Source organism: Acomys russatus, chromosome 5, assembly GCF_903995435.1.
Source record: "Acomys russatus chromosome 5, mAcoRus1.1, whole genome shotgun sequence".
NCBI classification, from domain to species: Eukaryota; Metazoa; Chordata; class Mammalia; order Rodentia; family Muridae; genus Acomys; species Acomys russatus.
This window is the reverse complement of record NC_067141.1, coordinates 25,642,604-25,712,271: the sequence shown is the minus strand read 5'-3', so window position 1 is coordinate 25,712,271 and position 69,668 is coordinate 25,642,604. Positions and strand designations below refer to the sequence as shown.

Here is a 69,668-nt window from a genome sequence, read left to right as displayed (position 1 = left end):
CAGTACTCAGGAGATTGATGCCAGGGATTGTATATGAATTGGAGACCAACCTCAGTTATATCATAAACTTGTCTCCAAAAAAAAAAAAAAAACAAAACAAAACAAAACAACAACAACAACAACAACAACAAAAACAGAGTTGGAGAAAATGACTCAACAGCTAAGAGCAGGATACTCTCTTGACCAGGACCAAAGCTTGGTTCCCAGCAACCACATCGCAGAGCTCACAAACACCTGTAACTCCCCTTCCTAAGATCTGGCACCCTCTTCTGGCCTTCATGGGCACCTGCATTCGTGTGTACATACCCTCCCCAGAGCGAGGATACATCACACACACACACACACACACACACACACACACACACACACACTTCTTTTTTAATCTAAGAAAAACCCAACCATGCCTGGGGAGGTAGCTCTGTGTACATTAGAGTGCTTGTCCAGCATGCATGACGTCCTAGATTCCATCCTCTGCACCACATAAGGCAGGTATGGTGATGCACACTTGCCCATGTATCAAGTTTGAGGACAATGAAAAGAATACGTTGATTAACCATAGGCCTGCTTGCATGCTACACAAGCGCTGTACCACCGAGCTACCACAGCCCTCATATGTTATATATATATATATTTTTTTTTTTCAGTAGTAGGGCTCGAAGCCAAGGTCTTACACACAGTAGGCCAAACCACATCTCAACCCTAATTATCCCACCTAATACAGATAACAGGGATTTAATTCTCAAAGCCGCCACTGTCTTGCCAAGAGCATGGCTATGTTCCACCTCCCCAGTCTCCTTTCCTGCTGGCAATACCCAACAGGCTTTCATCCAAAGCACTTAAGATTTTGGAAAATTTAGCCAGGCATAGTGGCGCATGCCTTTAATCCCAGCACTCGGGAGGCAGAGGCAGGCAGATTGCTGTGAGTTCGAGGACAGCCTGGAGTAGTCCAGGACAGCCAAGGCCAACACAGAGAGACTCTGTCTCAGAAAACCAAAAAAAAAAAAAAAAAAAGATTTTGGGGAACTTGGCTATGGGACATAGTTTTGAGGGAACCCTATTCCACAATAAAGGATGTTGTAATCCCAGAACTTTCCCTTCCTCTTACTCCAAGCCTCAAATTCCCCTGAACTTGAACTTTGAGCCGCTGTACACGTTTTGAGTCAATAGCGGAGGTAGTATTTGTTCAGCCAGCGTCAGCAGGTTCCATGAGGACAGTGGAGACGTCACAATGAAAACAAACCCAAGGCTCTGGATGGGCACAGGGAGAGGAAGCCGGAATCCACGAGGCTTCTCCTGTGACCCGGTGCTCCCAGCAGAGAGTACAAACGTCCTGTGAAGGTGCCTGGCATGCTCCCCTTCAGGGCAACGACTCCACTGTTTTCCTCTGCCCTCCCTCCCCTAGTACCCAGCGAAGGGATGCTTGGCGGTGGTTGTTGTCCCAGAAGGGAAAAAAGTGAAGCCACAAGAGCCAGGGCTAGCACTGTCTGTGCGGGCCCCTCCTTGTTCCTTATGAGCCTCAGTTTCGTCACTTTAGGAAATGAGGAGATGGCTCAGCAAGAAAAGGTACACACACACACACACACACACACACACACACACACACACACACACACACGAAGCGCACCAAGCACAGACGATTGTGAACTATGATGTGGATGCTGGAATAATTGAATTTGGCTCCTTGGCGGAAGCAGCAGGTGAGTGCTCCAACCCCAGCACCCCACTTTTTTTTTTTTTTTTTGAGACAGTCTCTGGTAGTCCAGGCTCAGCTGATACTCATTATGCAGCCAAGAATGACCTTGAACCCCCGACCCTTCCACCACCACCTGGGATTGCAGACACGCAGCAGCAGGCCTAGCTTGGGTGCGGCTGGACACAAAGGCCAGGATGCTTGGGCACCCTACTCTAGCAACCGAGCTACTCCTGCAGAGGAGCCAAGGGCCAATGGAATGAGACAGTCCCCCCAAAATGAGACTTCCCCCCAGATAAGTTTGGGCTGTGTCCAGTTGAGGCTCAAGCTAAGTAGGTGACAGGGCTTTCTGTGTCAAGATGCCTGTGGGGTTAGAGGAAGCAGGTGGCAGGCAGGAAGCCCTGTCGTTAGAGTTTTTGTTTTAAAATATCTTTATATAAATATATATATATGTTTTTCAAGACAGGGTTTCTTTGTGAAGGCCTGGCTGTTCTGGAACTCATTCTGTAGACCAGCCTAGCCTTGAACTCAGAGATTCACCGGCCTATGTCTCATGAACTCTGGGATTAAAGGTGTGCACCACCACTGCCCAGTTTATCTATTTATTATTTTTATTTTTTCTGTTTTTTTGAGACAGAATTTCTCTGTGTAGCCTTGGCTGTCCTGCACTTGCTTTGTAGACCAGGCTGGCCTCGAACTCACAGAGATCCGCCTGCCTCTGCCTCCCAAAGTGCTGGCATTAAAGGCGTGTGCCACCACGCCCAGCTTATCTATTTACTCTTAAAGATTTTTAAACCTTTTACTTGGTCAGATTTGGGTATTAGGTCCCCTGGTGCTGGATTTACAGGTGGTTGTGAGCTGCCCTGTGGAGATGCTGGGGACTGAACTCTGGTCCTCTACTGAGACACACAGCTTTCCTGCACTGGGGCTTTCCTTTAAAACTCTAACAAAAATTTCCTTGTGCTTTCCTTTGGTGTGAAAAAAAAAAAAAAAAAAAAAAAAAAAAAAAAGAAAAGAAAAGAAAGGTTGAAGAGATGGCTCAGCAGTTAAGAGCAAGGGACCAGAGTCCAAGTGATGCAATGTCTCAGACCACCAAGGGCCTAAGAATGGGTGACTTAGGAATTGGGACAGGTTACAGGACATCACAGGGCCCACTGTGGGCAGGAATGAGCTGGCTTCTGTGTGTCAAGGGTAACTGCTGGCATTCTTTTTCAAACGAATATTTATTTATTTGTCTATTTTGGTTTTTTTTAAGACAGGGTTTCTCTGTGTAGCTTTGGCTGTCCTGGACTCACTTTGTAGACCAGGCCAGCCTCGAACTCACAGAGATCCTCTTGCCTCTGCCTCCCTAGTGCTGGGATTGTAGGCTCGTGCCACTGTGCCCAGCTTGCTTATTTATTTGTGGAGACAGGATCTCTCTAGGTAGCCCTGGCTGCTGCTCTATAAGCTGTGGATCTGGTGTTTCTATGGGTGCTTTATCCTGTTCCACTTGCAAATGCTATTCCCCTCAGCCTTGAAATGCATTTGAATATGTTCTAAAAAAAAAAAAAAAAAAAAAAAAAAGACCTAGTACAGGGGAGCAAGGAATCCCAGCGTGTACGCTTGTCCTTTGTCCCCACCCTGAGGGCCCAGGGATGTGAAGCTGGGTAGAGAGTGCTCGCCTTGCAAAGCACAAGGCCCTGGGTTTGATCCTTGGCACTGTACAAACAAGGCTGTGCCTGCTTACCAGCCCAGGGCTCAGGAGTTGGAGGCGGGTGGGTCAGAAGGTTAAGGTCATTCTTGCCACAGACAGAGTGAGTTGAACCGTGCGATGCTAACACTTGGGAGGCTGGGGCAAGAAGCTTGCTGCAAGCTTAAGGCTAGCTCGAGGAATCATCTCTAGGCCACAGAACAAAGGCATACTAAATACAAAAGATCAAAACTAGCTTTTGTTGTGTTTTTGGCTCATAGGGGAATAAAACTAGAAACCAGGGGCTGAAGAGATGGTTAAGAGCACTTAGGGCTCTTCCAGAGGACCAGGGTTCCCAGCACCTGCGCCGGGTGCTCACACCACCACTAATCTCAGCTTCAGGGGATTCACACTCACCTGGTGCAGAATCACACAGACACAAACACATACACACAAAATAAAAATTGAAAGAATCTTAAGAAAATACCACTTAGACTCTTTCTTAAATTGCTCGTTTGTTTTTGTTTATGATGTGGGATCTCACTATGTAGCCCAATCTTTAATTATTTTTTAATAAAAACATTTTTGGAAGAGTTCTTTGAAAATGAATGTTATGGGACAGGTATGGTGGCACCTTGGGAGGTAGAGGCAAGCTGATCTTTGAGAGTTCAAGTTTGGGGTCATCCTGGTCTACACGGGGAGTTCCAGACCAGACAGGACTACAAGAGAAACCCTGCCTCAAAAACAAAACCAAACAAAAGAAGAATGGCAGATAGTGAGTCTTTGAAGCCCAGGCTGGCCTCAAAATTGCTGCGTAACCAAGGCTGATCTTGAACTCCTGCTCCTCTGGTCTCCCAGTGACTAAGTGCTTTGATGACAGGTGTGACCCTGAGGAACACAGACTAAACACTCTCAAAGAAATCCTTGCAAATTGGGTGTTGTGCTGCACTCCTTTAATCCATTTCTTATAAATTAAAGGCCATTTGGTTTACACAGAGTGCTCCAGGCCAGCCAGGTCTACATAGAGAGACATTGCCTCTGCGGTGGTTTGAATAGGAGTGGTCCCCAGAGACTCAGGCTTGGCTGTAGGGAGTGGCACTAATAGGAGGTGTGGCGCTGTTGCGGTAGGTGTGGCCTTGGAGGAGGTGTGTCTCTGCGGGGGGCGGGCTTTGAGATCGCCTATGCTCAAGCCATGCCCTCTGCGGCACACAGTCTCCTGCTGCCTTCCTTCAGACCCAGAGGTAGAGCTCTCAGCTCCTTCTCCAGCACCATGTCTGCCTGCCTGCTGCCATGCTTCCCGCCGTGATAGTGGGCTAAACCTCCGAAACTGTGAGCCAGCCCCAGTTAAATATTTTCCTTTATGAGAGTTGTCGTGGTCATGGTGTCTCTTTACAGCAATAAAACCCTAATTAAGACAGTCTCCAGAACCAAAACAAAACCAAAAAATAAAAAAAAGAACATAACAGTGTAGGCTTAGATTTTTCAAAAATGTACTTTATTTAGGGTTCTTAAATGAGTCTACCTCCCTTCCAACCCACCGACCAGAGGTAGGAGAGAATGGAGGTTAATAGGGGATGTGGACATTTTTAGATGTAGTTTCCTTAGGATGATTCCACTCTGAGTTGGCAGGATACCAGCAGTCCGGTCAAATAGCAAACACCAAGCAGCAACATGAGTCAGTAGCAGCAGCAGCAGCAGCAGCAGCATGATCCAGCAGAAACAGCAAAACTCTGCTGAGTCAGCACAAGTCAGCTGGAGCCACAAGACTCAGCCAGACTGCCAGGAGGAGATCTTTGGAATGTTTCTCTTTTCTAAGGGAAGCGTAGTGAGACACAGACCAGCGAAGCGCTATAAGCCACTGCAAGGCATACCAGTGCCAAAGAGCTCTCACTGACTGTGGCCTTCTGTTAATGTTCTCTTTTCAGAGTCCACCCAGGATGTTTTCAGCTGGCCAAAATCACACCCCACTCACCCAGACAGCTTCCGGCAAAGCATCGCCTAACACAATTGAGTTTTTAAAGAAACCAGAAACTTCCACTTCACACTGGGATTTTTCACACTTCGTGATCACCCAATTACAAGTCAGTTTTGCCTCAGGCATTCAAAGATGGTTCAACATAAGCAAATCGATAGGGGGAAACACAACAGGTAAGTAAGGACAGAAACCATGTTACACCAACTGATTCAGTAAAGGCATCTGGCAAATTCAACATCTGCAGTGTTAAAATGTTCTTAAAATTAATAAAAATATCATTTGAAAATTTCAACATCCCTTCATGATAAAAGCCCTCAAAAAGGCCCAGAGATATGGCCCAGTGGGTAAAGCATTTGCCATACAAGTGTGAGGACCTGAGTTCAAATCCCTCACATCCCAAGAGTCTACAGAAATCCAGGCATGGGAGCACGTGTCTAATTCCAGTGCTCCTACAGAGAGCGGGGGATCACCAGGAGCTAACAGGACAACTGGCTTGATGCACACAGTGGTAATAACAAAGAACCCCCCCCCCCGAACAAGATAGTGGGTGAGAACCAGCTCCCGCGGTTGTCCTCTGAGCTCCCTATGGTGCCATGTCACACACACATGCAGCACCACCATGCACACATGCAAAAGAAATAAATGGTTTCTCTGTGGAGTCCTGGCCATCCTGGAACTCGCTCTGTAGACTAACCTGGCCTCAGAGATCCACCTGCCTCTGCCTCCTGAGTGCTGGGGTCAAAGGCGTGTGCCACCATGCCAATTAAAAAACAAAAAAACAAAAAACTCAAAGCCTTGAAGAAAGTTTGAGGAAACTCGGACTAGGCTGGTGAGATGACAAGGTGGTAAAGGTGCTTGCCACCAAGACTGATGACTGAGTTTGATTTCTTGGATCCAAATGATAAAAGGGGGCTGGAGAGATGGCTCAGAGGTTAAGAGTACTGCCTGCTCTTCCAGAGGTCCTGAGTTCAATTCCCAGCAACCACATGGTGGCTCACAACCATCTATAATGAGATCTGGCGCCCTCTTCTGGCCTGCAGGTGTACATGCGGGCAGAGCACTGTATACATAATATATAAATCTTAAAAAAAACAAAAAACAAAAACAAAAACAAAAAAAACTCAAGAGAACCAAATGATAAAAGGTAAGAACCAAGTCCTGCAAATTGTCCTCTACCCGACGCTCAGGCCCCCTACTCCCCCAATAAATACTAAATGTAATGAAAGTCAGTGCTTTAATTTGCTTTCTGTTGCTGTGAAAATCACCATGACCAAAAGCTCTAGGGGAGGAAAGGGCTTTGTTCAGCTTACAGGTCTCCCTCCATCAGGCAGGACTAAAGCAGACCTTGGAGGAACGCTACTTGCTGCCCTGCCCTGCTCCCATCCACGGATCGCTCAGCTGCCTCTCTCATTCTACCCAAGACTACCACAGGCTCATTGGTTAAGAGCACTGGCTGCTCTTGTGAAGGACCCAAATTTGGTCCCTAGACCTGGACTTGCTTTGTAGACCAGGCTGGCCTTGAACTCACATAGATCTGCCTGTGAAGGAGATAGAAACATGTTTTTTTTTAGCTTACAAGTGGGGCATGAGAAAAAGACTTGTGAGAGAGCAGGTGATGTTTATCCCCTTAGAAGTCGAACCACCATGTGGGGGAGATTGGTTATTAACCAGCTGAAAAACATCCTTGAACAAATTCTGAGAGGAGATAAATGTAAGCCAAAAACAAAAGGCAGGGCTTTTGGAGATTGGGGATAGTTTTGCTTTTCATTGCTCCACTTCGAGAGGCTCCTAGAGAGAACAGCTCGAGGGAAGGCTTTGGGGATCCGGGCTCTGGCTGAGGTTCCAGGTTCTGGTTGCTCCAGGTTCCAGCAGAAGAAATCCTGCTGATTACACCAGGAGAATCGTTCCTTGGAACTGATACCCTTATATTTTCATTATTGTATTCTTTTTTTAAAAAAGATTTATTTATTTATTATACAGTGCTCTGGCTGCATGTACACCTGCATGCCAGAAGAGGGCATCAGATCACATTATAGATGGTTGTGAGCCACCATGTGGTTGCTGGGAATTGAACTCAGGACCTCTGGAAGAGCAGTCAGTACCCTTAACCTCTGAGCCATCTCTCCAGCCCTCATAATTGTATTCTTTAATCTTCTTTTCCTATTGTTTAGGTTAGTCAGGTTATAAGTGAGGCACTCTTGGTTAATAAGTTCATAGTAAAATATATTTGTTAAGAAAATTGAGCCTACATGCCTGTATCGGCATCGCAAGTGCTAGGTTCAAAGGAGTGCACCAGCATGCCTGGCAACCTTTTCTTTCTTTCTTTCTTTCTTTCTTTTTTTTTCTTTTGATTTTTCAAGACAGGGTTTCTTTGTATAGCCTTGACTGCCCTGGAATTACTTTGTAGACCAGGATGGCCTTGAACTCACAGCAATCCACCTGCCTCTGCCTCCTGAGTGCTGAGATTAAAGGCATGTGCCACCACCGCCAGGCTGGCTTTTGTAATTTCAGTCCCAGAGGCTCTGACACCTTCTTCTGGCTTCTTTGAGCACCAAGCACACATGTGGTGCACATGCACACATGTAGGCACTCATACAAACACGTTCTTTTAAAAGTAATAAGCTATGATTTCCACCAAAAGGGCTTGGGATTTAGTGGTGGAGATGGAGGATAAACACTAACTTGGTGGCACAGTCCTAAGTAGTAGCTTTAACTCCCATGGAGAAAGTCAAGGCAGGTTAATGGGCTGGAGGAAGAGGACATGAGTGGGTGGGTAAGAAAGACCTCTCAGGTTGGAGAGATGGCTCAAGAGGTTAAGAGCACCTTCTGTTCTTCCAAAGGTCCTGAGTTCAATTCCCAGCAACCACATGGTGGCTTACAACCATCTATCATGAGATCTGGTGCCCTCTTTTGGTGAGCAGGCATACATGTGGGCAGAATACTGTATAAATAATAAATGAATAAATCTTAAAAGAAAGAAAAAGAAAAAGAAAGAGAAAGACCTCTTAGCTGGGCATGGTGGCACATGCCTGTAATCCCAGCACTCAGGGAGGCAGAGGCAGGTGGATCTTTGGGAGTTTGAGGCCAGCAATAAAACAAAACAAAGCAAAAAGACCCACCCACCCACCTACAACACACACACACACACACACACACACACACACACGGGGGGGGGGGCAGGCATACGGTAAGTTGAATGGCTGACAGATAGGTGTATAGGAGGATGGATGGATGGATGGATGGATAACCCTGTTTGGTGTAATTTGGACTTCACTTCTCACACCTTTCCCAGCATGGTCAGCCAGCAACTGCTGCCAGGTGGATCCTGAGGGGGGGAAAGCCAGAAGTAGGAACAGCTAAGAGTGATGGAGTGCTCAGGTGGAGGGCTTCACTGAGCAGCTCATTTGTTTGAGGGGAACCTTTGGGAAGTGGGTAGACGCTTTTGGGGTGAGTGTACATCATTGGCTGGGGCTAAGATGGTGGGAATATCTTATCTAGATGAAGACGAATTTCCAGTGCTTGCTATACCTGATCATACACGGAGAAGAGAGGTTTACCCTGGTTGTGACGACATGGTCTCCTCTGGTGTGGGCAAAGATGGCGAGCATCTATGTGCAGGGGCAGGGGAGGGAGTGGTCCCCATTCCTACTGCTTTCCAGACAAGATTTCCATGGTTGGACACAACTCGACCCCATGCCTGCTCCAGACCAGCTCCTCCCAGCCCCACAGCTGGAAAGATAGACGGCTGGGTAAATTGGTGGGTGAGTGAGAGGATGAGTGGGCGGGTAATTAAGTGGTTGGTGGGTAGACTGGTGGATGAACTGGCAGAGGGTAGGCTTCAGGCTCAACAGCCTCCAACCACCCCTTTCTGCCAGGATCCCATCCTAACCCCAAGTCTCCTGAGAACCTCTATCTCCTGCTTCTGGGTGTCTTCCATGGCCATCTCTTGTGTTTCAGCATCTCTGATACATCCTTGAGCCCTGGGCAGGCCCAGCTACATGATTTTTCAGGGTAAAACTAGAAGGCTGGGGACATTTGTTCAAATGTTTCAGAATTTCATGCTGGGGAAATGACTCTGCTGGTGAAGGTGCATGCTGTGCAAACATGAAGATCAGAGTTCAGATCCCCAGCACTCATGTAAAAAGTCAGCTACAGTAGAGCACACCTGCAGTCCCAGTGCACAGAAAGCTGAGGCAGGAGGATCCCTAGTTGTTCTCTCGCCTTCCAGTCTAGCCAAATTAGTGAACTGGGTTCACTGAGAGACCATGTCTCAAAGAAATAAGGTGGAAAGCGATCGAGGAGGATAGCTGATGTCAACCTCTGGCCTTCATGAAAACACACACACACACAGACACACACACACTCCCCCAATCACACTCACTCCCATGTACACACTCTCACACACTCATACATATACATATTCACTCCTACATACACACTCACTCACACACTCACTCACACACAAGCACAAGAATTTCAAGGGTTGGTGAGATGATTCAGCAGAGAAAGGTGCTTAACCCCAAGTCTGAGAACCTGAGTTCTATCCCCAGGATGTACATAGTGGAAAGAAAGAGCCGACAGTCCATAGTTGTCCTTTGACCTCCACTACACAACACACACACTCATACAAGTGAAAAAATTTTAAAATATTTATTTTACACATATCATATATATGCTCTCTCTCTACATCCATCCACACATCCATCACATATATACATATACGTGTGTGTGTGTGTGTGTGTGTGTCTGTGTGTGTGCTCTATCTGCATGTACCCCTGCAGGCCAGAAGAGAACATCAGATCTCATTATAGATGGTTATGAGTCACCATGTGGTTGCTGGGAATTGAACTCAGGACCTCTGGAAGTGCAGACAGTTCTCTTAACCACTGAGCCACCTCTCCAGCCCACACAAATGTAATTTAAGAATCATTCTGAGCTGGGGATGGTGGTACACAGCTGAAACCCTAGCTTTGGTAGAGAGCGGCAGGAGAATTACTATAAATCGAAAGCTTGTAGTAAGTTCCAGGTCAGCTATGGCTATATAGCAAGACTATATCTCTAAAGGAAATAGAGATGGGGGGGGGGGGAGAGAGAGAGAGAGAGAGAGAGGAGAGAATGAGTTTCAGGAGTGACAGCAGGGTTCCACGTGAATGATTTGGAAAGCTGGCCTGGCCTGCTCTAGGGCCTGGGCCTCTTCCCAGCTTGTGCACCCACATCTGCTGGGCTCTGCGATGCCTGCACTAGGGCCTTGCTCCATGTCCTGCTTCTGAACATCCATTCCATTCCCTCTACTCAGGTGTCTTCTAGTCTTCTCTTGCTGTCTTTGTGTACAGCTGTGTACCAGAAACCTGATGGGGAGGCAGGGGCCAACCAGACTAGCCCTGGCTCTCTAGAGAAGACATAACTCTGGGGGCAAACAGGCTTTGGTCCACCCGCCATGCTGGGCCATCAGAACCCAACAAGATGTTCCAACATCAGCCTCGTTGGAAGCAAACAGGGTGACAGTGAGACCCACCATGTAGCAGCTGCATGCAGCTCTGCTTAGCTCTTTGCGTTCAGCCAATTAACTGGTCTTTGTTGTGAATTGTTGTATTTTGTTAAGTGTAAGCTCTCACTTAGTCCACAAAGTCTACAGAGACATGACTCATGTATCATAACAAGTCACTTGGAGACACATACTCTGGTGGCCTTGGCTGTACACACAAGGTGCTATAACCCTTGCTGAAATCCAGATCTAGAATGTTTTCTCTAAACCATTCAAAAAGCCACTGGTCTCTCCCAACCTCTGGCAACCACTAACCTGTCTTTCTGTCAAATGAAAAAAATAAGGGTTTACCCTTTCTAGACATTTCATATAAATGGGACCCTATAATGTGATCATTTGTGTCTGGCCTCTTTCCTGGAGCATGACTTTCCCAGGGGTCACCTGGGTGTGTTGTCGTAAAAGCCCTTAATTCCTTTTTCTTCTTTTTCTTGGCTTTTCTAGACAAGGCTTCTCTATGTAGCTTTGCCTGTCATAGAACTAGCTCTGTAGACCAGGCTGGCCTAGAATTCACAGAGTTCCTCCTGCCTCTGCCTCCTGAGAGCTGGGATTACCTCCGCTGGGCCCTTAATTCTATTTATGGCTGAGTAATATTCCATCTGCATGAGCATACTACATTCAGTTTTTGCACTCATCAGCTGAGGGCTGACCTAATCAGCCTAGGTAGGGTGTGTCGTTGGCGGGAGGCCCTCTCACTATGACCTTGAACTGTTACTAGATTGCTGTAGTCTTTCCTACCTGAGGAATAAACAGACTCCAAGGACTAACCTTGTGAACATCTGCTTCATCTCTCAGACCCTCAGACAGACTGATAACCCTGTCTTCCGGCTTCTGAGCAGCCATCCTTGGGATTGGCAGCAACTCCCAGCACCACTCTGTATCTGGAATGTCACTGAGGCCTGGGGCCCTTCCAAGCCTACAGAACCTGTGCAATGGAAAAGAGGGAGCGGACCTCTAGATAAGCTAATTGTTTCCCTGGGAGATAGGCCCCAGCACTGTGGAGGTGGCAGCTGGAATGACTGTTCCTTGTGGCCTGTGTGGGTGAGTGCGGCTGGGAGCTATGGAGCCTACACTCCACTTAGGTTAAGTTAGAGATGCCTGTTTGCCCTGTCCCTTAAGTGTATTTCTTTGTAAGCCACTGGTGAAGAATCCAGGTGCCCTGTGCTGGGGAAGGGGAGGGAATGTGGCCAGGCAAGGAGCTGGGATGGGGGGTGGGGGGTGGGGGGGGTGGTGGTGGTGGTGGTGGTGGTGGTAGTGGTCTACATGGGGCAGGGAAGAGGAGGAGGGGGCGTGGCATAGGCAGTGGGGGGGGGGTTCAGGGTCAAGGTCAGCCAGACTGCAGGAGGACCCCGCCATTCCAGCAGCATTTATACTTGCAGAGTCAGAAGCTCCCCTAGCCTTGTGCAGGATTGGGGGTGGGTTAGGAACCACAGTGGCACGTTCTCCTGGATTTCTGCTCTAGGTCAAGTCTGCATCCTGCACTCGCAGCACTCACTAGTCGTCAGCCCCAAGGTTTGCTGGTTGTTAGAGACAAAGTCTTGCTGTAGCCCAGGCTGGCCTTCAATTTGCAGCAGTTCTCGTGACTCACCCATCCACCCCATTCCCAATTCTAGAATCACAGGTGTGCCCCACAGAGCTTCATTAAGCTAATTTTATATGGCAAAATGAATGAGTAGTCATTTGGGGGGGGGGAACCCCAAAACTGGAAATACAGAACTGTAAAAAACAAAGGAACAAATAAATGGCTGTATTTCCTTGTCTTTTTATCTTATGTACATACGTATGTATGTATTTCATTTTTTTGAGACAGGATTTCTTTGTGTAGCCTTGGCTGTCCTGGGGCTGACTTTGTAGACCAGGCTGGCTTTGATCTCACAGAGATTAGTCTGCCTCTGCCTCTGGAGTGCTGCGATTAAAGGCATGTACACACCACCATACCGAGCCAAAATAATAGTTTTTAAAAATTCCCCCCCCTGCCCCCCACCCCGTGGCCTGCTCCCACATGCTTCTTGAATTTGTTTAGATTTTGAAGCCACTTCCTTGATGTTTGGCTTGATTTACAGGTTGCTAAGAGTGTCCCCTCCAATGGCTTTATTTTTACCACAATTAACTTGTTCCCCCAAACAGGAGGGGTCTCTAACCTTTTCCTGTCATAGATACTGTGGAGAGTAATAATTGTTCAAAGGCCAGCTGATCCACCTCAGGCCTGTGTGTATCAGAGACTGTCAGGATGGATTGCTGAGTCAAGGCAGAGCAATGTGTCGGTGTCTCTTACCACCTTCTTAATTAGGCTGTTGAAAGAGGCTGGCCTAAATGGAGACGTGGCTGCCCTGTGTGCTGATGTTTGCGTGCTTGCAAATGCGTACGTATGCATGTGTGTGGAGTCACATGGTGTGCAGTCTGTGTGTGCCTGTGACTTACGGAAGATGCCAAACACCAGGACCTGCCCTCTGTAGCTGCCTCTGAACGCCAATGGGCTTGACAGCCAGGCAGGGAGACGCTGTAGTGTGAGTTCAAAGGCAAGGTCAAAATAGTTAGGCAAGAGGAGGTGCCTCTCATCTAAAGAGAGGTCAGTGTCTATGCCATGTAGGCCTCCACTGATTGGATGAGGTCTGCCCCTTAGTGCCTGCCATCCAGAGGCTGGGGCAATGTAAAGCCCATGCTGTGCCAGTGTGAGAGCCCCAGAACCCAGTTAAAAAGCCAGATGTGGTGGTGTGCACTAACAAGCCCAGCACTGCAGAGGAGTAGGAACCCAGGAGGAGCCCTGGGCTTGCTGGCCAGCCAGCCTAGCTTCATTGGTGAGCCTCTGGCCAGCAATGGTGATGGCTCCTGAGGAATAACACCTGAGGTTGACCTCTGACCTCAAAGTGCATATAAGTAGGGAGGGAGGGAGAGAGTGCACACCATCTGCCTCACATGTTCTGTTAATCCTGTATCAATCTTGGACAATTGCATCCTTACAGACGGTGTTAGAACCTCTGTGTGCCCCCTGCGATGGATGCAGGAAGCTAGCCTTTGAAGCTCTGTGGGGGGCTGGCCCCTTTGTGACTCCCTGAAGCCGGATATGAAAGTGCCATTTCACAGTTTCAGCAAGGGTAGATGCCAAGGGGCTGGGTGCGGGGCTTGGGGGTGGAATGGTGGTGAAACAGGTACAAGGCAATTGGTTCGGTTCCCAGCATTCCAAGCAAAACATGTGCCCAAAAAATGGTGCCAAAATGTGAGGTCTGCCTGCTCTGAGACATGAATAAAGGGCCTTGGGGGTCTTTTTGTTTTGGATCGTGTCCTGCACACAGCCCAGGCTGGCCTTAGACTCCCCCGCTACAGGCTCCCAAGCACTGGAACTGTAGGCATACGCATAGGAGATTCTAGGGATAGGTGGTGTTTTTTGTTTTGTTTTGTTTTGTTTTGGGTTGGGTTGGGTTGGGTTGGGTTAGTTTTTTGAGACAGGGTTTCTCTATGTTATCTTGCCTGTCCTGGACTCTCTCTGTAGACAAGGCTGGCCTCAAACTCACAGTGATCCACCTGCCTCTGCCTCCCGAGTGCTGGGATTAAAGGCAGGCACCACCATGCCCGGCCCGGCTAGGGACAGGTGTTTTTTATTTGTTTTTTTTTTTGAGACAGGGTTTCTCTGTGTAGCCTTGGCTGTCCTGGACTTGCTTTGTAAACCAGGATGGCCTCTAACTCACAACAATCCGCCTGCCTCTGCCTCCTGAGTGCTGGGATTAAAGGTGTGTACTACCATGCCCGGCCTCCAACTGGCTTTCTATTAGGCTGTCAGTCTTTTTATAAATTGATCTGAGACGGGTACAGTGGCACAAGCCCGTAATCAAAAAACCATAAATAAATAAATAAATAAACAAACAAATACATAAACTGAGCTGAAGAATGTTTACTAGTATATCTTCAAAACAAAAAAGCTAGGCTGGCCAGATGGCTCAGTGGTGCCTGCAGCCAAGCCTGATGACCTGAGTTCAATCCCTGATATCCCGGATGGTGGGAGGAGAGAACCAACTCCTGCAAGTTGTCTTCTGACCTCCTCAGGCATATCATGGCACTCGAGCACGCACAAACGAACAAATAAACAGAAGCGATAAAACAAATGTAGGGCTTTGGTATTATGTGCTTGCAATTCCAAAAGGCAGAGGGCAGAGGCAGGAGGGTTGCAGCGAGTTACAGGCCAGCCACGGCCCATAGTAAATCCCTGTTTCAAAAGAACCACGAAACAAAACAAATAAAGAAGAATAAAACCAAGCCAAACAAGCAACTGGCCTTGCTGTCATGTGACCAGCACCTGACACAACCCAGGCATCTATGGCTGGGGTTTACTGTATTTGATGAGCCCTGCAGCCATCAGCTCCCTCTGTTTCAGAAACATGTCACCACTGCATAGGAAACTCCTACCATCAGCAGTCACCCCCACCTTCTGCCCTCTGTCAGCTGCAGGCAACCATTGGTCTGTTTTCTGTCCCTGTGGACTCGCCTGTTCTGGACATTTCATAGAATGGCCCTCATAGAAATGAAGTCACACAATGTGTGGCATTTGTGTCTGGCCTCTGTTCCTCAGCACGCTATCCGTATTGTAACAGCAACGGTGAGCCGGTCCTCCTGTGTCTGTTTCCCAGGTATTGACATTACAGGCATGTGTGGCTACCACCCCCAGTGAGGCATGTTTGGGTATATACATGCTTACATGTGTAGGTCTTGTTGGAGCAGGTGCGCATGTGTGTGCACGTGCATGTGGAGACCTCCTTAAGAGATGTCCACTTTGCTTTTGTGAAACAGGGTCTCTCAAGGCCCTTGGGGACTCGCTGGTAAGCTAGGTCCCATGCACCCCGGGGATCTGCCTGTCTGGGGATCCAGGTAAGTGCTTCTGTGACTGGCATTTTTGTGGGTTCTGGGGGGCTGATCAGAGGTCTTCGTGTTTGTATAGCACATACTTTACCCAGTGAGCTATCACACTAGTACAGGTTTTGGGATTTTTAAAAAAATTTATTTACTTATTGAGACAGGGTCTTTCTCTGTAACCTTGGCTGACCTGGAACTGTATGTACAGACCAGGATGGCCTTGAACTCACAGAGACCTGCCTGCCTTTGCCTCCTGAGTGCTGGGAGTAAAGGTGTGCACCACCATCCCTAGATTCTACATGTTTTGTTTTGTTTTTTTTTTAATCTAGGGTCTCACTTTATATAGCCCAGGCTGGCTAGACTTCTCTAAGTATCCTGGGCTTCTTAGACTTTTCTGTATAGCCCAGGCTAGTCTCGAACTCATGGAAATCCTCCTGCCTCAGCTTCCTGCTTACTGGAATTACAGGACCCAGTTACCATGCCTAGCTTACAGGCAGCATTTACTGAGAGCCCACTGCATGTTGGCTTCAGCAGGAGCTAGAAGCTTCTGGACTCTGTTGGACCCTCCTGGGCTCTGCAAGCTGCATTTTCTTTGTATGTAGGGCTGAGACCTCCATCCAAGTACCATGTGACACAGAAACCAGCTGGGCATGGGTCAACTCATTAGCACGCAAGCCCATGTTGGTTCTGACCTCAGGGACAGTCCAACCCACGGAGTCTCGGCTGAGGGACAGTTACCTCTTTCACCAGCTGGTGTCTCCTCCTCCCTACCATCCTTTCCACTCTGTGGCCTCAGGACCTTTCAGTTTCCTGTTTCCTCTGCCTGCGAACTTCTCCCCATCTTCTCCTGTCATAGACTATAGGTGTCGATACCCCTGCTGTCCCTGGCACTGTTTGCAACACTCAGTAATGATCTCACCCATCACCTTGTCACTGGTCCTGCCAGCTTGAATAATAATGAAACCCACTTAACAAATGGGGTGTGTGTGCCAGGGAGACAGTTCAGTGGTTAGAGCACTCACTGTGCAAGGACTGAATTTGGATCCCTGGCACCCAAGTGGAAGCTGGGCAGGGCAGTGTATGCCTGTAACCCCAGCACTGGGTGGTAGCATAGGTGGATCTCAGAGGCTCATTGATTAGTCACCCTAGCCTAGCTAGCGAGAGAGTGTGTCAATCAAATCAAGTCAAAGTGGAGAACAGATTGAGGACAACATTCCCACGTCAACCTCTGGCCTCTACATACACCTGCTGAGGCAAATGCCCCCTCTACACATACGTACACACACACACACATACACACACACACACACACACACACACACACCCCACTTTGTTATTTGGGGCAGGATCTCATGTAGCCCAGGCTCCCCTCAAACTCCCAATGTAGCTGAAGATGATCTTGAACTCTTGACCTTTCTGTCTCCACCTCTCAAGTTTTGGGATGACAGCTGTGAGCTACCGGATCCTGAGAGCTAATGCAGTGCTGAGGATGGGACCCAAGCTTCAGATTTTTTTTTTTGTTTGTTTGAGACAGGGTCTCTCTGTGTAGCCTTGGCTGTCCCAGACTCACTTTGTAGACCAGGCTGGCCTCGAACTCACAGCGATCCACCTGCCTCTGGTGAGGAGATTTTTAAAAGTTCACTTCAGACAATCTTGGGAGTTGCAATGCTCCCAGAACTTTAAAGAATCAATTCTCTCTAGCACAGGGCTCCATGAGCTGGGCCTGGGGTGTTGTGTGCAAAGGGAGAGATGGCCACACACACACTGCTTCCTGCTGGCCTTGGGCTAGCCCTCAGGGCACCATGTGCTTTTTAGTTCCGTCAAATATTTCAAACAGCCGAGAGGAAATTTTACCTCAGACACAAGCTTGCTTCTACTTCCCTATGAGCCATCTCTAATACATCCTGCATCTAGTGTGATGTCTGTCTGTCTGTCTGTCTGTCTATTTCTATCATCTATTTCTATCTACACTCTGCCTGTCTACCCATTAGTTATCAACCAATCTATCTTCTGTCACCTATCAATCCATTACTATCAACCATCTAATCACCTATCTGTCCCTCTATCTCTTCATCATCTATTATATTTTATCTACTTTTCTAGCACCTGTCTACCTGTTCATTTGTTCGTCCCACCATGTATCTATCATCCACCCATCTCTCTATCCTTCCATCTGTCCTCTTTATACCATCCATCCATCCATCATCCATCCCTCTATCTATCCATCCATCCATCCACATATATTTATCTATCATCTACCAATCCATCCAATTATCCATCAGTCATCTACCTACCTATGCATCCATCTATCTGTCCACTGTCTGTCTACTTACCTACTTATTATCAGCCAATCTGCATCCATCTATCTATCAGTGTCTGAAAAAAAATATCCCTAGGGATTTCCCATCTCTCCCTCCTCTGCTGTGAAGTGACCTACCACTCACATGAGACGGAGGCAGGAAGACCAAGAGTTCAAGGTCATTCTCAGCTATATAGTGGGTTTTAGGTCCAATGGGAGACACGAGATCACGCTTCATAAAAACAAAAGAAACATGGAGCTGGAGAGATGGCTCAGTAGTTAAGAGCACTTGCTCTGGCAGAGTAGGGGTTCAATTCACAGCACTCATATGGCAGCTCACACCATACATAACTCCAGTTCCAGGGGATCTGACTCCTCCTGACCTCTGAAGATACCAGGCACTCATGTGACGCACAGACATAACTGGGAGCAAGACGCTCATACATAAGAAAATAAATCCTTAAACAACTAAAACAAAATAAACAAACAGAACCAAAAGGAATAATTGGTCCAGTGTGTGAATGGATCAGACAGACACGTTTCTGGGGAGGACCCTTGGAAGTTACAGGCTTCTGTTGGGTTCTAACCAGGTTCCAAAGACAGCAGTGGCCCGGCCCTCTGTACATGGCCCAGGTTCCAAAGACAGCAGTGGCCCGGCCCTCTGTACGTGGCCTTCATCTTCTGAGGATTTTCTTTGTTGTGTGTGTGCATGTATGTGGGCACGCACATGGCATGGCACACATGTGGAGGTCAGAGGTCAAGTTTCAGGAGTCGGTTTTTTTCCTTCCGTCATGGGGGTCTGGGGTATCAAACTCAGGCCATCAGGCCTGGCTGCTTTTACCCACTGAACTATCTTCAAGGCCTTCGTGTACGAGTGGACACCCTGTTTATAGGCCTGGCTTCATTACTTTACCTTGAGCTATGCTTCTCCTTCACCTCCTGTGTGCCCAACTTTACTACCCATGCAAGGGACATCACTGTGTTTGGCCACTGTACTGGGCCAGGTCGCAGGCAGAGGCAGCACCGGTCTACCAGGCCTTGAACTAGGCATCATAGCTTCATTTAGCCCTGAAATCCAAAGACTCAGCTGGGAAAGCACACCAGTGCTTTGAGGGCCCCTGGAATTCTGATAAAAGGAAATTTTGGGTTTTTTTGGGGGGTGGTGGTGGTGAAGGGACTCAAGACAGAGATTTTCTGTATAGCCATGGGTGTCCTGGACCCACTTTGTAGACCAGATTGGCCTCGAATTCAGTGATCTGTTTGTATCTGCCTCCTCGGGTACTGGGATTGTCACCACGCTCTATTTATTTATGTAGTTAATTCTAAAACATAATTTGCTTTTAGTGCATTGGTGTTTTGCCTGCATGTATGTCTGTGTAAGGGTGTCATATCTTGGAGTTACAGACAGTTGTGAGCTGCCATGTAGGTACTGGGAGTTGAACCTGGGTCTTCTGAAAGAGCAGTTAGTGCTCTTAACAACTAAACCATCTCTCCAGGCCCCACCACGCTCTTTCTTAAAGTGTGTGTGTGTGTGTGTGTGTGTGTGTGTGTGTGTGTGTGTGTATGTGTATCTCTTGGAGCTGGAACTAAAGGTAGTTGTGAGCTACCTGGTATAGGTGCCAGGAACTGAACTCTAGTCTTCTGGAAGAGCAGCAAGTGCTTGTAAGAGGATCTCTCCATGCTGTGTGCCTGATCTTCTTCTGTCAGTATGAGGGCTCAGGGGATCACAGCCTTCTGTTCAGCATGTCTGGTTAGTAATGGCCCATAACAATAGGTGAGGAAGGGAGGCTCCACACTGCAGGGAGACAGTGAGCTGAGTATCAGCAGTCACTTCTCTCTGCTTCCTGTCTGGGTGCAATGTGACCAGCCACCTTCCCTTCCTGCCACCTTTCCTTCCTGCCACCATGACGGACTTTGTCCCTTAAACTCTGAGCTAGGAGAAATCCTTTCTTCCCCCTGGAAGTTGCTTTTGTAAGCTATTCTTTCACAGAAACAAGAAAAAAAAGTGATAGATGTGACCTCCCACCCGGGGTACAACCCCAGTGACCTAACTTCCTTCTGCCAGGCTCTACTTTCCAAAGGTTTCAGCACCTCCTACCAGCACCACCACTTTGGGATCCAAAGCTTTATTTATTTTATTTTTAAAAAATATTTATTTATTTATTATGTATAGTGTTCTGCCTGCATGCATACCCGCAGGCTAGAAGAGGGCATCGCATGATATTACAGACAGTTGTAAACCACCATGTGGTTGCTGGGAATTGAACTCAGAACCTTTGGAAGAGCAGGTGGTGCTCTTAACCACTGAGCCATCTCTCCAGCCCAAAGAATTTTTTTTTTTTGAAACAGGATTTCTCTGTGTATCCTTGACTATCCTGGACTTTGTAGACCAGGCTGGCCTTGAACTCAGTGATCCGCCTGCCTCTGCCTCCGCCTCCCAAGTGCTGGAATTAAAGGCGTGTGCCACCACTGCCGGCCACAGCTTTAATCCGTGAGTCTTTGGTGGGCATGGAAGACCCACACCATAAAGCTGCCTGTGTTTCACACTATAACCAGGGGACATTTGCTGCTCCAAAAGTAATGTCTCAGCTCCAGGCTGACTGGTCAGACACAGCTGCTCGGCAGCCTGTTGCCTGAATCCCACAGCTCTTCCTTCAGGGTTTGGCTTTACATCACCAGGCGGAGGAAGTGTTCCACCCAGCCAGTTTCTCTTCCCAGAAACATCTAGACAGGGTGCTTTTCTATGGATTGTCTCCACACTCTGGCTTGCACAGCCCTCTCAAACACACTGCACCCCTTCCATCCAGGGGTGGCTCCAGGTGGCTCCATAGGGGCTTTGAAGCACCGGTTGGCAGCTTCCTTAGTAAGGAATCCTGAGACTTCCCAGTTTCTTTAAAGGTGTGTGTGTGGGGGGTGGGCGTGCTTGTGGAAATAAGAAAACAAGTTGGGAAATCAGCTCTCACCTACTATGCGCATCCTGGGATAATACAGCTTTGGCTGTTGGGGCAGTGCCACTTCACCTACTGAGCTGCCCTGCCAGCCTGCACTTGGCTTTTTATGAAGGTGCTGGGGATTCTAACTCACATGCTTATGGGTGTGTGGCAAGAAAGGTACTGACTAAGCCATCTCCCTAGCCCCATGCTTTTACTTTGAAACCACCCAACAACCTTTGCTCAGAAATTATTACCTGAGGCAGCGTGGTAAGATGCTGCCAGCCTCTAGGCTTCACCAGCAGCTCGGTCTGGTAGGTCCTCATACCTGTGTTCTTGGATCTCTAGGAGCCCACGGGAGAGCTGCCTCCCTGAAGCTATCACCTGGATCAAAGGGGAGGCAGCTGACATATTTATTGCTAGACCTCAGCAGCTGGGCCTCTGCACTGTCTCCCACCTCTGCCCTTGGAGCTGCTGAGCCATCAAGGGACAGGGTGGTAGCTGCTCTGGATGTGGGTCAAAGGGCACCGTGCCTTCCAATTATGTGTCTCTGTTATCTTGGGAGGTGCTGCAGTACTGGGGTGTGGACACACTGGAGGAAAAAGGCACAGCTGCTGCTGTTGTGAGCACAGGTCCCCAGAGCTATGTGCAATGGGAGGATTGGGGTGGGGACAGACCCTTTGTCAGCTCTGTAGCCACCATGAACCCAGCCACTGTCACAGGCCCACCCAGGGAGTGCTTTGAGAGTCAGTCCCAGTTGTATGCTTGTAGATAGACAGGGTCTCTCCTGACACGACCTTCCTGAGGTGACCTGGGACTTCGCAGACAGCACCTGTGGGACAGCTGCACTTTACTGGAGTGAGTGAGGTGCAATTGGAGATTTTTAACTTAATTTATTTTTGAGACAGGGTCTCACTAGACCAGGCTGGTCTAGAACACACAGGCACTATACCTGGCCTTATTTATTTGAGACAGGGTCTCCTGTCACCACAAGTGTCCTCAAATTTCCCACAGAGCCAAAGCTGGCTTTCAACTTCTGTTCCTTTTGCTCCTACCTTCTAAGTACTAGAAATACGGGCTTGGTTTTCTTTTTTTGTTTTTTTCTCCAATAATTTATGTATTTTAATTTTACGTACATTGTGTTTTACCTACATGTGTGAGGGAGTCAGATGCCCTGGAACAGGAGTTACAGACAGCTGTGAGCTGTGATGTGGGTGCTGAGAATTGAACCTCGGTTCTCTGGAAGAACAGCAGTGCTCTTAACCACTGGACCATCTCTTCAGCCTTCTCCCTGGGGGAGGCTGGTTTTTAAAATTATATTTATTGGGGCTGAAGAGACGGCAGATAAGAGTGTTTACTGCTCGATGGGCAGTAGGAGCGCACGCCTTTAATCCCAGCAATTAAGAGGCAGAGGTAGAGGCAGGCAGAGCTGTGAGTTCAAGTCCAGCCTAGTCTACAGAGTGAGTTCAAGGACAGCCAGGGCTACACAGAGAAACCCTATTTCAAAAACTGAAGTAGAAAAAAACCTGTTTACTGCTCTTGTGGAGGACCAGGGGTTGGTTCCCAGCATCCCCCTGCCCCGGGCATCTCCCAACCTCCTATAACTCCAGGTCCAGATCCAATGGCTTCTTTGGTCTCTGTGGACATCTGCACACAGGTGGCACACATAAACTCACACATACCATAAAAAAAAAAAACCCTTATATTAAATTTAACTTTGTTTGGAGGTCTGAGGACAGTTTGTAGGAGCCAGTACTATGCATGTCTGGGAGATTGAACTCAGGTCATTAAGCTTGGCAGCAAAACCATTACCTGCTGAGCCATCTCATCAGACTGCAAGAGGTCGTCTTAAATAACAGACACAAGCTGGTGGATGGGGACCTGTCACATGAAATCAGACACTTCTGCTCAATCTTGGACACAGACACACCAATAATAACATTTAAAACCACAAACAAAAAACAGTGCTGGGAATGTAGCTCTCAGTTGGCAGAGTGCTTGCCTGACAAACACGAAACTCTGGATTCCACTCCAGGACTGTAGGAATAAAGCGAGAGAGTGAGTGTGTGTGTGTGCTCGCGTGTGCATGCACGTGCCTGTGGGTGTATATGCATGTGCATCTGATACCAGTAGTCTGGAAGTGGAGGCAGGAGGATCAGAGATTCAAAATCATTCTCTGCTATACAGCAAGTCTGAGGCCAGCCTGGGACACACACCATCTTAAAAACAAAACCAAAGTGCAGACATGTACAAGGCAAAGCCAAAGAATGTAGTCCGGTAGGGCTCAGAGACAGTGCTAACTAGAAGGAGGCAGGAAAGAGCTGGCTTCTGGGGTCCCACCATGAGCTAGGACCGGCTAGAGGAATCTGACAGACACTGGGTTGGAGAGATGGCTCGTGGTTAATAGAGAGCACAGAATGCTCTTGCAGAGGACTTGAGTTTGATTCCTCGCACCCACGGCAGGGAACTCACAGCTGCCTGTCACTCAAGCTCTAGGTGATCTGAGATGCTTCTGTTCCCCTCATATGCACACACATAAACAAGTTGTTGTGGAAAACATTAAGGTTATAAATGTCTACTATTAATAGTCTATAATCACTACAATGGTTATTATTTACCCCGCTACCAATCAATGAAGACAGACACCTGATAGATTTTTAATAAACCTCATTTCACCTGGGCCCCTAATCCATCTCGTTACCTCCCAGTCCTACCCCCTGTGCCATCTGCTCTAATCATCCCTAGCTGGGCTACTTCCCATCCAAAACAATAGAAATGCTTGCACTTACTTTCCATCCAGGTTGGTGCTCTCCAGCCACGCCGATCCTCAGAATATAGTTCTCCTGGCCACCTGGTTCTTCTTTGCTATCCCAAGGCAGTCTCCACTTCCTTCTCTCTCTGGTAGCTGTCTCTCTCCTTCCCATAATCCTTCTGTTCTCTAAGCCCTCTAACCTTGGCCAAGCCTACCTCACTTTTGTCCTGCCCAGGTATAGGCATGAGGCAAGGTTACACAGTATCATTTTGGGTACTAGATAGTCTGCTCCTAAAAGACAGCAAACAAGCCTCTGGGAGCAAAATAATTAGCAATCAAATATAAAGCACCAGACCATGTCCTTACAGTTCCTTTTGGGGGGGGTCTAATTTAAAAGGCTTTTAAAAATTATTATTATTATTATTATTATTATTATTATTATTATTATTATTATTATTATTATTATTATTATTATTATTATCTTGAGACAGGGTTTCTCTGTGTAGCCTTGGCTGCCCTGGACTCAGATTTGTAGACCAGGCTGGCCTCAAACTCAGAGATCCACCTGCCTCTGCCTCCTGAGTGCTGGGATTAGAGGCATGTGCCACCACACCTGGCCAAAAGGCTATTTTATACATAAATAAATAATAAAAGAAGTTGGGTTGCAGATGGCTCAGTGGGTAAAGCACTTGGTGCACAAGCCTGAAGCCCTGAGTTCAGAGTCCCCAGAATCGCGTATAAGCCACACCTGTAATCCCAGGACATCTACAGGAAAGGAGAGGTGGAGACAGGAGTGTCCATAAGCTCCATGGCTGTCTTAAATGACGTTCAAAGTAGGTCCAATTCCTGAGACACACACACACACACACACACACACACACACACACACACACACACACACACACACACGGATTGACAGAAGTTGCAGGTTGATGCCATGTCTGCGTAGCAGGGAGAGCACTCCACACCCAAGGCCTGCCCACCCCCTTCCTACCTGGGCCATGTCAGCAGTCTCAGCAGCCTGGGGCTGGTGACTCTCTTTGCTCCCTCCTCTTTCAGGCTTCAGGGCAGAGCTGGCCAGTGGGGCACTGCCCCCTGCTGCACACAGAAGGAGCTGCAGGGGAACCTGGCCAGAGGCTTCAGGGCAACTGCCTCCCACCTGTCATTGCTTTTTCCCAGAGATGAGGTGGTCGTGCACACTTGTAATAGTGACACAGTGACTGTGTCTCAAAAAAACCTGAAAATCTAAGGGCGATTCCTTAGGGGCATCTGGGAAAGCTCCCATGGCTGGACACAGGCTGCTGTCACTGGAAGGCCCTGGCAGTTCTTGTGGATGGCCTGCGGTTCCTCTTTGACTCCGTGCTTCCAGCTGCGGTCCTTAGAGCCGGAGTGACTTTGCTGGTGGTCTTCCCCAACGTAGGCCTGACTCACAGAGTCACTGCCCTGGAGACCCAATCCCTTCCTAGGATCGGAACCCCCTTCTGCCTTGCTCTCTGCCCAAACCCTATTGCCACTGTCTCGGGAAAGCACTGTGCTCTGCTCCATGCTCTGTTGTCACCTGTCTGATAGAATGAAGGCAAAGGACAGGAGCTGACACTCAGCAGAGAGCTGGCCAGTTGCAGCTTTCCACCTGTTCCACCCTGGAGCAGATTCCTTCTTCCTGAGACAGGGTCAGGCAGCTCAGGCTGGCCCAGGGCTCACTACACAGCAGAAGGTAACCTTGGACCTTCAGTCTCTGAGAGCTGGGATTAGAAGCCAAGGTTTCCTGTGTGCTAGGGAAGTGATCTGCCACCTGAACCACATGCCCAGCCCCAGCAGCTGTCCTGGTAACTCACTCCTGGTCTGTCTCACGTGTGGGTCTCCCTTCTGCCTGTCACGGCTGCCAAGAATACCATTCCTGCCTGTACAAGCAGCCAGCTTGGCCCAGGGTTGGGGTGAGGCCTGGCCTGTCATTTCCTCCAGGCTTGATGCTATGGCCCAGGTGATGGCTGTTTAGACACAGCTGGTGTCCTGTACCTATCAGGCATGAGTTGGATTTAACTGTAGGACACAGGCTCAGTCTCCTATGAAACATTTTATTTGTTTTCATCATCAGACAGGGTCTGGCTGTGTAGCCCAGCCTGTCTGGAACTTGTGATCCTCCTGCCTCAGCCTCCTGAGTGCAGACCTGAGCTTGTTTTTGTGCTTCCTAGATATCCACTCTGTGGTCACAGCAATCGAGGCGCAATCTCAATGGTGTTAATCCGGAGGACGGTCTGTGGGTTCACGGTGACTGAAAGAGAGAACCTTGTCATAGGCTCGGCCTCAGCTCCTTCACAGACACCTGTCTCGGGGGTTCTGCCCAGGCACGAGCTCACCCCACCAGTGCATTCTGCCTGGCTCCTGGCCACATCCCTTTCCCCCACTCTATATATTTGATGTGTACTGACCACCTCTCTCACCTCATGGGCTCCACCTGCAGCTGCAGAGTCTGCTCCCATAGCCATAGTGGCCTTAAAGCTTCAAGGGCAAGATAGACCTGCTCACTTTGAGTGACAGGGATGGAAGAGTCTCCCTCCTAACACAGAGTGTGGTATTCCTGATTTGGGTAGGTACATGAGACTACATCCCCTTTGCAACTGCAACTGCCACTCTTATTTTTGGGAGAATGTGGGGAGCTGATATAAAATTTTTTGTTTTGTTTTTGTTTTTTGAGACAGGGTTTCTCTGTGTAGCCCTGGCCGTCCTGGACTTGCTTTATAGACCAGGCTGGCCTCGAACTCACAGCAATCTGTTTGCCTCTGTCTCCTGAGTGCTGGGATTAAAAAGCCACCATGCCTGGCTTAAAATTTTTTTTAACCAGCTTTGTCAACAAAGTTCCAGGACAGCCAGGGCTACATACAGAGAAACCCTTCTTGAAACCCCAAAAAAAAGAGAAAAAAATTTTTTTTAGATTGCATTTATTGTATGTGTGCATGCTGGTTGCCACAGTTTGCGTGTGGTGTGTGCGTGTGTGTGTGTGTGTGCACGCGCGCGCACGCGTGCATACGCATGCACACACAAACACACAAATCAGAAGAAAACATGGGGGAAATGAGTCCTCTCCTTCCACCTTGTGGGTTCTGAGGCCAGCAAGTGTCTTTCTGTTGGGTTTGGGCTTGGCTTGAGACAGGTTCTTGCTGTGTTGCCCAGGCTGGGCTGGGAACTCTGCCTCAGCCTCTTCAGTGCTGGGCCCACAAGTGCAAGCACTAACTGGCCTTATCTGCTGCTGTGACACACACAGGGACAGATTCTGCAGCCACGCTGCTGGGCCCTGCCTGTGGGGAGCCTCTGCCTTGCAGGGATTGGTGTTCTGTGGCCTCTATCTGTTCCTGACCACCTGCTGCTTTGAGGACACCGTCTACATCAGAACAGAGCAGGCGCTAGTGGACGAGCCACACCTGTTAGCTCCTAGGAATCAGGTGCTCCTTCAGAGAAGAGGGGGTAATGGCATCTGCCATGAGGCTATTGCCCCAGTCCTAGCTCCCCTTGTGACCCCCTGCCCCAGGGAAGGGAGAGTGACTCAGGGACAAGGACTCTCTATGGCCCACTTGGCCTTGGCACCACACCTGCTACCTGGCACTGCCCTCCCATGACTTTCACCGCAACAGAGGATTCTTGCCCAGCCAGACCAACCACTATCTTGCCCCCACCCATCCCAAAGGGAAGCAGTGCCCTGAGAAGTCACCCTCAGATTCCACTTGCCCTCACCTCGGGCTGGCAGCCTCGCAGAGCCACTCCTTCTTGTGGGAGAGCTTGTCTTTGTTTCTGGAACAGCCCTGGGGCAGCTCTCAGCCAGTGCTGAGGGCCCAGTCTGCAGCCTTCATATTTGGTACTAGGTGCTGTGGCCTCACCCCACACACCCCTAAGCCGGCCACTCCCTCAGCCTCTCTCCTCACACTGGCTCTAGGGCCTCTTGAGCATCCTGGGCTTTCAGCCCTCAGGTGAGCATTGATCCTCTATCAAAGCCCCCCCAATTCCCTGAAACTCAGCCAGTTGGCCATGGCCTGTCCACTCAGAGGATGTTTGTATTTGGCACCTGCACGACACTGCTGGGGACCATTCCTAAAGGGCTAATGCAGCATCATCAAGAAGTGAGAATGCAGACTGCCTAGTCTGAGCAACTGACTTCAAGGAGTACAGCTGGCTCCCCCACTTCCTGTGGAGGTCATGGTCCTGTTCCTTCGCAAAGTATCTGTGATGTCACATGCACAAACACACGTGCTGACAGCACAAAGCTGCCTGCCAAGAGTTTTCTATCCTATTAGCACCCAAGCCTGACCCGAGCCTGACCTGTGCATGGAGTGTGAACTCTGCCCAGCATTTGTGGGAGTTGCTTCCAGTATTCCACTGCTGTCCCCTAGTGTCTCAAGGTGGGTGCCATGCTGGGTTCACAGCTGCTGTGTGGTCTGCATGTCGCAATGGGGGCAGTGTGAGTAGTCCTGGGGCCCTCACATCACACAACGCTGGCATGACTCTTATGGATGACATCACCCTGGCAATGCCCAGCTACTTGGCAGAGAACACAGGTGACAAACATGGTGTGCTCCACACACAGAGCCCCAGCATACTGTTTCACACTTACTTGTTTTCTTCTTGAAGTTTTTCCTTTTCCTAAATTTCATGTTGATTTTGGGCCATGATTCTGTCTTTTCAATGACTGTGGCTTCAACTCGTACGAGCTCCTTTCTAGAAAGAAGGAAACAAATGACAATTTGACAGCGCCCCCTTAACTGTCTTTTACCTTTACTCACAGCTTGGGGAAGCTCCCCAAAGAATTCCTGGTTTTGCAATGGGGTCTCAGGAAGCCTAGACTGACCATGCACTCCCTTTACATCCAAGGAGTGAATCTGACCTCTGATCCTCCTGCCTCTGCTTCCTCTGTAGGTTTATTCATTGCAAACATTTTGGAAACAGCATGAAAGCATAAGGAACAGTATTAAACAATCTTTTAGTCAGGTGTGGCTGCAGATACCAGGATTCGGGAGGTAGGGGCAGGAGGCCAGCCAGGAATTCAAGGTCAGCCTAGTATATGTGGTGAATTCCTGTCTAACCAGGGGTACACAGTTAAACTCTGCCCTTCCCCTCCAACCCAACCAAAAAAACAAACAAAAAACAAACAAAAACCCAACAACAAAGAAAATCTTTTTTTTTTTTAAACTTTGTGGTTGAGACACAACCCAGGGCCTCCAGCTTAACAGGTAGGCCCTCTATCCCTGAGCTGAACCACCAGCCCTTAAGATGATCTGAAAGGCTACATGGCTGCCAGCTATAGTGCTGCACGCCTTTAATCTCAGCACCCAGGAGGCAGAAGCAGGTAGGTCTCTGAGTTCAAATCCAGCCTGGTCCACTTAATGAGTTCCAGGACAGCCAGAGTTAGAGAGACCCTGTCTCAAAAAGCCAAAAAAAAAAAAAAAAAAAAAAAAAAAAAAAAAAAAAAGGAAAGAAAAAAAGAAAGAAGACCGCCCAGTCACCTGGCTGGATGTCTCTTGGGATACCAAACACCACTAGAGTTGTACAGGAAGGTATTATACTTAATTCTCACAGTGATGTGTGACAAGCCCCACTGGGTCTGATCACACCATGTCCAGTCTGTGACCCAGCCCAGGCCCTGGACCAAGCCCAGCATTTAGAAGCTCATTACCCGAGGAGTGGCTTGCCAAGGAGTGTGAAGTTGTCTGCCCCGACCAGCAGGACCTGAGAAGATAAAATGTAGCACATTTAATCCCTGGCTCCTCACCAAGGTCACAGAAACCACTGGGAGAGGGTACAAATGGTGTCCACATGCTGAGATTGGACAGGAAGCTGAAAACACAGAGAGACCCAGAGAGAAGTAACCTCTGCAAGCTGTCCTCTGGCCCCTACTCCTCCCCCACAGACACACACACACACACACACACAGACACACACACACACACACACACACAGACACACACACACACACATGAGAGGTAGATGCTGGAAGACTGGGAATAGTCTTGTCTACACAGCAAGTGTGGCAGCCTAGGATACAGGAGACCGTGTCTCAAATAAGACTAAAATGATGACACTAAGCTGCTATGGCAGCCATCACCGCCGCCCATACAGCATTACCTTGCTGGAACCTCCCAGCCTCCCTGCAACAGCAGGTGCCAGAAATCTCACTCCAAGCTCAACTGGCGGTTTTATATCTGTGACTGGTTCTATGGAGACACAGCTTGGCCTAATTGCCGTCTGCCAGCCTTAGTTTCCCTTTTGCTCTGCCACATGCTGATTCCACTCCACATCCCCTCTGGCTGGGATGCTTGTTAGCAGAGCTGAGAAAACCTTCTCAGTGATGCTCATTGGGTGCCTGAGTCTCTGAGTCCCTGAGTCCACAGAAAACCTTGCACCTCACCTTCTCCAGCCGAATCCTCTCTCCGCACTTGATGTCCAACTCATTTTCAATTAGAATCAGGTCCTCGGCTGTCACTTTCCACTGGTGGCTGGCAAAGTGCACAACAGCAAAGAGCCGGCCATACTGTCCCGTGGCGATCAGCTCATTCACCTTCCTCACAACCTCTGCAGGACAATGGTGGCAATCACCCATTGGACAGGCGGCTGGCCGGCCACTGGGCTCCCCTCGGAGGAGTGCTCCTGTAATCTGTCCAGTCCTGGTTACCCACCCAGTAGGCAGATGCAGGGGGAGGCTGGTGTGCTTAGGAACACTGGCAGGGAGCGTTACTTCTGCAGTTCATTTTGTTTTGCTTTTGAAATTTTTAAAAATCAGTTAAGAACCAGTGCACAAGCTGAGCATGACGGTGCATGCCTATAGTCTCAACAGTCGGGAGGTGGGCGTGGGAGGACAGCAGTGAGTTTGAGTCTAGCCTGGACTTCACCTAGGGTGAGGAGTCTGAGAAGTGAGAGGGCAAGTCCTTCGGCAGCCTGGGAGCCAAATTCTATCTCCCTGAGCTGGCAGGGCCTCCTCACTACCTTCTCCGTTCCCATGGGGCCTGCCTGCCTGATCCCTTCCCCACTCCTTCCCTGGCAGTGCCACCTGCCCTCCACACTCCTTCCCTGGCAGTGCCACCTGCCCTCCACACTCCTTCCCTGGCAGTGCCACCCGCCCTCCACACTCCTTCCCTGGCAGTGCCACCTGCCCTCCACCTCCTTCCCTGGCAGTGCCACCCGCCCTCCACACTCCTTCCCTGGCAGTGCCACCTGCCCTCCACACTCCTTCCCTGGCAGTGGCCACCGCCCTCCACACTCCTTCCCTGGCAGTGCCAACCCGCCCTCCACACTCCTTCCCTGGCAGTGCCACCCGCCCTCCACACTCCTTCCCTGGCAGTGCCACCTGCCTCCACACTCCTTCCCTGGCAGTGCCACCTGCCCTCCACACTCCTTCCCTGGCAGTGCCACCTGCCCTCCACACTCTTCCCTGGCAGTGCCACCCGCCCTCCACACTCCTTCCCTGGCAGTGCCACCCGCCCTCCACACTCCTTCCCTGGCAGTGGCCACCCGCCCTCCACACTCCTTCCCTGGCAGTGCCACCCGCCCTCCACACTCCTTCCCTGGCAGTGCCACCCGCCCTCCACACTCCTTCCCTGGCAGTGCCACCCGCCCTCCACACTCCTTCCCTGGCAGTGCCACCCGCCCTCCACACTCCTTCCCTGGCAGTGCCACCCGCTCTCCACACTCCTTCCCTGGCAGTGCCACCTGCTCTCCACACTCCTTCCCTGGCAGTGCCACCCGCCCTCCACACTCCTTCCCTGGCAGTGCCACCCGCCCTCCACACTCCTTCCCTGGCAGTGCCACCCGCCCTCACCACTCCTTCCCTGGCAGTGCCACATGCCCTCCACACTCCTCCCTGGCAGTGCCACCTGCCCTCCACACTCCTTCCCTGGCAGTGCCACCTGCCCTCCACACTCCTCCCTGGCAGTGCCCACCTGCCCTCCACACTCCTTCCCTGGCAGTGCCACCTGCCCTCCACACTCCTTCCCTGGCAGTGCCACCTGCCCTCCACACCTCCTTCCCTGGCAGTGCCACCCGCCCTCCACACTCCTTCCCTGGCAGTGCCACCCGCCCTCCACACTCCTTCCCTGGCAGTGCCACCCGCCCTCCACACTCCTTCCCTGGCAGTGCCACCTGCCCTCCACACTCCTTCCCTGGCAGTGCCACCCGCCCTCCACACTCCTTCCCTGGCAGTGCCACCCGCCCTCCACACTCCTTCCCTGGCAGTGCCACCTGCCCTCCACACTCCTTCCCTGGCAGTGCCACCTGCCCTCCACACTCCTTCCCTGGCAGTGCCACCCGCCCTCCACACTCCTTCCCTGGCAGTGCCACCTGCCCTCCACACTCCTTCCCTGGCAGTGCCACCCGCCCTCCACACTCCTTCCCTGGCAGTGCCACCCGCCCTCCACACTCCTTCCCTGGCAGTGCCACCTGCCCTCCACACTCCTTCTCTGTTCCCACCACCACCACTCTGGCTCATGTCACAGTCCCTGGCCCTAAATTTTGCCCTGAATAGATAGGCACCCATTGGGCACAGACCCCCACCCTAGGCTAAGGGCTGGACACACAGGATGGACAGACAATTCCTGTCCTGGAGAAGGTCAAGGCCAGACACAGCTCCTGGCATTACCGTGAGGATGAGCTTTCAGTGTCCGGCTGAGCACAGATTGAAGATATTCAGAAAACAACAACAAAAATCCAAAACCAAAACTGGTGCATACACCAAACACATGCAGACTTCTCCTTGAGGTGGTGCTCTGAGCAGTGACACAAATCAGCGATAGAAGTGCTCCAAGGAGGACAGGCAGGGCCTGTACAGGCTGCACACAACATTGCTGTTCCCCTTCAGAGTGTGGCAATCCTGGACTGTGGCAAGTCCTCCACCCAATCCCAGAGCCCTAGGGGTGACTCTACTTATTTTGAGCAGGATCTCAAACACTGTTTTAAACACCGGGAAATTTCTCCCCGTGATGCTAACTTTTAGCTTTTGAGACACTCAGATGTGACTCTTCAGCGGGCAACAGCCTTTCCTAACATGTAGCTCAGGCTGGACATGAACTTGTGACCATCCCAATTGAGTACTGGGATGACAGATGTGCACTGACACATGACAGATGTGCACTGACACATAACAGCTGGAGATGGAGGAGCACCCACTACCCCTCCTGTCACCCGACTGCCTCTCAGCAGATGCTGGAAGGCTGTTTATCAGATGAAGGCTCATCTTAAACGTTGATATTTACCAACCAAAATGAATGTGAGGGCTCACTGTGCACTCAGAAACCTGCCACCTTGCTCCACGGCAATGGTCACCTCAGTGGCTCATGGGAATGGACACTAGGTGTTACCTATTCATTTCCCTATGAGTTCTGTTTTTTGAGACAGAGTCTCACTCTGTAGCCTAGGTTGCCTTCAAACTCTCAGCAGTCCCCCTACTTGGGCTTCCCAAGTGCTAGCATCCCAAGTGCTAGGGCTACAGAGGCCACCCTGCCCAGCTCCTGCAAAGTCTTACCTGCGTGGTGTCTGGTCTCTTCAACAGGGTTCGGTAGAACCACTTCTTGCCAGGGTGGTGAACTCAGGGACGTCTTAGGAACGTATCTGTGAAAGCCATTTCATAAACATAATCACATGCCCATGAAAGGCAGCTTCAAGTCCCCAAGAAACAGCTGTGCAGTGAGCCTCAGGAAGATGTGTGTGCAAGCTTGCTACGCGGGGGTATGAGACCTTATATCACTAACATAGGTGTTCCAACTGTTCTGTCCCCTGGGGAGTGTGCAGACTTCAGACCTAAGCCTTGCCTGTCTATGCCGTTCGTAAGCCTACAGGAGCATACAGGATGGCTCTGTACACATCTGCACGGTGAATGGACATCTTCCCCAAATACCAGTTTTGAGTCCCTAGGAACATGAACTCCATGGTCTGTGGCCAGGCAGTGGCCTTGAGGGACCAGGAAGAGCTGGGAGGAGCTGTTCTCTAGAGTCCCTGTCCTGGGTGCCATCAGGTCCAGTGACTGGGCATGACGGAGCCACATGAAGAGCATGGAAAGAGGGGGCTGGGAAAATGGAGCCTGGTGGGAGGGCTGGACCTGCCACAGAACTGGAAGAACAGGCCGCTCAGTGAAGTGCCACTTGGGGTTTCTTCATGTTTTCAGACTCTGTTTTGTAATTTGTCTTTCTGAGAACCAAAGAGGCTTCTGCTGCTGAGACTATCCACGTAGCAGGGACAAACTCTCTGTATGTCAGATGCTGGGGATATCCATATTTGTAATCTATGCAAGCATGACAGAACTGTATGTATATATGTATATGCATTTATACTGAAGGTGGAACCCAAGGTCTTAAGTATGTCAGGCCAACATGCTATCCCTGTGCTGTAGGCCCCCAACAACTCCATCAAAATGTAGAGAAATATATTGTTGTTGTTGTTTTTGTTTTGTTTTAAAGGCAAAGAGTCTTTCTGTTATGTAGTTCTGGCTGATTTGGAACTTGCTTTGTAGACCAGGCTAGCCTCAAGTTCATACAGATCCATCTGCCTCTGCTTCCTAAGTGCTGGGACTAAAGCCTTGTGCTACCAAGTCTGCCATTGTGCACAGCCTCAGATGCAGAGAAGTTTTAACTTGGAAGTAACATTTCTACAGATGAATGGGAAAAAAAAATCACCAAACCCACATTTTGCTATTACCCTTGCGGATACGAAGCACTCTGTGAAGTGAACCTTCGACAAGCAGACCAGAGGGAGGCTGTAAGAACAAGGAATACAATAAGCGGGTAGTCACTGTGTAGAAACGCACAGACCTGTGGCTGGTGTCGGTTTAACCTACTGTATCACACCTGCCCCTGAAAAGTCCAGGGGAGGAGTGGGATGGCGCAGTGGGTAAAGTGCCTGCTATATAGGTGTGAGAACCTCAGTTCAGACCACTAACGTTAAAATAAAAGGCCAGGTACAGCACTGGCCTTCTGTTACCTCAGCACTGAGAGTGGAGACAAAGGGATCTTGGGGGGCTTATTGACCAGCCAGTCTAACCAAATAGGTAACTCCAGGTTCAGTGAGAAACCTTTAGAAATAAGGCGGAGAGGTGCTGGAGAGGTGAGTGGATAGTTAAGAGGACCTGCTACTCTTGTAGATGACAACGTTTGGTTCCTAGCAGCCACGTGGCAGCTCACAACTGCCTGCAACGCCAGCTCCAGGGGATCTGTGGTAAGCCAGCGTGCCTCCCTCCCTCTTAGGCTTGAAAGCCATTTTACAGTAAAGAGAAACTAGATCTGTTCCTGTTTATGGTTAAATCTGTTTCTCAAGGATTGGGCTATGCCCCATCTGTAAACTTTTTTTTTTCCACCTGTAAACTTAACTACAAATGGTTACAGAAATGGCTGTTTCAAGAAATGGCAACCATGGCTTTATTTCAAACGGCTAATACGACCCTGTTAGGACCACCGTGCAACCATGCCTTTGTTTCAGGGGACTGTTATGACCAGTTTTTAAATGCTTATTTTCTGCTGCTTCAATCCCCACCTATTTACCTGCCAAACCCCCCCATTTGGAGACGCCCCTACTCCTGAACTATAAAAACCCTTATTTCACCCAGGTCCAATGCTGACCTCTTGAACCCTGCCTTAGGAGGAGGCGGCCTATGTACACACGTAAAAAAGCTTGCTTTCATTCATTTGGCCATGGTGATTTGGGTCGGTCGTCTTTCTCCTGGCATTTACGGATTAACATCTGGCCCCCTCTTCTGGACTCTAAAGGCACCTCCACTCAAGTACACAGATGAGACACCCCCACACATAAATAAACATCACCATAAATCTGAGAAAAGAAAAAGGTAAGGTAGAGGATAATAATGGTCACCTGACATCTGGTCTCCACACGGGCATGTGCACCCACCTGCACACATACATACACACAAACACATACACAACCAAAAAGGTCTGTTCCAGTAAAGCTGAAGCTATGCGGGGGGCTAGCAACCTTAGGACGAAGGTCCACATGCAGGCGTCGAAGCCCTTCTTTGCAACTTCTAAATCGCTTAAATCGCTTTTCTCTTACGTCCCCAATGTATGACCCTGGGCGGGTCACTTCTCTACGGCCATTTGTGTCTCTGTAATACAGGGCCTACATATAAGTTTAAGAGCGCTTGTCAGTATTAACGAATTGAAGGGCCCGCGTTCTCATCTCCGGTTCTCGTAGTCCAAATCCCGTGTAATACTCACGACGCACGCAACCAACACACCAGGCACCAAGGCGGACTCAGACACACATGCGGCAGACGCGAGGGCGGCGGGGGGCGGGGGAAGCATCGCTTGTTTCCTCCCTCATCAGGCCTCCCTGGTCTCACCAGCTCCGGGTCCCGAGCGTTCCAGGATGCTGCGGCTACACACAGACACCAGCCGCCCGAAAGCGCCTGGCAAAGCCGAGGCCGCTACGGCAGCTGCCATTTTTCCACAGTCCCAACCGGAAGCGAAGCTGCGCGGACCTTGTGCGTCGACGGACTAGCCCGGTAGGGAACACCTGGAGAAGGGAAAAGCGGATCCTACTGGCGTCACTGATTTGGAAAGGAATACAGGAAACGGGTTGGTCGGGAATCATTGCCCCGGCAGGGCGCACAGGTCCTTTGCGGACTCCGGCCCGGTGAGGAACTCAGTCCGACAGGAACACGGGTCCCACAGGACTCACTGGCCGGGCCGGAAGCACCAGTCAGGGCCTGCACCGTGGAGGAGATGGCCTCGTCCACTGTGGAGAATTTCGTGGCCCAGCAGCTAGAGCTGCTGGAGCTGGAGCGGGGCGCCGAGGTAGAGGAACGCAGGTAGGTTTAGCCGCGAGTCCCGGGGCCTCTGCACCTCTCCTAGATCGCTGGCCGGAGCTGCTCTGGTATCGGCGGCGAGGCGGGCAGGATCAGAGGGCAGCACCAGGAGTCGGCTAAGCGCTGTCCCTAGGGCGGCGAGGTGGGATTGGGAGTTGAAGATCACCTTTGCCTACATAGTGAATTTGAGGTCCGCCTGGGCTTCAGGAGACCCTGTAGTGACACACATATCCCCTCCCAGAGAGAGAGAGAGAGAGAGAGAGAGAGAGAGAGAGAGAGAGAGAGAGAGAGAGAGAGAGAGAGAGAGAGAGAGAGAGAGAGAGAGAGAGAGAGAGAGAGAGAGACAGAGAGAGACACACACACACACACACACAGACAGACAGACACACACAGACACACAGACAGCGAGACAGACAGACACGGTCCTATTTGGGACGATCAGAGCTAGATCATCCTAGGGGAAAGTGGATGAAGCCTCTGTTATGTATGGTGCCTGAGTATTCCTGAAGTACAGGCTTGTTTCAGGAGAATAGCTACGGGCCTGACACAGAGAGGGTCGGCACTTCTGTACCTTACAGTGCCGTCCCTGTAATGCGTGTCCCTAAGGATAGACAAAGGCTGGTGAAGTAACTGGCTCAGGGTAACCCACGTGGAGGCGGGACTTGAAGGCAGTCTGTGCGATTACAGATGCGAGCCATTGGTTGGCTGAGAGTCTGTTAGTCGTAAGTAAGAGGTTTTTGCTGCTCTGGCTGGGTGACTATGGAATTATGTACCAGTTTCCCCTGCTTTATCTGACTCACACGTGCTTGCTGTGAGAATGAAGTGATCTGCTCCAAGTCAGGCTAGGACCTTGAACTACATTAGGGTGCTGGGGTTAAGAGGCAGAAAGGGAGTCAGGTATAGATGGGAGGGCCCCACAGGACTTGTTGACAGAAGGCAAAGACTCATGGTAAGACTGCGTTGGCTGACCTGGAGCAGGCTAGGTGGTACCTGTCTTGGGGGGCTGTGGGAGAGGCAGGGTTGGAGTGGAGCAGATCTCAAGTAACTTTGGGGCATACTTGGAGCCTATAAGCAGAAGTCCTTCCCCCCTTTCTCTCCCTGCATAGGTGGAAATAAGAGAGTGTGCAGGCACAAACAGTGATGCTGCTGTCCTTGGTGTCTTCTAGGTCCTGGCAGGAGCACATGTCTCTGAAAGAGCTCCAGAGCCGAGGGGTGTGTTTGCTGAAGCTTCAGGTATCCAGCCAGCGCACGGGGCTGTATGGGCAACGGCTGGTCACCTTTGGGCCCAGGAAATTTGGGCCTGCAGTGGTGCTTCCCAGTAACAGCTTTACTTCTGGTAGGTGCTTGCTGTTGGCTTCTCTTGGCCATTGCTGGTGTTCAGATCAAAGCTCGTGCTCTCCCAAAGGCTGGAGGACAGACCCAGGTAGCACATGAAGCACTACAATAAAAGCTCTCTGCTTAGAAATCTGACAGCAGAGCTGCTTTTGTTGTTGTTTTGAGGCATGGTCTTAAATTTACTGTGTAGCTGGGGATGACTTTGGTTTTGTTTTTTTCTTTCTTTTTAAAAAATTTTTTATTAATTTATTCAGATTACATCTCAATTGTTATCCCATCACTTGTATCCTCCCATTCCTTCCTCCCTCCTCCCGCTTTCACCCTATTCCCCTCCCCTAGGCCTGTGACCAGGGGTTCCTCCTCTCCCACTGTGATATGGTCATAGGCTATCAAGTCTCATCTTGGTAGCCTGCTTATTCTTTCTTTGAGTGCCACCAGGCCTCCCCACCAAGGGGAGGTGGTCAAATATGGAGCACCATGAGGATGACTTTGAACCTTGAACTCCTGATCTTCCGGCCACTATTTCCCAGGTGCTGGGATTATAGGCCTATACCAGCATGCCTGATTTTTTGTTGGCTTTTGTTTTTTGTTTTCTGTTTTTCTGAGCAGGGTTTCTCTGTGTAGCCTGGACTGGCCTCGAACTCACAGTGATCCACCTGCTTCTACCTCCTGAGTGCTGGGATTAAAGGTGTGCGCCACCTCGCCCAGCCCCTTTTTTTTTTGTTTTTGTTTTTGTTTTTGTTTTTGGAGACAGGAATGTGACTCAATGTGTAGCCGTAGTCCATCTGGAACTTTCTGTGTAGACTAGAAGTTGCATTGAGCTTTCTGTCCCTGCCTCCTGAGTTCTGGGATTGCAAGTATACTTTTGGCTGTTAATCACTGGTTTGTTTGTTTTGTTTTTGTTTTTGGTTGCCCAGATTGGCAGCTTTCTCTTTGTAGTGCTTGGGATGGAACCTGAGGCCTCTGGCATGCTGAGCAAGCACCCTGCCATTGCACTAGACTCCGAAGCTTCTTGACCACAGACTAGGGATGCAAGTTGGCCTCAGCCCTGCAAACTGAGAGCCAGCAGTGCTGTGTGTGCTGGCCTATTTTGAGTGGCAGCCTTTGATTATATTGACTTTATAGACTCTTGTTCCAACAGTTTTCAGTTCTCCTGCTGAGTTCGGAGAAGGTAAGATGAGGGGAGTAGAAAGGTGATGAAGGAACCTGCTGGTGAGTGCCAGACCGAGCAGAAGTTAAGACTTTGTCATCTTGTCCCATTTTGGAAGATGGGAGCAAGAGTGCCTGCCCTGCTGCTGTCAGGTGTGAGGGAGCAGGGCGGAGCATGTGCAGTGTCCTCCCTGAAGCTGTGTGGAGCGACTGGCATGTGAGAACGATGGGTGGCGGAATCAGGCCTCTGCGTGGAACATCAGCAAGCTGAGTTGGTGGTGTGTGGATACCGCTGTTGATCAAATTCAGGGGATGTGGCCACTGTCCATCTTCTGAAGGACCATCTCAAGTCTCTGTTGCTCAAAAGTAGCAATCTTGAAATGAGGGGTCTGGCACAGGTAGGGTGTGGGGAGCTGACACAGCTCAGCTTCTGCCCCAGGAGCATTCTTGTCATATCCTGCTTGTCTTTCTAAAGTCAGGGAGGAGAGTCAAGGCACAGGTGAAACTCCTCAGTGGGTGAGTTGGCTTGAGGGAGGAAGGTGCTTGCCACCAAGTCTGATTGACAACCTGAGTTCAGTACCCAGGATCCACACGGTGGAAGAAGGACACCAACCACCACAAGTTGTCTTCTCACCCACACATGTGCACTGAAACAAACACATAAAGCAAATAAATGCACGATGTAAGATACATACACACTCACACATACATCCATATGTATCTATCTATATGTATCTATCTATAGAGAGAGAATTTGAAATACACTGGCAATGTTTACATACCATAATATTTAGCTGGGGTTTTCTTGTCACAGGTGATATTGTGGGTCTGGATGATGCTAATGAGAGCAGTCAGCTAGCCACTGGGGTCCTGACCCACATCACTCAAAAATCAGTCACAGTGGCCTTTGATGAGCCCCATGATTTCCAGCTGCACCTGGACCGAGAGAATACCTACAGACTGCTGAAGCTCGCCAATGACGTCACCTACAAGCGACTGAAAAAGTGAGTGCTCCTGACTGAAAATCAGAGGGGCAAATTTTCCTCCGATGGGACTCATGGACATCCTTATTTGTGTCGAGGGAGGAAGTGGCCTGTCTGCTAAGGAGGTGCTGTGTGCTCTCAGGTGACGGTGTCCCTGAACTGCTGTCCCAAAGAGCTCCTCATTTTGGCTCTGGTTCCTCACAGAGCACTGATGACACTGAAGAAGTACCACTCGGGGCCAGCATCCTCGCTCATAGACGTCCTGTTGGGTGACTCCACCCCCAGTCCTGCCACTGAAATACGTAAGGATTTTTAATTTCTTTTTTAAGATTTTTTTTTAATTGTGTGTGTGTGTGTGTGTGTGTGTGTGTGTGCACAGGTGTATGCACATGAGCTCATTGCTCGGGGAGGTCAGAAGGGCCCTTTGGATCACCTGGAACTGGAGTTAGAGATGGTTGTCCATCTGGCCCAACATGGGTGCTGGGAACCAAACTCAGGCCCTATGCAAGGGCAGTACGTGCTCTTAACCACTGAGACATCTGTCCAGCTTCCACTTTGTAATGTCTTTACCTGAAATTGTGTAGAACAGCATGGTCTTGGCTGACTTAGCAGGAGTTTACATTAAGTTTGAACTCTGCCTTGACATCACTGGATGTGTTTCTCTGAGCGACTTGAAGGCTCTAGGTTATCTTCTTTGGACTCAGAACTGAAGAGTACTCCTTGCAGAACTTGCTGTGTAGCCAAGACTGGCCTTCAGCTTCCGATCCTCCTGCCTCCACCTCCCAAGTACTGGGGCTAGAGGTGTGCACCAACACATTGCTTGTGTGTTATATGTGCGTATGTGTTTGTGTCTTCCTTGGTCCCTCTCCTCTCTATCTTTTATCTACCTTATTACTCTTGTGTGTGTCGTGTGCATGTGGAGATCAGAGAACAACTCTGAGTTGGTTCTCTCTGTCCTCCTTCACGTGGGTTCTAGAGATTGACTCAGATGATCAGGCTTGTGTGACAAAGCCTTTACCCACTGAACCGTCTCACTGACTCCAGCTAAGTTTTGAGGCAGGGTCTCTCACTGACTAGCTGGGCTGACTGGCCAGTGTGTCCCAGGGATCCTCCTGTCTCCGGGTCCTGGGGCTAGGACTATAGGTGCACTTCACTGGGCCCATCATGGTGTTGGAGGTCCAAATACAGGTTTTTACATTTGTGTGGCAAGCTCTTTACCTACTGAGCCATCACCCCAGCCCTACACCACACTATCAAAATGATACTCTTTTATTTTTTTAAAAGATAGGTCTTATGGCTAGGCAGTGGTGGCACAGGCCTTGAATCCCAGCACTCGGGAAGCAGAAGCAGGCAGATCTCTGATTTCCGGCCAGCCTAGTCTACAGAGCAAGTTCTAGGACAGCCAGGACTACACAGAGAAACCCAGTCTGGAAGAAAACAAACAAGCAAACAAAAGCAGAAAATAAGTAACTCATGCTGGTCTTAGTCTCCAACTCACTACATGGCCAGGAATGACCCTGAACTCCTGACATGTCTCCACTTCCTGAGTACTAGGATTATGAACATGTGCCATCATACCCACTTCAGAAATATATTAGCTGCCTTTAAGGGCTGGTGTGTCCTGATGGTAGCTGTTAACTAATTAACATGGTGTGTGCTGTAGAATGTGCTAGAAGCTTGAGGCTTGATCGTCCATGCTTTGTCCCTCACCCTGCTCTTATGATGGTTTACAGGCTCCTTGCCTCTCACCAGTCCCGGTCAGCACACTTTCCCTAAGCTCGGCACACTCACCTGCTGAGTGTCTCTGAGCAGGACCGGGACGGAGCTGAGCATAGAGCTCAGTAGGCCTGGAGTACCTCAGTAGGTAAAGCACCTGCTGTGGAAATGGGAGAACCTGAGTTCTAGCACTCCTGCATGAGATGGGAGGAGAGACAGGATTCCGGGGAGTTGAGAGGCCATCTGGCCTGGCCTACACTGCAGTGAGCAACAGACCTTGTCTCAAACAAAGTAGAAGGACTGACACTGGAGGTTGTCCTCTGACCTGCACAAGGACACTGTCACACACACACACACACACACACACACACACACACACACACACACACACACGATATTTTAAAGAATGCATTATTAATCATTTGAGTCTTCCATTATTAAACTAAAGGCACAAGCCTTTGTTTTTGTCATTTTAAGGTCACTTAAGAATGATAAAATGGCCAGGTGTGGTGGCACGCACCTGTAATCCCAGCAGGCGGATCTTTGTGAGTTTGAGGCCAGATGGGTCCACAAAGTGAGTCATCGAGGACAGCCAGAGCTGTTACACAGAAACCCTGTCTCAAACACAAAAACAAACAAACAAACAAAAAAGATGATACAATGATAGAAATGAATACGCCCCAAGAAACAGTTCCTTCACATCTGTATTCCAGAGTGTGCATTGGCAAAGTTCATAGGAAGCAGCTTGTCAACATTTAGACTTTGGGGCCCTATATTCTCTTTTGTAACTCACCCTATAGTGTTGCCCAGCAGCCACTGGTTGGATTATAACCAAATGGTGTACTTACTCATAACATGAGGGAAAACCAACAGTAGGCTGGGTGCTGGCTCTGGTTTCTGTTCCTAGAGAAATCTTGTTTTGAAAATTAGAGCTTGGAGCTGTAGCCCAATTGGCTAGCACGAATGAAGCGCTGGGCTCCATCCCCAGCACCACTAACCCAGCTGTGGTGGTGTAGCTTGTATCCCAGCACTGGGCGTAGGGGGATGTGGAGACAAGAGATCAGAATGTCGGGGTCACCTTCAGCCACATAGAGAGTTAGAGGGCAGCCTAGGCTTATATGAGACCTTTTTTTAAAAAAACGAAATCAACAGCCAGTGGTGGTGGCGCACACCTTTAATCCCAGCACTCGGGAGGCAGAGGCAGGCGGATCACTGAGTTTGAGGCCAGCCTCGTCTACAAAGCCAATCCAGGATAGTCAAGGCTACATAGAGAAACTCTGTCTTGAAAAACCAAGCCAAACCAAACCAACCAACCAACCAAACAAACAAACAAAAACAAAATCAACAACAACAAAAAAGGTACAGTCACACCTTTAATCCCAGAACTTGGGAGGCAGAGGCAGGGGGGTCTCTGAGTTTGTCAGCTTGGTCTACATAGTGAATTCCAGACCAGCCAACGTTACAGAGTGAAATCCTGTCTCAAAGGACAAGGAAACAACAGACTAGTTCTGTGCAGTGCAGCTCAGCCTGGGCTCCAGCCTGCGCTGTGCACTACTTATTCCTGATTGCTGACAATGGCGCTTCTCCCACAGCCCCACTCACTTTTTACAACACGACCCTGGACCCTTCCCAGAAAGAAGCTGTGTCATTTGCGCTGGCCCAGAAAGAACTTGCCATCATCCACGGGCCTCCTGGCACTGGGAAGACTACAACCGTGGTGGAAATAATCCTCCAAGCTGTGAAGCAAGGCTTAAAGGTGGGCGAAGGGCCTTCCCTCCTCACCCACAGCTCTTCTGGCTTTGTCATGCTCTTCAGCTACAATCCAGCATGGCTGCCCAGGACAGGGGTTGGGCTGCTGAGCTCTGCAGGTTCTCTTAGCGCCATGAAACAGGAACAGCACATGGAAGGTTTGGGACCCTGAAGATTGCTCAGCCTTTGTTGTCAGCCGGGCTCCCTCAGTATCCATGTTGCTGTGCTCCAGGGTCACAGTGGTGCCGTGGAATTGACCAGGGCCCTTTGAGAAACCTGCAGCAGGTTGAGGCAGAAGGTGGGGCTACAGTTAATCAGATGTGCGGTTAACCCACAAGATACACATGCACTACGCATGCCTTTCTGAGCCACAAAGCACCGTTACGTGCTCCTGCTCACCCACATCAGTGTGGGGCGCCCCGGTCCTCCAGGCACTCCTGTGTACGTAGTCAGTAACCGCACAGAAACCTCAGTGCTGGGGGCCAGTAGACTTGTTGTTAGAGATGGGGACCAGGGGAGAGCCATGCCTGCTTATGGAACATTGACTGCTGAGCCGGAGGGTGGTTGGCAGAGCCACCTCTCCTCAGGGCTGCAAGGAGGCCTGTCACAGTCTGTGCCCACCTGCGTTTCCACCGGAGTGCCTTTCTCTGGGCGGGGGTGGAGGGGGGTCCTTGGAACCAGCAGGTAATGCTGACTTCGTAATGGAAAGCAGATGGGGTGGTTTAACTGGTGCCTCCGGTCCAGTGTGCAGTGATGCTGGCGCACTGCTGTTCACAGGGGCGCCCCAGGACTGTTGACGACAGTGGAACGTGTGGGGCAGGAGTTCGGTTGATGGGGGCTGCACTCTGCAGTTGCAGTTATTAAAGCTAGATGGAGCCCACCAGAGAGAGCAGCCCTTGGTCCTGATTACATGCTGGGGTTTTGTTTTTTTATTTTTAAGCAAGAGGGGTTTATTTAGTTTTGTTGAAGCTGAGGAAAGAGGAAAGAAACACGTGGCCAGCTGTTGCCTTGCCCCTGGCAGTGTGCAGTGTATAGAAGAGGGAGGGGACGCCGGAGCTCTGCCTGTGCACTGGGAGCTCCCTTTAGAAGCTGGAGTCAGCCTTGTGGTTGGTGCACCCCACCTCAGCGTGAGATGCCCCAGATCACGGTACTGAGATAGTTCCTAGAATGTCCTCAGGGCACCAGCTCTCAGGTCCCAGTCAGGAGCCATTGGTATGCCACAGGTTTCTTTGACCTCCTGTGATGGGCTTCCATGCTTCCCGTAGACTGTCTACAATTTCAAAATACAGTACAATCTTGTTTCCACTGTGCAAGCAAGACAGACAGACAAGGTGCAGAAACCAGAAGTTACCAGTGAGGTGTGTTTCATAGGCTGCCAACTTTAAAAGTTGGGAGAGAGGAAGAGACACCATTGGCTGACCTGACTGGAAGTACGAGGGGGGGGGGGGGGGGCGGTCCCTTCCCCAGACCACCTGCTGTGGGGGAGGGACGCTGCCTGTGCTGGCTGGTTTACCAAAACACTGGTTAAAGGAAATAGGTTAATACTGGCCAACACCAGAGGGAGAAATCTCCATGGCTTCTCTGGCTTCCTTCCACTTGAATCTTTCCCTACCCCCCACCCCCTCTCTCAGCCTCTACTCTCTCTTGCACTCTCTCCCTCTCTTCTCCTCTTCCTGTGTGCCCCTCTTTCTCTTCCCCTCTCCCCCCTCACTTCCCTTCCTCTCTTCCTCTTTCCTCCCTGTTCTTCCCTCCCCTTTCCCTTTCTCTCTCCCCTTTCCCTCTTCCCCTCTTCCTTCTCCGTTTGCCCCTCTCCTCTCCACCTCTCTGTCTCTCTCTTCACCAGAGGAGGCCAGGCTGGTGTTGAACCCACATTGACTTTCTGGCCTCAGCCTCCTGAAGGCTGGGGTCCCAGGTGCATGCCACTGCATTAGTGGCTCCTGGAGTGTTTTGTGCAGTCACCAGTCAGCTGGCAGTGTTCGGTGCATAGGCTGTGGGGTGTCTGGGTTCTGGTTATCGAGCTGTGGCCTGGGTTGAATGCCGTGCACCCTAGACACTGTGTATTTACTTTCTCACCTCATCAGTGCACACTCTCTGTCCTTTAGGGGCTATTGTTTGGTTTAATGTGTTGGTAACTGGTTTTAAGAAAGAAGTTGCTAGAAGCCTCACTGTGTGCTTCCCCAGGTTTTATGCTGTGCTCCCTCCAACATCGCTGTGGACAACTTGGTGGAGCGCCTGGCTCTATGCAAGAAGCGAATTCTACGCCTGGGGCACCCTGCCCGCCTCCTGGAGTCGGTCCAGCAGCACTCACTGGATGCAGTGCTAGCACGAAGTGACAATGCCCAGATTGTCGCTGACATTAGAAGGGACATCGACCAGGCCTTTGTAGGTATCATGGAGCGAATGTTGTCTGGCATGAGCTTGTCTGAGCTTCAGTCTTTAAGCAGTGAGTGTTGTGCTGTGTCCAGGTTCCTCCTGTTTATCTTCTGCCTCTGTCCACTTAGTACTTTAATAATCCAGGGCTGTGGGTGTAGCTCAGGCTACAGTGCCTCCCTAGCTTGCACAAGGCCCTGGGTTCAACCCTAGCACCAAATAAAATTGAGCATGGTGCACAGGCCTGTCACCCCAGCACTTGGGAGGCAGAGGCTGGAGGATCAGAAGTTCAAGGTCATCCTGGGTCGCAGTGAGTTCAGGACCAGTCTGGGCTACCTGAGATACAATTAGACCTCTTGTTAGTTTGAACTGTGCTGTGAGTGGAGAACTGCACTGGGCAGCTGCTTTGGGAGTGTGGAGTAGGTGAGAAATTGACCTAAAGAAACTGTTCCCTGGGCTCAAGGGTGGTGCTGGCAGAGCATGTGCCGGGTGTGCGTAGCCCTCACATCTATCTCTGGCACTGCAAGGAAAGCAGTGAAAACAATCATTTCCTCACTGCCTCCTCAGGGCTGGCCGGGTAGGCGGGCTGATGCTGGGAAGACAAAAAATACTCTAGAATTGTTGGTCCATTTCACCTCCTATCCCAGGGGCACCAGGGCTTGCAGAGCAAGGTGGTGGTGGGCTCCAGGGGAAGTGGCCCTGGTCTAGTAGCTGGTGCTTATACACTGCATCTCTAGTGCACAAGCCTACCTGAGTTCTTAGTTTCCTGAGCTTGACTGTGTTCTCCTATCAACTGTCCCCTTGCCTCACCTTGGCACTCTTGTGGCCTCACTACTGGGGAATGACAGCAGCAGAGAGGATGCCAGGGCCAGGATTCCACTAGCTTTTCGGGAGAATGGAGGTTGCATGCTGCAGATCTAGGTGTCAGTCTGGGGCCCACAGTGTAATGGAGGTAGGAACTAGGATAAGTCTGCTGCTTGGGGCTCAGGCGATGCACTGCCTCACCCCTGCCCACATGTAGGTGGCCATGAGCTCAGCCTCCCGTTGAAGTTTCCACCCAAGTCCAGGCTGGCACTTTCTTGTCCAAAACACCAGCTGTCTGCTGTCCATGGTCACAGTTATGGCTGCTAACTGTCCCTTCCAGCCCCTTGGCAGGTGGGGTGTGAGGCGCTTACTCGGCTGAGTGCTTCCTTTGTGACGATTTTGCTGTTTAGTGCTGTCCCAGGAGTGTGCTGAGCTGCATTGCTGACGGCCTGAGAGCAGGGTGACGGAGAGAAGGCAGGGTCCTGTTGGAATAGTTATAGACTTTTCTTCTAGGGGAAGAACAAAAAAACCCAGGATAAGAGAGAGAAAAGTAATGTTCGAAATGAAATCAAGCTGCTAAGGAAGGAACTGAAGGAGAGGGAAGAAGCAGCCATAGTGCAGAGCCTCACTGCAGCAGATGTGGTCCTCGCCACCAACACAGGTGAGAACACAGCCCTCCTGCTGCACGGCCTTGGCTGCTGCTCTTCCTGGGACTCGGAGACATGGGGCTGTTCTGGGTGTCCCCTCTTGTTTGGTGTGTGTTTGTATGTGTGTCTGTGTGTGTCCCCTTGCATAATTACACAGTTCACCATCGTGAAGTCATGACGTGGTTTTGTTTATTTGTTTTGGGATTTGTTTGTTTTTCTTTTTTGCTTTTTGATTTGGTTTCTCTTTGTAGCCTTGGCTGTCATGGGCTTTGCTCTGTAGACCAGGCTGGCCTCAAACTCACAAGAGATCCACCTGCCTCTGCCTCCTGAGTTCTACAATTAAAGGCCTCTGCCACCACTGCCCAGTGCTTTTTTTTAAGTTTTTAAAGATTAATAAAATATATGCACATGAGCACAGGTGCCTGTGTAGGCCAGGTATATCAGATCACCTGGAGCTAGAGTTACACCTTACATGGGTGCTAGGAACTGAATCAGGACCTCTGCAAGAGCAGTACATATTCATAGCTGCTGAGCCATCTCTCCAGCCTCCAGTTATTTGATACTTTCTGAGACTCCATGTGGCTTTAGGCTGCTCCAAACTTGATTTGAAAATGAAGACAGCCCTGAATTGCTTTTCCGCCTGCCTCTACCTCCCAAGTTCTGGGATCACAGGTGTGCACCACTATTCTCAGATGGCTGTATGTTCTTCCACTTTAATGTTTGCTAGTGTTTGTCGTCTTCTTCTTCTTCTTCTTCTTCTTCTTCTTCTTCTTCTTCTTCTTCTTCTTCTTCTTCTTCTTCTTCTTCACTTCCTCCTCCTCCTCTTCTTCTTCCTCTTCCTCCTCCTCCTCTTCTTCTTCTTCCTTGTAAATTTTAGTTGGGGCTGGGCAGTAGTGGCGCACGCCTTTAATCCCAGCACTTGGGAAGTAGAGGCAGGCGGATCTCTGTGAGTTTGAGGCCAGCCTGGTCTACACAGGGAATTCCAGGACAGTCAAGGCTACACAGAGAAACTCTGTCTCAAAAAAACAGGAAAAAAAAAAAAACCCAATACGTTTTAGTTGGAAAAAATAGTATATTTTTTATTTACATATTTTGTGTACACGTGTGTATTTTGGGTTGGTGGACATGTATGGAGGTCAGAGGACAACTTGCATAAGTCAGTTCTCTTCTTCCAGCATGTGGATTCTAGGGCTTGAACTCAGGCCATCAGGCTTGGCAGCAAGCTCCTTTATCCACTGAGCCTTCCTCGTGGCCTTCTACATAGTAATGCTAGTATAAGACTCAGCCATGAAGCAAAAATGAACGAACCATCTTAGTTCCCTTTTCCCTTTCCTACCAGGTGCATCTTCTGATGGCCCTCTGAAGCTGCTACCTGAGGACTACTTTGATGTGGTGGTGGTGGACGAGTGCGCCCAGGCCCTGGAAGCCAGCTGCTGGATCCCTTTGCTGAGTGGTCCCAAGTGCATCCTAGCTGGAGACCACAAACAGCTGCCACCTACCACTGTCTCTCACAAGTAAGACACTTGCCTTAGGCTGTGTGCTGTATGAGCGTGTGGTTGTGTCACCCTCATCTCCTCAGCTTCAGGTCCCAGCATGGAGCTGGCTGGTTCCTATGCTTACTGGAGGCATGTTGCTCTGAGAGCCTGGGAAGGATGGGCAGGCTTGATGGTGGAGCCAGGAGAGCCTCTCTGGGCTGGGCATGCTGGCCTGTGGTAATTACCTCCCAGCCTGCCGTAGGCTCTGTAGTGTGCCTGTTAGGCACTTTCAACAGGACTGGCGGAGTGGTCCAGCTCAGCCTCTCCTGGGTGGAGGAAGTGCTGTCCGCTGGCCATCCCTTCACATCCATTTTTTCCACTCTTCCACTCACTGTTCTGGCTACACTAGCCTCCTTGGATCGCAATGTGCCCCCTGCCTCGCTGTCCCCTCTGTCTAGACCACTGCTCCCCTGAGTGCTGGATAGCCCTACACTTCATTCAGATTGACCCTTATGTGGTTTCCTGTGCCCACTCTGCTCAGCTGGTACCGTCAGTCCCTTTTAGGGTTCACATGGTTCCCCTGGAGTGCCCTGGCAGTGTCATGTGGTTATCTGTTCCTCTGCTTGCCTTCCCAACTAGAGAGCCCACGGTGGGCCTGTGTGCAGAGTCTGCCATGAGTCACCATGAACAGACACCTCCAGCAGCCTGGGCCCTCAGCCCTGCTGGTGGCCTCTCTGCCACCGAGGAGGCTTTGTCCTAATCTCTGACACATTTGAAATGCTCTCTTTTCTGTGTGTGTTCAGAGGGTCTGGTGGTGAAAGAATTGCCAGGACGGTGTTGTGTGGGACCTCCCAGAGGAGTGAGTGGTCCTGGAGATGGATGCTCCTGCTAGGATGTCTTGAAGAAAAAGGCGCTTACAGCAGTCCCTCAACCAGGCTTGCAGGGGCTCTGAGAGGTAGAGTGAAGGATTCTGGGAAGTATGAAAGTCCTGATGGGAAGGGCAGGGGCCTGAGTAGGAGTGAGAGGGCTCATGGTATGTGCCTGGTGGCTTCTCCAAGGGGATGTTTCTCAGAGTGGGACAGCAGATGGCTCTGTCCTCTAGGGAGCTGTCAGTGGGATCTGGCTGTCCTTGAGGAAAGATGGACCCTGCATGTCCCTTGGAAATTTTGGGTGATATCAGTGGCTGTGCTGTGCACTCTGGGTTTATAGGGTTGTGACAGGCATGATATGTCCTGCCTTTGGCCTTAGTTACTTTGGTGACAGTGTCATTAAGAATCAATTGAATCCCAGGGCTGGAGAGATGGCTCAGCAGTGAAGAGCACTGGCTGCTTTTCCAAAGGACCCAGATTTGTTTCTCCAAACCATATTTGGCTTATAACTGTTTGTAACTCTAGGTCCAGAGGACCCAATGCCCTCTTTTGGCCTCTACAGGCATATGTGGGATATAAAGACAATGTAAGCGCAGGCAAAACACACTCAAATAAAAGTAAATACTTAAAAAGAATCAGTTGATTCTCAACTTGAAGGACCTTGTGAATTCTTGGGGGCACTCAGATGGAATGGGGGTGCATGGGTGTGTATGTCTTCCCATGGTCTTAGACATCTCAACACAGAGAGAGGTGCTGTGCCATGGCCCGGTGGTGGGCAGCCTCAGCCTACTGCAGCTCTCAGGTCTTACTGTCCCTTGGATGAGGTGGAAATGGTTCAGCTGTAGAGAATCAGTGTGTCCGTCCCTGGACGGGGTAGGCCTGGCATGTGCTCAGCCAAGTTGGCTGTCTAGTGGTGACTGTCATCCTCTGGAACACACTGAACTTTGATTTGCTTCTTTGTTTTGAGACACAGTCTCATGTAGCCCAGGCTGGCCTTGAATTCACTATGTAGCTGAAGATGCCCTTAAATTCATGACCTCCCAAGTGCTGGGCCCAGGCATACTTCTCAGTGCACAGGAAACATTGTCCTGTCTTAGAAACACTGCAGGTTTGTAACTTACAGTGTTGGGGCCTTGGTTCTAAATGGGGCTCCCTGATCTGAAGGCTTCAGGGTGGATCTGTGTCTGCCTTTCAAGTGACTGCAGATGGCTCAGGGTTCTTCTCTCGTCTGCTAAGCAACAAAGGATCCTCAAATCTGCTTGGACCCTGTCTTCCTCTTGTGTCTTTGCCACCTGCCAAGTCCCTGTTGCTCTGAAGGGGATGGGTGCGTTCTTAGGTTCTGGTGGTTATGTTGAACACCGCAGCTTGGCTCAGCCATCCCTTCCTTCATGTGGGAAGCCAAGGAAGTGCGGAGTCCTAAGATTGAGAACAGCTTACCCTACCCTCCCATGGTATCACATTTGGACTCAGCACTCTCTTTTTTCCCCTGTGTTGGGCACAGGGCAGCACTAGCTGGGCTCTCCCGCAGCCTGATGGAGCGTCTGGCAGAGAAACATGGCACTGGCGTGTTAAGGATGCTGACGGTACAGTACCGAATGCACCAGGCCATCACACGCTGGGCCTCGGAGGCCATGTACCATGGGCAGCTTACTGCTCATCCCTCTGTGGCGGGACACCTCCTGAAGTGAGTGACCTGGCCTCTTGCTTCCCCTGATCTCTCTGCCTAGCCTGGCTCCAGTTGGCCCTCTGTGGGAGGCTGGAGGGAAACGTGTCCTGTTAAGGGTTTGGGAGGAATGGGGATACTGAGACTCACTTCTGAGTAGTTGCCTGGGCCTTCCTGGGGGCTAGACCCATCGGGGAGCCCTCCTGTCTTTCTGGAGTGGAGGACCAGTGCTGTTGTGAAAGTCAGTCCTTCCTTCTGCCCACCCCCGTGCCAGGGACCTCCCTGGTGTGGCTGACATGGAGGAGACGAGCATCCCCTTGCTGCTCATTGACACCGCTGGCTGTGGGCTGCTGGAGCTGGAGGAGGAGGACAACCAGTCCAAGGGAAACCCCGGTGAGCCGTCAGCCAGGGTCCCCTGCTCCCTCTCAGACTGCTTTTATAACAAGTCCCTCTGTGGGCTAGACAAGGCCTCAGCAGTTAAGAGCACTGTTCCTCTTCCAGGGGACCCAAGCAGTTCCCAGCACCCTCACTGGGCAGCTCCCCTTTGCCTGTAACTCTAGCTCCAAGACTATCTAATGGCCTCTTCTGGCCTCTACAGGCACCCAAGCATGTGTGGCTGCACTAATGGGCACACACATCAACACATAAATAAAAATACATCTTTAAAAAAATAAAAAAGTTACCCCAAGCACCTGCTGTAGGGAGGCACTGGGTACAGAGATAAGGCTACATTCTTGGTGAACTGTGGCCTTGGCACTGGACTCTAAGGGTGGGAGCAGCTTCTGTGTGTTCTCCTAGAGGCACAGCTGATGTGTGGGCTCCTGGGGCTGGTAGCCTTTCCCACACTCCTCTATGCCTGACTACTTGGGTCATCTTGAGCTGAGAATCTCTCCAAGCCAGCAGTATCTGGGTCCTGTGAAGCTCTTCTGTCAGCCTGGGACCCTCTGGTCACCTCCCAGGATGCTCCCTGCCCTTGGCCCAGCATAAGATCTGCTCACAACAGGCAAAAAGTGTTGCTTTCCCACAGCTCAGTAGCAGAGGCTGCATAGTATAGCCCTTACTGAACCCGGCCTCTCTCCTCCCCAGGCGAAGTCCGCCTCGTCACTCTGCATGTCCAGGCTCTGGTGGATGCAGGGGTCCAAGCAGGTGACATTGCCGTCATTGCACCCTACAACCTTCAGGTATGATGACCCCTTTTTGTTTCTTTGTGCCACTGGACTCAGCTAGAGGCTGGAAGAACAGGGTAGTTTATTGGCTTCTGTGACTACAAAGTCTGGAGCCAGAGTGACCTTATGGTGACTAGGTCTAGGGCACCTCACATTGCTACCAGCCCTACCTTGGCCTGGGCCCCCTACTAGGTCCATGTTTGATGCTAGGATTCCCAGATGGACATGGTCCTAGAGACCATGCTGGTAGATTAGCTTGGCCCCATCTGGTTTGCTAGGAGAGGCTTGCTGCCTGCATAGCACAAGGTCCACAGAAGCAGTGCCACCCTGTTCTGGTCACCAGTGTCACACACGAGGCTCTTAGAGTCAAGGAGGTGCCATAAATCAACCAAGAGAGCTACTACCCTCTCAGCACATAGCTTAGTGGAGACCCTTCCCCTAGTGAGTGTGTGAGATTGCCAGCTCAGTTTCCCCTGCTCTGTTCATATGTCCTCCCAGGATGCTCTCTGCCTGCCCGTGCTCTGCTGACCCTAAAGGTCAATACATGCTCCATGGTCCTGCACTTCACATGAGCTCAGAGGGCAGAGACAGGGCTCCACACGGTCAGCACACTCACTCCCAGGCTAATAACAGAAAAGGCCATGAACCTTGGGGACACACAGTGTCACGGCACCTTGCCGCTGTTGCTGTCCCTGAAGGGTGCCCTGTGACCATTCCTGCAGGGCAGGGCTCTCAGGCCTCCTGCAGTCCCTGGCTTGGTAATGAAATATCGTCCCTGCTTTCTGTTTCAGGTGGATCTGCTCAGACAGAGCCTCTCCAGCAAGCACCCTGAGCTGGAGATTAAGTCGGTTGATGGCTTCCAGGGCCGAGAGAAAGAGGCTGTGATCCTGACCTTTGTCAGGTCCAACCGGAAAGGTACGAAGCGCAGCCCCCATTGGAGCTTTGGCCACAGCCTGGGAGTGAGTGTGCTGAGCGTGTGGAGCTCTCCTGTGTAAGCTCCATCACGGGGCTCCGCCTCTGCCCTCTGAACTCATGTGAAGTGCAGGACCATGGAGCACGTATTGACCCTTAGGGTCAGCAGAGCACGGGCAGGCAGGAGGCATCCTGGGAAAACATGTGCACAGAGCTTCCCAGCCTAGTGTTGGGGAGGAGACTATGCTGTTCTCAGCAAAGGGAATAGACTCATCTGGTCAGGCAGCAGGTGACTGGGGAGGCATGCTGGGGCATGTTGGACCCCACATGACAAGGTCACCTTGTGCAGGAGGAGGAACCCTCCCTCATGCTCAGAACCTGTCTTTTAGCCTTGAGACATGTTCTTTGTGTAACCACGGCTTGCCGTGCAGTAAGAAAACTGTATCTAGGCCCTTGTCAGTGAGCTTGCAGAGTGGCCTTGGTAGCAGGCTGGAGATGGACATGGAGGAGAATGGCTTTGGCACAGAGCTCTCCGCTGTGTCCATAGCAGCTGCTCCCGGCATCCTGAGCCTAGGTGTGGGGAAGAGGCTGTACTTGCCAGGCAACACTGACTGTGGAGCTGCACTGGTCCACCGTGGAGCATGCATCAGAGCACATGTGGTATCCACCCTGCAGGTCAGGGGCAGCTGTAGACTGCAATGGCTCTGATGATGTGACTGGTCCGGACTCCCTGAACAAGCATCCCATTCCCTGCCCTTGGATCTCTGCCCCTCTCACTTTCTGGCCTTTCCTCAGGTGAGGTTGGTTTTCTGGCTGAGGACAGGCGGATCAATGTTGCTGTTACCCGGGCTCGGCGCCATGTGGCAGTCATCTGTGATTCCCGAACTGTCAACAACCATGCCTTTTTGAAGACTCTGGTGGATTATTTCACAGAGCATGGGGAGGTCCGCACAGCCTTTGAGTACCTGGATGACATCGTCCCTGAGAACTATGCCCATGAGGGCTCCCAGGGCCACAGCCGGGCCCCCAAGCCCAAGGGCCCTGCCACCTTTATCCGGAAGCCTGCCAGTGAGCAGGGGAGTAGCCAAGAGGCCAGAGCAGCCACTGGACAGGGACACAGGAAGCCAAGCGAGAAGCCCCCGAGCTCTCGAGTTCACTCCCAGCCGCGCTCCAATGCAAGCGGCTCTGACAGAGCTGGAGGCCCAGACCGCACAGAGCACTTTAGGGCTATGATCGAGGAGTTTTTGGCCAGCAAGGAGGCACAGTTGGAGTTTCCCACATCCCTGAGCTCCCACGACAGGCTGCGAGTCCACCAGTTAGCTGAGGAGTTTGGACTGAAGCATGACAGCACCGGGGAGGGGAAGAGCCGGCACATCACAGTGAGCCGGAGGAGCCCTGCTGGTTCTGGTGGTGTAGCCCCCCCACCTCCCTCACCCCCGAGCCCCACACAGGCTGAACCCAAGCCGCAGGTGGGACAGCCCCTAGAGCAGCCACAAGGATCCAGCACACAACTGGATCTAAAGACACTGCACCTGGAGAGGCTGCAGCGACAGCAAGGCAGCCACACCCAGCCAGCCAAGGGTCAGCCAGGCGTGGGTTCAAGGCCACAGAAGGCTCCACAGAAGAAAAAGAAAAAAGAAACCAAAGGTACAGCACATTTTATCTCAAGCACATGGTGCCACATGGTTCCTAGCTCCTGCCACCTGCCACCTCCTGCCATCCCAGGAGCCAGTTAGAGTCCCTTGGCCACTTGGATTTTGCTTTTCCCATGACTCTTGTCTCCCTGGCCTGACCTTCCTTGGGCAATTACAGACAAGTCCTGGCCCCAGAGCCCTGTAGTGGCAGGCAGAGAAGCCCTGGCATGCTTAGAGCTGCTGTCCCTGTGCAGGGAAGGAAGCAGTTAGGGGCTTATGAGGCAGGGCATTTTCCAACTGGTAGAACAGGGACAGGTGCTTGGAGCTGCAGGCTTGCTGGCCATACCATTCTTCTGCCCCATGCCAGGACCAAGGTGGACTGCATGCTCTGTGTTCAGCTACACTGTGCCCGCATCCTTTGGTGACTCCCACCCCTCCCTTGGTACACATGCTCCCGCACAGTGAGGGCAGAGCTGCTGGGACATAGTATGGGTATTTTGAACAATTCAGTAGGCCCCTGCCATAGGACCACAGGTCAGCCCCCTTTGAGACATCCCGTGAGCCAGACCTCATGGCTACCATTTCTCGGCTTCAGAGCCAACTCTCGTGGTTGTGGCACAGTGCTGCCGTCCAGCCGGCCGCTGACCACTCCCTCAGACAGAAAAGCACTGCATTCCTGGACCTACCCACTTCCCTAGGTGGCCTGGGAGCCCTACCTACTCCTGGGGTCCTGGGATTGCCCCAGAGTCCCAGGACCTCAGCTGTTTTGCAAAGGTTCAGGCTCTAAACCAGCACCTTGGCCAGCAGCTAAGAGGCTGGGTGACAGCACCTGTGACAGGCTCTGCCTGGTCAGTGCTCTTCAGGGCCCCAGCCGTGGACTGGTAGCTGGCAGGAGTGATGAGCTGAGGGCAGGAGGGTTGAACCCTCCGTCTGCTCTGAGCTCTCTGCCTGGTCCTTATTTCCTGAGCATGCTCACTGAGGGTGCTGCCATCATGGGATGCACCCTCCCCAAGGCCCACTCTAAGCCACTTGGTTCTGCTTGGGATATGGGAGTTAGTGACTGGGTGGCTTCGGTTTCCCTTTACACAGCATTGCGTATGTGGTGTGCGTGGGGGTGTGAGGGAGGGGGAGGGGAATGACAGGGAAGCAGCAGATAGAGCTGCTGTAGATGGACACAGGCTTCTGGGGGACCTGGGTGTAGTGTCCACTCAGTGACTGCCTGGCCCTAGTGTGCTTGGCTACTGCAGCACCTACCAGTACACAGGGAGGTGTATGGGGCCATAGACAGATGGGGCTCCTCCCAGTATTCTCTGTCCCCTGCGTTTGTTGAGCTGCATTGTATACTGTTGCATCTCTGTACACCTGAGCTTTCTGTGTGACAGAGATGGGGTTTCTTAAACAGTGACACTCAGACCCTCCATCACCCAAGACTCCGTTAAAGCATTCTCACATTTGCTTATTGTACATATGGGTGCGTGTGCCATAGCACACATGGAGGGCAAAGGACAGCTTGTGGGAGTCAGGTTTCTTCATTCTACAAGTCAAACTCAGGTCTCAGGTTTGGAGGCCAGTGCTCCTACCCAGTGAGCCAGCCCACTGCCTTCACCTGACCCTGGTGTGTACATAAACAATGTGCAGGCAAGCGTTTACTAGTAACTCGTAACATTTTGTTTCAGAAGTTCTTTGATATGCATAAAATTCTACTATTTACTAAAGATGAGAAAACACAAAGATGTACGGCTTGATAAATGCTGAGCAGAAAGTGAGCCACTGTGTCTGGTGTCTGTAGTTAGAACAAGGTGCCCCTGTGACGACGGAGATGCAGGAGCTGGGTGTGACGCAACAGCTCCTAACAGGGTTTCTGGGCTCTCAGCTGAGCAGTGTTGTGTGTTCAGATCCGAACACACGCAGCACACATTTGATTTTGAATAGATTTTTGTTGTTGTTGTTGTTGTTGTTGTTGTTACCGTTTTTCAAGACAGGGTTTCTCTGTGTAGCCGTGGCTGTCCTGGACTCACTCTGTAGACCAGGTTGGCCTTGAACTCACAGAGATTTTCTTGCCTCTGCCTCCTGAGTGCAGAGGATTAAAGGTGTGCACCACCACTGCCGCCTGATTTTGAATAGATTTTTGCTTGTTGTACTTTCTGGACCCTTTCACAGTTGCTGAGTTTTTCCCGACCCCACAGTTTAAGTAAGATACTTCCTGTCAAGCACTTCCTGTTCCTGGCTGAGAGTCTGAGGGGCTTCTGCTGGGGTGTGAGTTGGTTAGCTAACGTCCCTGGTGGTATTGACATCTGACTGGGGTTCTGTTTTAGCAGTTGGTGTTGCAGGGAGCCCCCCAAAAGGTTTATCTGGGTGAAAGGGTGAGAGGCACTTGGTACCCTGTTTTCGTCCCTCAGGGCTGGGCAGTGAGATGAGCAGGCTATCAGCTTAGTGAGGACCCTGGCATCCTTGACTGATGGCAAATCCTAACACGGGCTCTGGGGGTAAGGCATCCTGCTGTCTGTGGTGTCTGGTCTCTGTCCTCTCCCTGCCTGAGCACTGCGTCCTTCCTCCCCAGGTCCAGCCACGGCTCTGCCCAGCGAGGAGGACTTCGATGCCCTGGTGTCAGCTGTGGTTAAGGCTGACAATACCTGTAGCTTCTCCAAGTGCTCAGCCAGCACCACCACTCTGGGACAGTTCTGCATGCATTGTGGCCACCGCTACTGCCTCAGCCACCACCTGCCTGAGGTGACTGCTCCTGGATGGGGTGGGGCATCAGTTGGTGAGGGAGGAGTAGCCAGACAAGTCTAAGCCCTCCCCATCCAGTATTCTGTAAAAGCCAAAGGAGAGATTTTGATCATGGCCTGATGTGAACACTTGAGGCACAAGGAGGTAGAGTGCACCTTTGCCGAGGGACAGCCACAGCAATGGGAACTCTGGGTAGAGGAGGTCTGTCCACCCTGCAGGCCTCCCACGGGGCATCTGTGAAGGGCAGGTCCATGGTCTTGCGCCAGCCGTAGGTGCTCTCTTTGATGCAGATCTGCAGGCTGCGGCCTCCCTTGCCCACAGCTCACCCCGCCTCTCATGTCCTTTCAGGTCCACGGCTGTGGTGAAAAGGCTCGTGCCCACGCCAGGCAGAGGATAAGCCGGGAAGGAGTGCTCTACCCAGGCAGTGGGACCAAGGACAGGGCCCTGGACCCGGCCAAGAGGGCCCAGCTGCAGAGGAGGCTGGACAAGAAGCTGGGCGAGCTCAGCAGCCAGAGGACAAGCAAGAGGAAGGAGAAGGAGAGGGGGACGTGAGGCCCTGTCCTCACGCAGGGCTGCCTGGGGCAGGGCCAGCAGGCGGGAACACAGTCCTACACTGGCCATTTCTCTCTTCACCTGGTGTGCCCCTACACTTCCTGTGGCAAGTTCTCGAGGAAACATGCCTGGTTTCCATCAGAGGAACTGCCCTGACAGACCAGGCCCCATTAGTGCTGCTCAGATGCTTGTCCTGACAAGTGAGTGCCTTGCATGGCCTGTCCTCTGCAGTGACACAGTGGACACAGACTGTGGTCTAGGCATGGCGGGGGAGATGGCTGTTGCGGAGTCAGAAGGCTCCTAGCTTGTGTCTGCCTGTCCCCTGCTGCCTGGTGACTGGTGGGAAGGAGCCTTCCCAGGATGCCACACTGCTTACCCTCACAGAGCCTGCACCCTCTCCAGCACCGTTTGCTCATGGGAATTTCAACAGATACACTTTAGCCTCAGGCTCTTGTTCTAAAAGAATATAACTTATTTGCAAATTAAAGTGTGTACATAGTGGCTGTTTGCTTGTGTCAGACGTGAGTGTCCCTTACTTCTGGCTCAGACATCACCCTGGGCGGTGGCAGCAACTCCCCAGGGCATCCAAGAGTAATGAATGGGATGGGTGGCACGCAGCCTGGCAGCGCAGACAGCCAATGCCATTGCTGGGAGGTTTCATGATCTGTAGCAAGGAGGATGGAGTTTTAGGTTAGGACGTTTGACATCATGTAACTGGACAGTCAGTCCAGGCTGCAGGGAGATGCTGGGAACCCAGGACTGGCCGGATGCGATGTTTCCTGGTGGAGCCAGGCTCTGAGCCCTCTCTCCCATGAGCGTCTCCATGCCCTGTTCTCTGCCTGCCTTCCCTAAGGGTCATTCTTGTCCAAGCAAAGCGAAACACAGCTTCCCTGGCCTGGTATCTGAAGTTTCCCTTCTGGGAGCTGTTGATGCTGCAGTCACACTGCTGTCCCTAAGTGACTGCATACCTTGGCCTCTGCTGTAGCTAGGGCAGGAGCAGACTGTCCTTGCCCTCTGTTGAGTGGCTGTGTCCTGCAGGTTGGACATGACAATGGACACATGAATCAGAGCAGCCGTAATGTGTGCACAAGACTGCAGGAGACTGGGTTCCTTAGCAGGCCCCCCGCCTAAGGTCTCCCAAGGCCCCTCCCCTTTGAGGTTGTTTAAGAGACAAGCAGTTGTCTGGTATGGGTACTCTTAGGTAACGCGACCGTTCATATATCCCCTAACAGGACTTCAGATGGTACAGCTGCTGAGTCACCCATGCCTGGAGACCCAGGTTCTTGAAGCTAGGCCCAGTACTCACCCATGTGACCCTGCTACTTGGGGTGAGATGGGTCCATCTCCCCAGAAAAAGTCATGTGACATCCCATCCCCTCTTCCTCCTGCTCCCATGGTGGCCTTCCGTGCTTGCTTTCCTGCATGGTCTTTGGACAGAAGTGTTGGGAAGGGAGAAGCCGTGGCTGGGGCTGCGCTTAGACCAAGTGCAGAGCCCAATGCTGGAACTGCAGATAGAACTGCTGCCAGTGCAGCACTGGGCATCACACGTATCACAAGTATGGCTAGCTGTGCTCTTCCCAAGATGCAGTGGGAATGCAGTGCCATGCAGGTGTGTCATCTCAAGGTTGTGGAACTCATAGTGGCAGCTGCTTGGTCCCCCTGACCCATGGGCATGAGCCCTGGTAGAGCTCCAGGATCAAGCTCAGGGAGGCACTTGCTTGAATCATGTGGCACCTCCTCTGCCCTGCCAAAATGGGGCAGGCTCAGGGATGGGCCAGAACCAACAGGGCCAACCAGTTCTGTTCCAGAGCTGACATGGACTCACTGGAGGCCAGCGACCACTCTGCCTGCCTCCTAGAAACCTGTCTGTAGAAGAGAGGGAAGCCAAAGAAAATAGAGCTCCAAACAAGACTGGGATTGACTGATGACAATATTGGAGCCTCTGGATCTGGCCACACCTGACCTCCATCCAGGCCATCCTTCCCAGCATTGTAAACTGTTAAGTCCCTCTTCTGGCTGAACAAAGTCCAGCTGGGTTTCTGCCACTTGCTGGCAAAGGCTCTTCACTCATCCAGTTACGCGTGCAGCTGTACATCTTTTGGGGGGCACAACCCATGCAGATGGTAGCACATGTGTGGGAGTAAGACAACCTGCAGGAGTTGGTTCCCAGAAATCACTCAGGGTCCCAGAATCAGTGGCCAGGACCTTTCCCCACTCACTACATCTGCCCTTAGCACGAGCTTTGGGAATGCAAACCTGGTTTCTCATGCTTGCAGGGCAATCAGCTTACCCACTGAGCTGTCTTTCCAGTCCCACCCATCTATGCCTTGTTGGGTCTGTGCCTTCTTGGCATGGACGTTGTGCTGAACCAGTGTCCCTGTCCACGGGGCAAAGACCAGGTCTCATATTGCAACTGGGAGCAGCTCCCAGGAGTGGCCCTCCAGGAGGAGCTAGGCTAGTACAGGCTGAGCCTTGAGAATATGTAGGGTCTTAGTAATGTCAGCACTATCATGCGAGTGTGTGACTGTTGTGAGTGTACACACGCATGCATAGACACACACACACACACACACACACACACTCAAGGCTGTTCACTCTACCAAGCAGGGTAGAAGAAAGACCCCGACAGTCCTTTCCTTTCCTTTTATTTTTATTTATTTTTGTTTTTTCGAGGCAGGGTTTTTCTGTGTAGCCTGGGCTGTCCTGGACTTACATTGTAGACCAGGCTGGCCTTGAACTCACGGAGATCCACCTGCGTGCTGGGATTAAAGGCATGCACCACCACCGCCCTGCCTGACCCCACCACTCTTGGGAGTGAACAGGTATGGCTTGGGCCTCTGCACATGGGTCTCCATGCCAGGGCCTGCACCATGTCTTTACACCCTGAAAGCCCCCCTCATGGATAATCCTCACCCTGACTGTTGCTTCATTAAAACGCTGACTTCAAAGTTTCCCTTTCTCATCCCAGAAAGCCCGAGTTAGGAAAATATGTGATTGCTTGGGGGCGGTGGGGAGGCAAGTCCTTTAGCCTGGCTGGGCAGGTTAGGCCAGGAAAGGACATCCAACTCTCTTCCCAGCCGCTGTGAACCCTTGGTCACTGGAACACAGCCTCCTGGGAGGGAGGGGCTCACATGGGTTGGTTAAGGGTGAGAGGTCTCTTGGGGAGGTCCCCAGGTGGCCCTGGCTCTGCCTCCTCCATGGTGGGGGGCTTTACGCATCCTACAACAGACCCAGGTTTGCCTGGCCTTAGCCCACGGTTTCCTCATTTGTAAAGCGGGACATTACAGCACCCACTTCCTAGGGTAGTTGTGACATTCAGAGAACGTCTAGTGCAAGACTCTGGTGACAGTGTCTGGTCTCTGGCTGGCATGACCACTATTTTCTGGCAGAGCCACTGTGCAGAGGCCTAAAGTGGCTACAGTTCCAAGATACAGTTTTCCCCTGCTGGTCAGGCATCACCGGTGTGCCTCAGCAGTATTAGCCGGAGGGGCAGCCCCAGTGGACTGCTAGGCAACCAGCTACTTCAGGAGGTTTCAGGCCCAAGTGACAACCTTGGCACTTAGAGGGAATTTCAGTCTGTGCCAGGAGCTTGGCAAGAGCTGTGACCTTATTTGGTCTGGAAACTTCTCCAAGTGGAGGAAATGTGGAGCGGGCCAGCGGACCTCTAATGGGCGGGTGGAGATGTGGCTGTTTCCCAGGGCATCCCGGTGATCTCCATCACTGAGTCCCCATCACCAGCCCCAGTGCTACTTAGCAACTGACAGTAGACAGGGCTGGGTATGTTCAGGATGGCAAGGCTGTTCACCTTCCCTGCTTCTCTTTGTGGGCCTGGCTGCCCAGCTCAGCCATCTCCCCTGCCCTCTGCTGCCGGGAGAAACTATCCGGAAGCTTCACCAAAGGGCAGTGACCCCTACCACCACACAGTTCGCCCACTGAGAGTGCAGAAGTTACTACAGTCCTGGCACCCCCCCCCCCCAAAAAAAACCCCCAAAGCTTCCTGTGTGGTTTCTGGTTAATCCCTGTGCCTTCCTATGACCTAGGAACTATGGATCCACTTTCTATACTTCACAATTGACCTATTCTGGAAGCTTCATTAAGTACACAAACCTTTGCATCTGTTATTTTACTTGGTATCCTGTGTTCAAGGTTTGCCCAAGTTGTTCTATGCATCAGTCCTGCTCTTTTTAATTGCCAAATAACATTCTATTGTATACAGTAGACAATGTTGTATACAACTTTCGTATAGGCAACTTTTAAATTTGTCGAGCTGTAGGTAGATGCAGTGGATTGCTTCCACTTTGGGGCTCCTGGGAACCACAGAACAGCTATGAATGTTCACTTTCAAGCTCTTATTTTTCTTTCTGAGACACGGTCTTATGTGGGTTAGACTGGCCTGGACCTTGCTGTGTAGCCCAGGATGGCCTTCAACTCCTGACCGCCCTGCCTTCCTTCTCGCTGGCTGGTACTACAATGGTGGACTGCCATGCCCAGGGGATCGAGAAGTTTAAAATGCCTGTAGCCGCTCATTAAAAGGAAGGGCTCATGGCCGGGCTTGTTGGCGCAAACCTTTAATTCCAGCACTCGGGAGGCAGAGGCAGGCGGATCGCTGTGAGCTCGAGGCCAGCCTGGTCTACAAAGCGGGTCTAGGACAGCCAAGGCTACATAGAGAAACCCTGTCTCGAAAAACCAAAAAAAAAAAATAAATAAATAAATGGAAGGGCCCAGTGTTCCAGAACTCAAAATTTCAGGATCCAGGACCTGGTTACAGCCTGGTGCTGTGACATTCCCTGTAGGTAGCGGGGGGGGGGGGGTGGGGCAGGGATAAAAGGGGCCATCTGGGAGCCAGGATAGCTTCAGGCTGCCAGTGTGGAGCCAGATGCCGAGGAGAAGGCAGTGTTGTTGCCAGGGCGGCATAACAGCCCTCCCGGCTGAACACTGGCCCTAAACACCATTCATCACACTCAGCGAATAAATGGCGGGCAGCTTGCTCCCAAGACGGAAATGTGTCTCTTGGAGCTGCCATGGGTCAGGCTGGTGCTCAGCTCTGCCTAAGACCATGTCTTTGCCCAGCAGATCCTGGTGCCCATCTTGATGTCATTTTTCCTAGTCACCCACACCCTGTCTCTTGCTCTGCTCTGGCCACCGGACCGGAGCCACCACAGCCGTTTGGCAAGCTGTTTTCAAGTGCTTAATTCTAATTTTGACTGTTCTTCCCCGACCCCTATGGTTTCTCACACACACACACACACACACAGACACACACACACACACACACACACACACGTGCATGTATTACTCTTGAACGTTCTATGCAATCAAGTATGGTGGTTTGAGTAAGAATGGCCACTGTAGCCTCATCTGTTTGAATACTTGGTCTCCAATTAGTAGAACTGTCCGGAGAGGATTAGGAGGCGTGGCCTTGTGGGAGGAGGTGTGCCTCTGAGGTTTTCTGTCTGTCTCTGCTTGCACCTCATGAATCAGAGATAAGCTCTCAGCCACTGCTTCCTCACCATGCCTGGCTGCCTGCTGCTGTGCACCCCACCTTCATGATTGGTTTTCTTATTGTTCCGTTGCCGTGAAGAGACACCATGGCCAATGCAACTTACAAAAGAAAGCATTTAACTGAGGACTTGTGTACAGTTTCAGAGGCTTAAGTCCATGGTCATCATGGCAGGAAGGAAACAAAACAGGCATGGTGCTGGAGCAGTAGCTGAGAGCTTTACATCCTGAGTCATAGGCAGCAGGCAGAGAGAGAATAGAGAGGGACGGGGAGAGGAGGAAGGGGAGAGGGGGAGGGAGAGAGTGGGCTTTTGAAACCTCAAAGACCACCCCCAGTGACACACTTTCTCCAACAAGGCCACACCTCCCAACCTTCCTAAACAGTTGCACTAACTGGATACCAAGCATTTGAATATATGAGCCTATGTGGGCTGTTTTCATTCACGCCATCACAGATGGTAATGGACTAGCCCTCTGAAACTGTAAGCAAGCCTCCAATTAAATGCTTCTTCTTATAAGTCTCCTTGGTCATGGTGTCTCTTCGTAGCAAGAGAACAATCACTAAGACCCCAAGGGATGACCTCAAACTCCTTATTCTTCTGCCTCCACCTCCCAAATGCTGGGATTACAGGCCTGTGACCTCACACGTGCCTTCGGCACTTCCTCTTTCTCCTAACTTCTATTAGGCTTGCTCCCTGACCCTCCACTCACTCTCTTGTCCCAGTCAAGACCTCAAGCTCCCTGCCCTAACCCCAGTGTGGCCTCCTCTGCCCAGATTGATCTTCACTCGGTCTCTGACTGACTCTCACCTGTCCCTGTCCCCTTTAGTCTCCTCAGCTCTGTTATACCACAGTTTGATGTTGGCTTCGATGGTGGAGGTTAATTATTGAGCTGTATGTGGAAGACTGTCTCTTGTGGAGCAGCCTGGGCCTCACAGGAGAGCAGGAAGGGGAGGTGAACATCCGTGTTTCAGAAAACCCCTGGTGACCACCCTGTGGAGGCTGTCACCAAGGAAGACCCAGGAAGCCAAAGGAGGTGACCAGGCCTGATGGATGAGAGGGGTGTTCTGTTAAGCACTCAAGAGTGACAGCTCAGCACCTGCTCCCATCCCGATGGGCAGGTGGGGGAACTGGATGGTATGCACATGTGGTTGGGGATGGGACTTGCATCTCGTGGGAACAGTGTGGCTTTCTATGTAACTCATACCACTGCCTGGAAGTCTCAGCCCCAGAAGGTGAGTGTGGACAGTTCCAGATTGTTCACTGATGTCACTAAGGCTGATGGCATCTGGTAATATGGGGGCCAGGACAGACTCTAGACAGCCTTCCCTGGTCACCCTGGTCTCCCTGTGCACCCCGGCTACCCCTGGACTGGTCTTGTCTGAAGTGTTTGTCCGGATCTAGCCTGGGGTAGAACCAGGACAGCAAAGGCTGATTTGGACAGTCTCATCCTTTGTCTTCTCACCCATCCTTGGTGGGTGCAGAGAGAGGATGGAGGAGGGTGCTCAGGCAGGGCTGGGCTGTGGCCACATGCTGACTCCTGAGCTTTAGGTCATCTTAGCGCCCTCATTATCAGATAGATAGGAATCCTGTTTAAGGACAGCACTGCCTAGTGCCAGTGCCAGACAAACGTAGAACCGGTGGTACACACTGGTGAGAGAGGGCAGGACAGAGAGTGACCCTGTTCCACAGAGGAAAAAGATGGAGACTAAGGGAGAGCAGCAGACAGGCCTAAGTATCTATGGGAGGCTTAAAGTCTGAGAGGTCCTTGGCCTCAATCCCTGAGGCCCCTCCAAGAGGCCTAACCTGCTGCTCACCTGTACACCACGGTTGCTGCGGTAGTGGATATGATTTCAGAGTCACAGCTCAGGGGCTAGGCAGATGATGGCTCAGGGGTTAAGTACCTGGCTGCTCTTCCAAAGGCCCTGGGTTTGATTCTCAGCACCCCAACTGTTTATAACTCCAGCTCCAGGGGTTCCAACGTCCTCTTCTGGCCTCCATGAGCACCAGGCCTGCACATAGTGTGCAGACATACTTGCAGGCCAAACACCTGTATACACAAAATAAAATATTTAAAAAATGGCATAGCCCAGTTTTGGATTGTTTGGAATGACCCAGCCAACCAACAAAGGAACAAAATCTCAAAGTCGAAGAGCCATGTCCCCTTTTTGTTTGTTTTTGAGACAGGGTGTCACTATGTAGCTCTGGCTAGCCAAAGCCATCTGTGTCTGCTCCTGAGTGCTGCCTGGCCCATGGCAGATGCTTTCTGATGATGTGGTCTTGCCATCTGGGCGAAGTTGAGGAATCAAGCCTCCCTCTCGAGTTTGGCCTACAGCTCGGGGGTACTGAAGGTCCATGAGAGGTGGGGAGCAGAGGCCAGCACCCACAGGCCTCACTACCTACCCTCAGGCACTGCAGCAGAAACGCACACCGGTGGGGACTTGGGCGATCCTGCTGGTCCTTAGGTTGTAGTACAGAGGAGGGCCAATTGGGGACAGTGTGTCCTGTCTTGCTGTTCTTTCTGCCCTCCCTGTCTGGGGCCTGCCTAAAAGAGGAGCACCCCAGACACAGCCAGAGCCCTTCTCTACCGGGCACTGTCCTAGGCCTGGGCAAGGCGGTGACCAGATCAGCTGTGATTCCCTGTCCTGTGAATGTGGAAACATGGTGAACACAGGATAGTGATTAACGCATGGGTTCAGTGAGGGAGGTGGGAGGGGCAAGGAATGTATGTGCTTGTGCAAACGTGTGTGTGCACGAGCACATGTGTATGCGCATACATGTGTGTATGTGGGGTGTGTGAGCATGTGTTGCACTGTTTCGTATAAGGTGGTGAGGAAACGCCTCACTGAGACGAGCTCTAACAGACCTGTAGGGAACAGGAGCTGTTCACACAGGAGGAGTCTGTTGGGACATGGGAGCAGCAGGTACAAAGGTCCCGAGGCACAGAGGGCAGGAGGGAGCAGGAAATGGTAGAAGATAGGATGGGGAGAGACCATTCAGGCTGCAGACCATGCCTGTGCAGAGAGGTAAGAAGGGGTTTCAGGGAGGCAGTGATTTAGGCTCAGCCCAGGAAGGCATCGTGTTTACATCATGTTTATATGCCTGCTATATGCATGGCCTGTGTCAGGTGTCCGATGCCTAGTGGGTTAGGGTATATCTCCTGGGGGCCACCCACCAGCTGCCCTAGTCCTGGTCTGCAGGCCTCTTGGTAGGTGGAGCTGGCAGAGCTGTGGCTAGTCCTGGTAGAATATGTGGTTTGGGAGCCTCCTCTTCTGGCCACCCCACACTCTGGCTGTTCCTCTAGAAAACACAGATCCCATCGTGTCTTGCTCTCTTGTTATGCACTATAAGAGAAGTGGCCAACAAAGCCTGTCCACTGCCTGCAGAGGCCCCTGCCAGTTCCTGCTGTCCCCTGTGCAGGCCATCTGTCCCACTCGCATGACTGAACACACTGCCAGTTCTTGGCTGTCAGTCAGGCCCTGGAGGTCCATAATGTATGCGCATGCACTGGTTGATAACTAGACACTCACCAGCCCTCGCCAACATTGCCCTGGCCCAGTGGCTAGCCCAGTACGGTTGAGATCTCTTCATGGTTCCAGAGTGGTGGGGACTGAGTCCAGAAGGCTGAGGACCAGGGGCTCTGATGCCGAGAGAAGAAAGTGGATGCTAGGTCTCCAGGCTCCAGCTCCAGACAGAGATGGGTGGGGGTGGGAGTGGGATTCACCCTTTCTCTGCCTTTCTCTTCTGCAGAGCATCGCCACATCCACTGAGGAGGGTGGAGTCTGGAACTCACCTCACTCACATCCCCTCCCAGGCACGCCCACAGCGATGGCTCACAAGCTACCATAGCCTAGCAAAGACCCTTTCTTTCAAAAGATCCTATACACAAATCCTGGACAAAGCTTTGGAAGGCACTGCTGAGCCCAGTACAGGAGCTCCCCTGGGGAGGTAGGAGGGCTGGGAACACCCAGGTGTGAAGTGGGTCAGGTAGGGGTATCTTCCACCTGCTTGATAACAGGTCCAAGGACATCGACTCACCCACTGAGGGGGTCCCAGGCACTGCCTGTCCAGCCCAGAAATTTTACTCCTGCTTCACCCTCACCTGTGCCCTTCACACCTGACAGGTGACTGACCTCACATGTGCGGATATGACTGGTTGTGTGGTATCTTCATAGTCCCGAGAGCTGGGGGGACACGTGGGGTTTGTCTACCCAGTATGGAGCCTCACAGTATTGAGTTAAAGCAACACAGATTGTGGGGTCTCAGCCAAGAGGACCCCTCCCGCCACAAGCCTCATGACTGACTCTAATGGAATGTTCTCGGCCCCTCACCCATGCTGCCTGGGGGAGCTGGCCTCATGCCTTTCTGTATCTTTCTTCCAAGATACACAACCACCTCAGAGAGGACCGCCCCCCAGCCCCCCAGCATTTGTGTGCACAAAGAGCGATGTTGCAAGCAGATAAACCTACCTAAAAACAGTTTGGGGCCCTTTCCAAGGTTTTCCATCTGTTGTTCTTTAAATAAAGCAAACAAAGACACGTATTATTTTGTTCTTTTGATTTTTTTCTTCCTTCTGTGTGTTTGTGTGTGTGTGTTTGAGAAAGCAGTTGGCTATGTAGCCCAGGCTGGCCTTGAGTTCGCCATCTTTCTGCCTCAGCTTCATGGATCCTGGGTCACAGATACACACCTCCTCATATGGCTCAGACAGTGGGGTGAGTGTGTACATGTGCCTGTGGAGGCCATGGGGGGGCGCGGTCTTCCTTAGTTGCTATGCACCTTTTATGGAGACAAGGGCCCTCACGGAACCTGGAGCCTGCTGACTCACATAAGCTGGCTGGTCAGCAAACTCTGAGGACCCTCCTGTCTCTGTCTGCCCAGAGCTGATTAATTAAAGTATGCACCACCGTGCCCAGAATTTTATGTGGGTGTTGGAGATTTGAACTCAGGTCCTCGTGCTTACATGGCAGCTGTTCTGACCACTAAGCTACCTCCCCAGCCCAAGAATGGTTTACTTTTTAACACAAGGCAGCTTAGACAGGTGGACTAGCCCTCAGGTACCCGGGCCCTGCTCCTCCTGAGGCTTTGGCTCACTGGCCGGCTCCTCTCCCATCCTTTCGTGGATGTCCTTTTATTTGCCTTCTCCTGGAAGACTCCAGTGGCTTCAGAAAGGATCCTTGAAGCCAGAGTAACATGGTTGCCCTACCCTCACTCCAGGCTCTGTCACATTCTGAGGTTCTGGGCAGGATAGAACAGGACTTTCATGTGTGAGCAGGGGACACATACTTGGTCCATAATGGAGTCTTGGTCCTGGAGGCCTCGGGAAGGTCCCCCAAGGATAAACCAGCATTCCAAAGTGACACTGGGATGAATGGGCTCCCCAGGGGTAGGAAGAGGCCCTCTCTGTTGGTGTCAGCACTGAAAGGGGCTTAGGAACAAGTAACTCAAACCCAAGGAGAGCCAAGGATCCCTGTGGCTTCCTGCAGTTCCAGTAGCAGCAGAGGATACTGTGCCTGCCCAAGGAACCGGGTACCATGTGTCCCCTCGGCTGGAATCTTGGAATGGTGGACAATCAAAGGAGCCCTAGTGGGGACATACAAGTGAATCCTTAACAGAATACACTATCCAGTAAACGCAGAAATAGCAGGCTCCAGTAGCACCCACATCTAGGAACCCCACAGGCCAGTGTGGTGAGCTGGGCCTTAAGCCTTGTATAGAATGCGGGTGATAACTATCATCCCGTCATCCCACCCTGCATAAACAGCTGGCTATAGTCTCAGCTGGCTTTGGTGGCCGGTTGCTTGGTGTGACCTCTTGCCTGCCTCTCCCTGCTCCCCACATCGTCGATGCTGCAGTTGGTGAGTGCACAGGCTAGGCACGTTCCTTAGGTGGCTGCACTCCCACAGTGCCTCACCCCAGCTTACAGCTGG

General features: G+C 51.1%; 2 protein-coding genes and 1 long non-coding RNA gene across 5 annotated transcripts; 1 reads left to right on the top strand and 2 right to left on the bottom strand.

The window, feature by feature from the left end:
• Nucleotides 1–25,763: 25,763 nt before the first annotated feature.
• On the bottom strand, nt 25,764–36,188 carry Mrpl21 (mitochondrial ribosomal protein L21). Its single transcript, XM_051145760.1, has 7 exons — nt 36,025–36,188; nt 34,371–34,428; nt 33,202–33,287; nt 30,097–30,260; nt 29,365–29,417; nt 28,306–28,409; nt 25,764–25,974 (listed from the first exon to the last, which is right to left on the bottom strand). The coding sequence occupies exons 1-7, from the start codon at nt 36,122–36,124 to the stop codon at nt 25,910–25,912; spliced, it is 630 nt and encodes a 209-aa protein (XP_051001717.1). The 5' UTR covers nt 36,125–36,188; the 3' UTR covers nt 25,764–25,909.
• On the bottom strand, nt 30,694–32,225 carry LOC127189140 (uncharacterized). Of its 3 annotated transcripts, none has more exons than XR_007830639.1 (3): nt 32,101–32,225; nt 31,625–31,703; nt 30,694–30,768 (listed from the first exon to the last, which is right to left on the bottom strand). It is a non-coding gene; the product is annotated as an uncharacterized LOC127189140 (long non-coding RNA). The 3 variants fall into 3 exon arrangements; XR_007830637.1 differs by having other exon boundaries at nt 32,134–32,218; XR_007830638.1 differs by lacking the exon at nt 30,694–30,768 and adding an exon at nt 30,870–30,899 and having other exon boundaries at nt 32,134–32,218.
• A 42-nt stretch (nt 36,189–36,230) lies between the features above and the next one.
• Ighmbp2 (immunoglobulin mu DNA binding protein 2) lies at nt 36,231–58,351 on the top strand. The gene is made up of 15 exons (XM_051145761.1): nt 36,231–36,492; nt 37,656–37,825; nt 39,788–39,977; nt 40,161–40,258; nt 43,265–43,428; nt 45,603–45,803; nt 47,109–47,256; nt 48,582–48,756; nt 51,088–51,270; nt 51,524–51,642; nt 52,336–52,430; nt 53,207–53,330; nt 54,123–54,974; nt 57,522–57,691; nt 58,040–58,351. Exons 1-15 carry the CDS (start codon nt 36,407–36,409, stop codon nt 58,241–58,243), a joined length of 2,979 nt encoding a protein of 992 aa, XP_051001718.1. The 5' UTR covers nt 36,231–36,406; the 3' UTR covers nt 58,244–58,351.
• Nucleotides 58,352–69,668: the final 11,317 nt, after the last annotated feature.

Excerpts from the sequence above, each read along its gene's own strand:
- Mrpl21 (XM_051145760.1), bottom strand. The coding sequence starts at position 36,124 with ATGGCAGCTGCCGTAGCGGCCTCGGCTTTGCCAGGCGCTTTCGGGCGG. Across the intron at positions 30,261-33,201 it reads AGAGACCAGACACCACGCAG|AGGTTGTGAGGAAGGTGAAT; the intron begins GTAAGACTTTGC and ends ATTGTCCTGCAG. Across the intron at positions 29,418-30,096 it reads AGAGGATTCGGCTGGAGAAG|GTCCTGCTGGTCGGGGCAGA; the intron begins GTGAGGTGCAAG and ends TTATCTTCTCAG.
- Ighmbp2 (XM_051145761.1), top strand. The coding sequence starts at position 36,407 with ATGGCCTCGTCCACTGTGGAGAATTTCGTGGCCCAGCAGCTAGAGCTG. Across the intron at positions 51,271-51,523 it reads GTGGCGGGACACCTCCTGAA|GGACCTCCCTGGTGTGGCTG; the intron begins GTGAGTGACCTG and ends CCCCCGTGCCAG. Across the intron at positions 57,692-58,039 it reads TCAGCCACCACCTGCCTGAG|GTCCACGGCTGTGGTGAAAA; the intron begins GTGACTGCTCCT and ends ATGTCCTTTCAG.